The following is a 69924-nucleotide window of genomic DNA, read 5'->3' as shown; positions in this document are numbered from 1 at the left end:
CCTCAAATCTTGGAGACCCGAGGGCTGGGGCAGGGCCCCTGCTGGTTAGAGCCTAGGGGCTCAGAGAGGGTCAGTGATTTGCCAGACACATGCCCCGCATGTGGGGAGCTGGTTTTCACTCCCAGGGCTGTCAGAGACAGTGAGGGGATGTTCCCATTCCCAACAGGGAATCTCAGCAGCAGAGACAGATGACAGGACAGTTATTTGTGGAGGGTGTACGAGGTGACACTGGGGACATTTCCAGCCATCTCGTGAGGCACCCCATTCCTGACTGGTGACTTTCGTTCTTTTCTTCTGGGCCCTCTGTCTCAGAGCCCCACTGGGGACTGGCTTGTCTGAGAAGCTAATTCCCACTGAAGTGTTAACAGCTTGACGGAGACTTTCAGCCTTTGCCTGAGGAAGTGGGAAAGGATGGAAACCCACGTGTCTGACTCCTGGCCTGGCCCAGGCTGCCCCCTAACTCCCACCTGGGACCTCCCAACCCCAGGTCTCCCATCCACAGGCTGCCTGAGGGCCCGGAGCACCCTGGCGTCTCCTGCTTGCAGGTCCTGGGTCCTTCTTTGAGGTGTTCTGGGGCCTGGGACCTGCACAGCAATGGAGACAACACAGGCACAGTCCCCTGCGTCTTGGGACAGGTGAGGCATGCCAAGGGCAGCTCATCCCAGGCCTGACTCTGAGGCTCCGCATTCCCTGGCTCCGGGCTCTTTTGGATGCCGGCACTGCAAACGGTCACACTGGCTCAGAGGGCAGCAGGAGTGTCTAAACCAGGTGGCTGCAGCGTCTGGAGGAAGTGAGCTGTGGCCAGAGGAGCCTGGAGAAGGTGCCTGGGAGGAGGGCCGAGGTGGAGCAGCCTCAGGGGCCTGGACCTGAAGCCTTTGGGGTGTGGCCTTAGACCTGTGCCTGACCCTGGCTTTCGCCCCTGCTGGAAGCTGTGTCTTTGCCTCTGAACCCAGGCAGGCCTGCCACCCCCATTTCCAGCTTCTTGAAGGTGTGTCTTAGCCCCCAGAGGGACTCAGTATCTGCCTCTGATTTTTGAGGATCCAAGTTGAGAGGAAGCCTCCAAGGTTGCTCGACCACACCTGGGAACAGGTATGTGTGTGTGTGGGGTGGGGCGTGGGAGGGGAGTGGAGCCCGGGAGCTGGGGTGTACTACTGCTGGGCCACATGGTCAAATTAACAGCTCTCCCTGGCTGGGCCTGTCCTGTGTGCCTCCCCTGCCCACCCTTGACCCCAGTGGTCCCAACCACTGACTGCCTAATCCACCCTGTGACTGAGAACAAGCCCAGATCCACTGGCTCAGGGGCTCTGTGTCCTCCTCCAGCCCTGGACAGGCCTCAGGCTGGGCCCGTCTTTCCTCTCTACCCACCGGCAAGTGTGACACTGGGGGTCTCTGGGCAGGTGGCCTCATTGCTGCCCTGCACAGGATGAAGCAGGGGTAGCAGCTCACCTTCCTGGGCTCTGTTCTCTTCTTTGCACAGTGCCCTTGATTTGCCTCCCGAGTGAGGGAACCTGGCATTCTGGGGTTCCCTCCTCCCCACTGTGGTCCAGGTGTCCAGAACCCATTGATTTATTTCACTGCAGAGTTTTCTGCATGGACCAAGCTCCAGCACCCAGGCATATGCAGACTCTGGTCCCCCCGTTCTTGACTCAGGGAGACACAGTGTTACTGCTTCCTCTTCAATTTTCGTGCCTTTTTCCCCATTTTTCTTTCCTGATTGCAATGCCAGGACCTCCAGTATAATGTTGAATACAAGTGGTGAAAATGGATATCCTTGCCTTATTCTGTATCTCAGGAGGACAGGGTCAATAGTTCAGCATTTAGCATGATGTAGCATTGTGTTTTCACAGATGTCCTTTACTGGATAAGGAAGACTCTCTTTATTCTTAGTTTTCTGAGAGTGTTATTAGGGTTGGATGTTGAATTGATCACATGTTTTTTACTTCCTCCTTTCTTCTTTTTATATGGTAAATTACATTGATTTTCAAATCTTTAAACACTTTACACTCCTGGGATAAATCCTTTTGGTCTTTTAAATATACTGTTGGATTCTAGCTGCTAATAATTTATTAAGATTTTTTGTGTCTGTCTTTTCATGAGAAATATTGGACTGTACTTGTCTGCAAAATTATCAGCTTTGCAATAAATGTATGTGTCAGGCTTTGGGATGAAGATTATTTTAGTCTCATAGAATCACTTGAGAAGTGTTCTTTTTATCCTTGATTTTTTGAAGGAGTCTGTGTTCCTCCTTCAATGTTTATATAGTTCACCAAAGAAAACATCTGAGTCTGGAGGGGTTTGATAACAAATTCAGTTTTTTTAAAAATCTTATTTATTTTTTTTTAAGATGGAGTTTCACTCTTGTTACCTGGAGTGCAATGGCGCGATCTCGGCTCACTGCAACCTCTGCCTCCTGGGTTCAGGCAATTCTCCTGCTTCAGCCTCCTGAGTAGCTGGGGTTACAGGCACGCGCCACCGTGCCCAGCTAATTTTTTGTATTTTTAGTAGAGACGGGGTTTCACCACGTTGACCAGGATGGTCTCGATCCCTTGACCTCATGATCCACCCGCCTCGGCCTCCCAAAGTGCTGGGATTACAGGCGTGAGCCACCGCGCCCGGCCACAAATTTGGTTTTAAAAGTAAATGTAGGTCTATCAAAGTATTCTATTGCATTTTGTGTTTCCGTTTTGGGAAGGGGTATTTTTCAGCGAATTGTCCATTTCCTGGCACTTGTTGATATAAAGTTGTCTGCAGGATTTGTAGTGATCATCTTTTGCTATATCTTGGTGTTAATGATGTGTGTTCTTTACAGGATTTGAAGTGATCATGTTAAATCTTGGTGTTGAGGGTTTGTGTTCTTTGCAGGATTTGTAGTGACCATCTTTTGTTATATCTGGGTATTGGTGATGTGTGTTCTTTCTCTTTTTCATGATCATTCTAGTTATGGGTTTATCAGTTTTGTTCATCTTCTCAATGAACCAACTTTTGGCTTTGTTAATTTTCTCTACTGTATTCTGTATACACATAGAAGGTCATACATTTCCCTCTAAGCACCACTTTAGCTGCGTGTATAGATTTTGATATGCTGCATTTTCATAATGATTCAGTCCTGTGGTTTCTTTCACTATCTGGAAGTATGTTGTTTGGTTTAAAAACCTTCGGGGATTTCCGAGACATCGTATTGCTATTGGATTTAATTTCATTGTTACCGATGTACTTTGGCTGATTTCAGTCCTGTTACATTTATGAAATTTTGTTTTATAGCTCAGAATATAGCCTGACTTTGGAAGTGCCCCTTAAAAGAATGCGGATTGTGTCGTTGACTATAGTTTCCCAGGAACATCCATTAGGTTGAGGAGGTTGACGGTGCTATTCATTTATATCTGAACTAATTTTTAATCTGTTATTCTATTAATTACTCAAAGAGTAGAGCGGAAACCTTTAATGATGATTCAACAGTTGTCTGTTTCCCCTTTTTAATTCTGTGAATTTTGGCTTCATCTATTTTTAGGTTTTGTTATTATATGAATACACATTGACTGGCCGTCATCATCACTAAGAAAACCCGTTTTCCTCAAGTCTTTTTTATCCGATATTTAGATGCTGACCCACACATTTTTACAACTTCTTTTTTTCCCTCTCTCTATTCACATCCATTCACTTTGTCTTCATATTTATTTATTTATTTTGAGCGAAGTCTCGCTCTGTTGCCCAGGCTGGAGTGTAGCGGTGTGGTCTGGGCTCATTGCAACCTCCACCACCCAGGTTCAAGTGATTCTCTTGTCTCAGCCTCCAGAGTAGCTGAGATTACAGGTGCCCACTGCCACACCCAGCTAATTTTTGTATTTTTTTTTTTTTGAGACGGAGTTTCGCTCTTGTTACCCAGGCTGGAGTGCAATGGCGCGATCTCGGCTCACCGCAACCTCCGCCTCCTGGGTTCAGGCAATTCTCCTGCCTCAGCCTCCCGAGTAGCTGGGACTACAGGCACGCACTAATTTTTTGTATTTTTATTAGAGACGGGTTTCACCATGTTGACCAGGATGTTCTTGATCTCTTGACCTCATGATCCGCCCGCCTCAGCCTCCCAAAGTGCTGGAATTACAGGCATGCACCACCATGCCCCGCTAATTTTTTGTATTTTTAGTAGAGACGGGGTTTCCCCATGTTGACCAGGATGGTCTTGATCTCTTGACCTCGTGATCCACCCGCCTCAGCCTCCCAAAGTGCTGGGATTACAGGCGTGAGCCACTGCACCCGGTAATTTTTGTATTTTTAGTAGAAACAGGGTTTTACCACATTGGCCAGGCTGGTCTTGAACTCCTGACCTCAGGTGATCTGCCTGCCTCAGCCTCCCAAAGTGCTGGGATTACAGGTGTGAGCCACCACAACTGGCCTGTCTTCATATTTAAGGGATATCACCTGTATAAGTTTATAGTTGCTTCTTGCTTTTGGATCCATTTTGACAATCTCTGCCTTTTAATTGTGGTGTTTAGTCCACTTACGTCTTTCATTTTATTATGTGTTTTCTGGTTATTCCCTTCGTTTTTGGTTCCTCTGATTCTCTTTTCTGTCTTCTTTTGACGAATTTGAATAGATTTTAGGGTTTTGTTGTATCTACTGCATTTTTACCTTCTTGTATTAAAAAAAAATTCTGGTAGCTGTTCTTGGGATTAAAAACGCATTCTTAACTTTTGACAGTCTACTTAGAATGAATATTTTACCACTTCATGTAAAATGTAGAAATCTTGCACCCATAAATATATCTATCCTTTATGTTATAGTTCTTATATGTAATATATCTGCATACATTATAAACTCCATAGGAAAATGGGGTTTGCTTTTTAAGAAATAGAATGAAATTTAAAAATATTTACTACATGTTTATCATTATTCTTCCTGAAGACCTGAGTTTCCATCTGGTATCATTTCCTTCCAGCCGGAAAGGCTCCCTTTAGGATTTCTTGCAGTGCAGGTATGAATTCTCTTGGTTTTCTTTGACCCAACAATATGCTCATTTCACCTTTGTTCTGAAGACCGTTTTGTTTGGACATAGACTTCTGAGTTGAAAGTCTTTTTCTTTTGATGTTTGGAAGATCTACTGTCTTCTTGTCTCCATAGTTTCTGATCAGCAGTCAGTGGTGATTTCAATTGTTGTGCTATATGTAATTTTAGTTTCCTCTGGCTGCTTTTATGATTTTCTGTTTATCTTTAGTTTTCAGAAATCTGACTGTTGTGTTTTTATTTAGGCATGCGTATGTGTTTTTATTTTATTTTTTCATTCTGCTTGGGGTCTACTGAACTTCTTAAATCCTTAAAATTTTTGTCCTAATCACATTTGGAAAATTTTGGGCGTTACTTCTTTAAATATCCTCCCTCCCTTCTTCCTTCCTTCCTTCCTTCCTTCCTTCCTTTTCTTTCCTTTCTTTTCTTAGACAGGGTCTTGCTCTGTCACCAAGGCTGGAATGCAGTAAGGTTATTATAGCTCACTGCAGCCTTGAACTCCTGGGCTCAAGGGATCCTCCCATCTCAGCTTCTTGGGTACGGGGACTATAGGCATGTGTCGCCATGCCTGGATACTTTTTTTATTTTTTGTGGAGACAGGGGTCTTGTTGTTGCTCGGGCTGGCCTCAAGCCCCTGGCCTCATGCAGTCCTCTCACTTTGAGCCCCCAAAGTGCTGGGATAATGGGCATGAGCCATCAGACCTGGCTCTTGTTTTCCTTTCTTGCTCTTCTTGTGTCTGCAGTTACATTTGTGTTTGGCCTTTCGATATTTCTGCACAGGTCCCTGAAGCTCTGTTCATTTCTTTTTGATTCTGTTCTTCAGATTGGATAATTTCTGTTGACGTAGTTTGAAGTTCACTGACTCTCCTCTCATTCCGTGTCATATAGTGAGCCAACATTGTTGGGTTATTCTGAACCAAGTTCCAGGCTTTATCCAGATTTTGTTAGTTTTGACCCAGTGGCTTCTCGTCGTCCAGGATCCTGTCTCACTTACTGCTCATGTTTCTTTTTTATTTTTATTTTTTATTTCATTTTAGATTTTGGGGTACATGTGAAGAACATGCAAGATAGTTACATAGGTACACATGTGGCAGTGTGACTTGCTGCCTTCCTCCCCTTCACCTATATCTGGCATTTCTCCCCATGCTATCTCTCCCCAACTCCCCACCCTGTGCTGTCCCTCCCCTGTTCCCCCCAACAGACCCCAGTGTGTAGTGCTTTCCTCCCTGTGTCCATGTGTTCTCATTGTTCAACACCCGCCTATGAGTGAGAAATACGGGATTTCATTTTCTGTTCTTGTGTCTTTAGGCTGCTCTTGGCTATGACAGTTCTTACTCTTTCCGTGTTCTTGGCACCTTTGAGGAGTACTGGTCAGGTCTTTTGTAGAGTGCCCCCAAACTGGGATTGGTCAGATGTTTTCCCAGTGACTAGACTGGGCTTATGGGTTTTGGGTGGAAAAAACCACAGAGGTTTTTCCAGAAGAGAATGCCATTCTCACCACGTCGTATCAAGAGCACGTGCTATCACCATGACTTAATTGACCTTGAGATATTTATCAGTTTTCTCCTTCGTAAAGTTACTCTTTCCTCCCTTTTCTATCCTATACTGCTTAGAAGTATGTCACTATGCACAGTGCAAACTTAAAAAGGGGTATATATGCTCCTCTTCCTTGAGGGTGAAATATTATATTCATTATTTGGAATTCCTCTGCAAGGGAGATTTTTCTCTTCTTCCCCACTTATTTATTTAGTTAATCACTTATTTATATCAGCATGGACTCCCAGATATTTATTTTATACTTTAAGTTATAATCCAATAATAGTTTATTTTGTGGCTCAAATTGTTTCAGCTTTGGCCCGTGGGAGCACTTGCAGTCGGCTTCCTTGACATCCCCCCAACAATGGAGGTGTTTTGTATTTGATTTTTGAGCACTTCCTTAATTTCTGGCACTACGAGATGCACCAGCCTCATTTTGTAGATTCCCTGCCCACTGTAGAATCAGCCATTTCTCCAAGGAGCCCTGGGTGGTCCTTCTGCAGAATGGCATTGGAAACCAAGGTCTGGACACTGGACATGCTGCTGCTGTTGAGTGTGGTTGCGGCTAGACCCTCTCAGCTGACAGAGCAAGGAGGCGTGTGGCTACAGGAATCTGTGTGTATACACATATCTATAAATGCTTCTGTATGTGACTGCCTGCATCTATCCTGAGCTAAACGTGAGTCGGTAGTGATGTCTCCTACTCGGATCCATGACTCCATGGGCCATTGTAACCTCCTCTCCTTGCTTATCTGTAAATTCCCACTCCAACAGGGAGAAACCTGGATTCTACCATCCACCGTCTATTTACTTAATTGTTCAATTCCATCATACATGTCCCGCGGTATCAGAATTAGTAACCGGTATCACCGTCTATCAACTGCAAGCAACCGTCACCTAGAGCGCAGGGTTTATGCACATTTCCTTTTGTCTCCGTTAATTTCCAGTCACTTGGCTTACTATTTTTTCCCTCTTTCGCTTCACTGGGGTGGTTTCATGCACTTATAACACAGTCTGTTGTTATCAGCTACATTCCCTCTTGGAATGTCCCGACTTAAATGATTTTAGAGATTTGCATATATGAGGGTTCATTCCTTGTGTTGTCCAGTTTCATGGGTTGTGACAATGAGTAACGTCATGTGTCCACCATTACCGTGTCATCCAGAATAGTTTCACTACCCTTTTGCTTTACCCATTCAGTCTCTCTCCTCCTCTCTGAAACTCTAGAAACTACTGATCTTTCCGTTGTCGCTACAGTTTTGCGTGTTCTAGAATGTTATATAATTAAATCCTGCAGGCTCTTCAGACTGGCTTATTTTAATCCACAATATGCATTTAAAGTTCCTCCACATTTTTGATGGCTTGATGGCCAACATATTTTTATCACTGAATAATATTTCACTGTATGGATGTACCACAGTTTATCCATCTCTTCATCTGCTGAAGGAGCTCGCAGTAGTCTCCAGGGTTTGGCAATCACGAATAAAGCCACCGTAAACATTTGCATATAGGTTTTTGTGTGAACATAAGTTTTCAGATCAGTTGGGTAAATACTTATGAGTGTGACTGCTGGATCGTATGGTGAGACTATGTTTAGATCTGTAAGAAACTGCCACACTGTATTCCAAAGTGACTGGACCACTTTGCATTCCCTTGAGGAATGAATGGAAGTTTCTCTTTCTCTGCATCCTCACCAGCAGTGGTACTGTCAGGTTTTTAGATGTGAGCAGTTCTAGTATGTGTGTAGCAGTATCTCATTGTTTCAATTTGCTATTCCCTAATGACAAAAGATTTTCACCATCTTTTTTTTTTTTAGACGGATTTTTGCTCCTGTTGCCCAGGCTGGAGTGCAGTGACGTGATCTCGGCTCACTGTAACCTCCGCTTCCCAGGTTTAAGCAATTCTCCTGCCTCAGCCTCCTGAGTAGTTGGGATTACAAGTGCCTGCATTTATAACACAGAGTCTGTTGGACTTGTTAAACTTCCAAGGTTTAAGCAATTCTCCTGCCTCAGCCTCCTGAGTAGTTGGGATTACAGGTGCCTGCATTTATAACACAGAGTCTGTTGGACTTGTTAAACTTCCAAGGTTTAAGCAATTCTCCTGCCTCAGCCTCCTGAGTAGTTGGGATTACAGGTGTCTGCATTTATAACACAGAGTCTGTTGGACTTGTTAAACTTCCAAGGTTTAAGCAATTCTCCTGCCTCAGCCTCCTGAGTAGTTGGGATTACAGGTGTCTGCATTTATAACACAGAGTCTGTGCTTATTGCTACTGAGTGTGGTTGTTATTTTTTGTATTTTCAGTAGAGATGGGGTTTCACTATGTCGGCCCATGCTGGTCTTGAACTCCTGACCTCAGGTGATTGATTACCTTTTTATATTTTTATTTGTCATATGTAGATCTTCTTTGATGGGGTGTCTATGCAGAATTTTTGCTTATTTTTCAATTGGGCTGTTTTCTTACTGTTGAGTTTTAAGAGTTCTTTGAATATTTTGGATGCCAGTCTTTCATCAGATACGTGTTTTGTGAACATTTTCTCTGAGTCTGTGGCTTATGTTTTCATTCTCTTAACAGTATCATTTACACAGCAGTCATTTTCAATTTCACGAAATTTCAACGGATTAAATTTTTTCATAGGTCATGCTTTTGATACTGTACCTAAACACTCACCATCAAACCCGAGATCACCCAGCTTTCCACTGTTTTCTTCTAAAGTTCTATAGCTCTGCATTTTCCATTGAGGATTATGATCCATTTGAATTGATTTTTGTGAAAGGCATGGATCTGTTTCTAGATTCTTATTTATTTATTTATTTTTGGCATATGGATGCCCAGTTGTTCCACATCATTTATTGAAAGATCGTGCTTCTCCTCTGAGTTGCTCCTGCTCCTCTGGTAAAGGGCAGCTGTCTATATTTGTGTGGGTTTCTTTCTGCATTTTCTATTCCGGCCTATGGATCTGTGTGTCTTTTCTTCCACCAGTCCTACCCTGCCTTGATTACTGGAGCTTTATCCCAGGTCCCGATGTCAGGCAGTGTCAGTTCTCTGACTTTGCTCCCCTTCAGTATTGCTTTAGCTTCTGTGGGCGTTTTTCTTTTCATATAACTTTAGAATCAGTTTGTCAATATCTACAAAATAGCTTGCTGGGATTTCATCTGGGGTTGTATTGAATCTGTAGATAAAATTGTGAAGAACTGACATCTCAAAATACTGAGTCTTTCCATCCTTAAACACAATATTTCTGGATTAGATACTCTCTGATTTTCAAAAATCAGAGTTTCATAGTTTTTCACATATAGATTCTGAACATTTAAAAAAGATTTTTTTTTTTTAAGAGAGGGTATCACTGTCACCCTGGCTGGAGTGCAATGGCAAGATGAGGACTCACTGCAGCCTCAACCTCCCCAGATAAAGGTAATCCTCCCGCCTCAGCCTCTTGAGTTGCTGGGACTACAGGCATGCCCCACCATGCCTGGCTATTTATTTTTATTTTTGGTAGAGATGGGGTTTTACCATGTTGCCCAGGCTGGCCTCAACCTCCTGGGCTCAGTGCACCTGTCTCGGCCTCCCAAAGTGCTAGGTTTATAGGCATGAGCCACTGCACTCAGCGAGAATCGGAACATATTTTGTTACACTTACACCTAAATATTTCATTGTTGATGCTATTGTAATTGATATTGTTTGTAAATTTCACATTGCTGGCGTATAGGAAAGCAACTGTCTTTTGTGTACTAACATTGCACCCCCTGGTTTTGCTCTAATTCCTGATAGTCCAGGAGGTTTTTTGTGTGTACACGTGTGTGAATTATTTGGGGTTTTCTTTATAGATGACTACGTCAACTGTGAACAAATACAGTTTTATTGCTTCCTTCACAACCTGTATGATTTTTGTTTCCTTTTCTGGGTGCAATAGCCAGGACTGCCAGTATGATGTTGAATAATAGCAGTGAGAGGGAGTATCCTTCCCTTGTTCCCAGTCTTACAGAGAAAGCATCCAGGTTCTCACTGTGAAGGCTGATACTTACTGTAGGCTTTCGCAGATGTTCTGCATCAAGTTGGAGAAGTTCTGCTCTCTTCCTAGTTTGCTGAGAAATTTTTTTTCTTTACATGAATGAGTGTTGGATTTTGTCAAATACTTTTTCTGCATTAATTGATATGCACATACGAGTTTTGCTCTTTATCCTGTTGATGTGGTAGATTACATTAATTGATTTTCAAACGTTGAACCTGTCTTGAATACTTGAAAATCATCCCATTTGGACATGGTATATAACTCTTTTTATATATCAGTAGATTCCATTTGAGTCTTTTATTGAAGATTTTTACATTCCTGTTCATAAGGATACTGGTCTGCTGTGTTCCTTTCTTGTCATTTATTGATCTGGTTTTGGTGTTAGGGTAATGCCGGCCTCAGAGAATGAGTGAGGAAGTGTTTCTTCTGTTTCTGTTTTCTAGAAGGATTGTAGAGAATTGGTATCATTTCTTCCTTAAACGTTTGATACAATTTACAAGTAAGACTCTTTGGGGCTGCTACTTTTTTTTTTTGCAAAGTCATTATTGATTAATTTCTTTCATAGACAGGCCTATAGAATAGGCTGACTTAAACAGCCTTATCCTCCTTGTGTGAATTTTGGAATCTGGGTCTTTCAAGGAATTAGTCAATTTCATGTAAGTTATCAAATTTATCCACAGAGTTGTTCACAGACTCCTTTATTCGCCTCTTGGTGTCCGTGAAATCAATAGTGATTAGTTTTCTTTCCTTTCTGATATCAGTAATTCATATCTTCTCTCCTTTTTCTTGGTTAGCTTTGCAAGAGGTTTATCAATTTTATTGATCATTTCAAAGAACCTGCTTTTGGTTTCACTGATTTTTCTCTACAGTTTTTCTGTTTTTGATTCTATTGATTTTTGTCTCTAATTTTATTACTTCTTCTGCTTGCTTTAGGCTTACATTGCTGTTCTTTCTTGAGTATCTTAAGATGGATATTTAGGTTACTGATTATATAAAGCATTTTCTTATTTTTATGTTTTTCACTGACAAATAAAATTTACTTATCACGTCCAATATGTAGTTATGAAATATGTCCACACTGTGGAATGATTACACTGAGCTAATTAACATATGCACTATTTCACATATTTATTTATGGTGAGAACACTTACAATCTGCTCTTATCAATTTTCGAGAATACGCTACATTATTATTAAGTATATTCACCATGTTGTACAGTAGATCTCTGGTACTTATTCCTCCTGTCTAACTGAACTTTTGTATCCTTTGACCAACATCTCACAACTCCCCGCCCAGTTCCTGATAACCATTATTCTGGTAACTCTGATTTCAGCTTTTTTAGATTCTACATATAACGGAGATTTTTCTGTGTCTAGCTTATCTTATTCAACAAAATGCCTTCCAGGTTGATCTGTGTTTTCACAAATGATGAGAATTCCTTCTTTTTGATTTTTCTTTTCTAATATATGCATTTAATGCCATAAATGTGTAAGCACTGCTTTCACCACATGCATAAATTTTGAACTGTCTTTTCGTTTAGTTCAGAATATTAAAAAATGTATAGAGACTTCTTTTTTGATCCATACATTATTTAGAAGTGTGTTGTTTCATCTCCAAATATTTTGGGATTTTTCCAATTATCTCTATTATTCATTTTCTCTTTAATTCTGCTGTGGTCTGAGATAATAGTTTGTGTGATTTTTTTGTTCTTTGAAATTTGTTAAGGCATGCCTCATGATCCTGAGTGTGGTCTACCTTGGTGTATTCATGTGAATTTGAGGAAAGTGTATATCCTACCATCCTTGCATGCTGTTTTCTATAAATGTCAATTAGATCACATTGATTGATAGTGCTGTTCAAGTCAGCAGTACCCTTACTGATTTTCTACATGCTTTATCGATTACCAGAAGAGGGACGTTGAAGTCTCCAACTGTATCAGTGGATTTGTGTTTCTCTATGTAGTTCTATCAGTTTTTGTCTCATATATTTTGACATGCTGTTGTTAAATGCATACACATTAGGGATTATTATATATTCTTGAATAATTTGGCCCTTTTATCCTTATCCAATGCTCCCCTTCCTTCCTGTTAATTTTCTTTGCTCTGAAGCCTGACGTGTCTGAAGTTAACCACGTGACTCCAGCTTGCTTTGGACTCCAGCTTTCTTTTTGTCACCACAGTATACCTTTCCCTATCCTCTACATTTTCCCTTTCTTCGATATTTTGCTTTTAATTTACATCTGTCATTAAATTTAAAGTGGGGTCCTCGTAGAAATCATTTAGTTGGGTCTTGTCTTCTTAATCCTCTGCCAATATCCATCTCTAAGTTGGTATATTTAGATCATTCAAATGCAAGGTGAGATAGGGTGTCATTAACGTCTACCATGTTTATAACTGCCTTCTATTTGTTTCAGTTATTTCTTTTTCTTCCTTCTTTTTGTGCTTTCTAAGGTTTTAATTAGGCATTTAAAAATTATTCAATTTTATCTCCTCCCTTAGGCATATCAATTATACTTAAATTTTTTATTTACCGGTTTCTCTAGAGTTTGCAATATACATTTATAACTAATTTACTTAGTTGAAGTTCCACCTTCAGCTAAGAGCATATTACCACATGTGTAGTGCAACTACCTTATAAAAGAATATCTACAACTTCTTTTTCCTGTCCACTTTAAAATTTCCATCACTAATTTCACTTAGCTATATGCTATGATCACAAAATACTTTATTAGTACTTGGCTTTGTTCATTTTGTGCTGCTATAATATAATATCTGACACTGGATAATTTATGAGAATAGAGAGTTATTTCTCACAGTCTTGGAGGCTGAGAAGCGCAAGGTTGAGGAGAGGGACTTCCTGCTGTGTCATCCCAGGGCAAGTTGAAGGGCAAGCCAGCATGCACATGCACAGGACAAAATGAGAGACAGAGAGGAAGGGGGGGGAGAGAGAGAGAGAGAGAGAGGGGAAGAGAGAGGAAGAGAAAGGAAGGAGTAGGAAGAGGAGAAGAGGTGGATGATGTGGAGGAGGAGGAGGAAGAGAAGAGAAGGAGGTAGAGGAGGGAGAGGAGAGGTGGAGGAGGAAGAGAAGGAAGAGGAGAGGCGGGGGAGGTGGAGGAGCAGGAAGAGAAGTGGAGGAGGAGGAGGAGAGGTGGAGGAGGAGAGGTGAAGGAGAAGGAAGAGAGGTGGAGGAAGAGGAGGAGAGGTGGAGGAGGAGGAGGAGAAGTGGAGGAGGAGGGGGACAGGTGGAGGAGGGGGGGAGAGGTGGAGGAGGAGGAAGAGAGGTGGAGGAAGAGGAGGAGAGGTGGAGGAGGAGGAGGAGAAGTGGAGGAGGAGGGGGACAGGTGGAGGAGGGGGGAGAGGTGGAGGAGGAGGGGGAGAGGTAGAGGAGGAGGAGAGGAGGAGAGGTGGAGGAGGAGGAGGAGAAGTGGAGGAGGAGTGGGAGAGGTGGAGGAGGAGGGGGAGAGGTAGAGGAGGAGGAGGAGGAGCAGGAGGAAGGAAGGTAGAGGAGGAAGAAGAGGAAGGTTAGGAGGAAGTGGGCTGAATCCATCCTTTTACCAGGAACCCACTTCTGTGATAATGGTGTTAGTCCATCTAACTAATTCTTAAAGTTCCCACCTGTCAATCCTGTTGTCTTCGGGATTAAGTTTCTAACACTTGAACTTTGTGGGAACTTTCAAACCATAGCACTATTATTACTTTTAGACAAATGTTTATCTGTTAAGATTAATTAAGAATAAGAAAACAAAATGTTTTATTTTATGTAAAAAAATCCTTCTCTGATACTCTTCTTTTTTTTTAAAAAAATTGTAGATTTGAGTTTCTGACTTATATATTTTTCCTCCTTCCTGAAAAACTTATTTTGTCACTTCTGGCAAGGCAGGTCTGCTGCTAATGAATACCTTTAACTTTTATTTGTCCGAGAAGATTTTTCTATCTACTTCACTTTAGAAAGGTCACTTTGCTAGATATAGAATTGTAAGTTGGCAGAGTTTTTCTTTAAATGCTTTAAACGTTTCACTCCACTCTCTTGCTGGTTTCTGAGAAGTCTGATGCATTTCTTATCTTTTTAGGTAACATATCTTTTCCCTTTTGCTTCTCTTAGGATTTTACCTTTCTCTCCAGCTTGACAATTATATGCCTAAGTGTAGATTTTTTTGTTTTTTGTTTCTAGTGTTTTTCTTGCTTTGTGTTCTCTGGGCTTCCTGGATCTGTGGTTTACTTTGGAAAGTTCGCAGCCATTGTCCCTTCTAATATTTCTTCTGTTCCATTCTATCTTCTCCTTGTGTTGCTGTTATTATGTATATATTGCACTTTTTTTTTGTTTGCTTTTTTGAGATGGAGCTTCACTCTGTCTCCCAGGCTGGAGTGCAGTGGCATGATCTTGGCTCATTGCAACCTCTGCCTCCCAGGTTCAAGCAATTCTCCTGCCTCATCCTCCCAAGCAGCTGGGATTACAAGCATGCGTCATCATGCCTGTCTAATTTTTGTATTTTCAGTAGAGATAGGGTTTCACCATGTTGCCCAGGCTGGTCTCAAACTCCTGACCTTGTGATCTGCCCACCTCGGCCTCCCAGTGTGCTGGAATTACAGGCATGAGCCACTGTGCCTGGGCTATTGCACTTTTTGAGATTGACCCACAGTTCTTAGATGTTTTGTTCCTTTTGTATTTCAGTTTGGGAGGTTTCTATGGGCATACTTTCAAGCTCATTAATTCTTTCCGTGGCCATGTCCAGTGTGTGGATGAGCCCATCAAAGATATTCTCCATTTTCGTTATGGCGTATTTCACTTCTAGCATTTCTTTTTGATTCTTTCTGAAAGTTTTTGTCTCTCTGCTTTCATTATCCATCTATTATCACATGTCGTCTACTTATTCCATGAGCACTTTAACGTATTAATCATAATTATTTTAAATTTCAAATAATTCCAAAATCTGTGTCATAGGCAAATTTAACAGGTGGGCATCAGATGGGAGAATCTACCTGGGACATCTAAAGCCGACCGGGAATTCATGTCTAGAATACAAAACGCAACGAGAAAAACCCTAGAACCCCTCTGGAAAGGTCAGCGATCAGTGATAGCTACCATTTATGTTGCAGTCGCTACCTGTTCAGCACTTACATAGACCTGAGAAGGAAGTGCAGTAAGACCTGTGAGAATCTTGAGGGAGGTGCCGTGTCCTGCTTTGGGGGAGTGGCAGCGAAGGCTGAGAAACAACATCTGGATGGCTTCTGAAGAATAAACTCCAGGTAGCGGGGAATGGGTTGTGGGAAGGTCATTCCAGGCTGTGGGAACAGCATGGGGAGGTTAATGTGTGGAGAGACTAATGTACAAGTCACGTTTCCTGGAAGATCCATGAGAGACAGCAGCAGGTGCTACAGCAGAAAGCCCTGAGATGACGTCACAGGGAGGCGTGGGCGGTTTGCGAGCGGGCGCAAGGACACTTAGACAGTCAGGGTGGAGGATGCACTGAGGAGAAGCTCTGGACTCTGGGAGACATGGTGAGACAACAGGTTGTCTTCAGGCCAGAGGGAGGGTTGTGGTGGGGCAGAATCAGGAAGACCTCCTGGGCCGAGGGCGCATGGAGAGGGTAAGGGCGCTGCTGGGCCCTGGGTCAGGGTGTGGGTGGATGGAGCTGCTGGTCACCAGTGGGTGGAGGGCAGACTGGAAAGATGAAGAGACAGGCCCAGAGGGGTGGTGAGGAGGCTCAGATGAAGAGCATGGGGGCCACGGTCCCCGAGGCAGCCACCAGAAAGGGGACTGATCCGGGACCGCCTGTGCCTAGCGGGTGCCTGGAGGCCGAAGAGGATGTGCAGAGGTGCAGGTGTGGCTGGAAGTCTCGGGACCCTGCGTCCCTAACTCAGGCCACCTCAGCTTCATGAAATGGGGCTCTGGCCTCTCTTAGTGTCCAGGCCTGAGGTAAGCACAGCTGTTCCTTCCTCGGCCTGGAGGATGAAGCCAGCCCAGCTTGGTCCTTCCTGGGCTGGAGAGCTGGGCTCTAGGAACAGCAAGATTTGGGTGGAGGAAAATGGGGATGGGGATGTTCCAAGACCACCCCTGCCGTGAGAGGACAGCAGGGACTCCACCAGGGTCTCCTCCCTGCCCCTCATTCTCATGCCGAGGGAAGGGTCCGGGCCCAGCTCCAGCTACACCCTGGGTGCTCCACACCCTCCCAGGGTAGCAGAGCCCTGGGGACGCCCCCACCCCATCTTATGAGAAACGAGTGTGTGTGGGTCTCATTCATGCCTTTGTCTCTATCGTCCCCACTTGGGCCCCTCCTTTCTCCAAACCTCAGCACCCCCACCCAGAAACTCCCTCCATTCACTTTCTTTGCTCCAAGGAGGAGATAGACCCACTCTCATGATTTGCATGTTGACTTTCGATGTGAAGCCACTTTCTCTGCTTCTACCTGCCCTCCTGCTTCTCCCGCTCCCGCCATGTCCTCCCAGGAGAACACCGAGCTTGTTCCCTACTCTGGGCCTTTGTCCCTGTTCCCCTTGCCAGGGTACCCCTTCCCACTCTCGAATAGTTTGTGGGGCCTCACTCGGGTTAGAGGTGGCACCATCAGCACCCACCCTGCCGCGGTCTTCCTTCCAGCTTGATCTTATTGGTCTGTTTGCCTGCTAACCTGTGGGACAGGCACTACTGGTGTATGCTTGAAGCCTCAGACCCTGCGATCACTCTGCTTGTGGAATAAATCAAGTTAAAATTTTAATTCTGGTGGGAGGGACTCTTGAATTTGGGGACATGAATCCTGCCGTGGGTTTCAGGAATGAAACCATAAGGTTATATTGGCCTCACACCCTCTCCACCAAATGTATTTTTTGACTGAGGAATTGGGTCTATGTTTCCTTTAAAACAATTTTTTAATTAATTTTTTTTTTGAGAGACAAGGTGTCTCTCTGTCATCCAGGCTGGGGTGTGGTGGCATGTTCACAGCTCATTGCAGTCTTGAACTCCTGAGCTCAAGGGATCCTCCTGCCTCAGCCTCCTGAGTAGCTAGGACTATAGGTGTAGCCAGCATGCCCAGCAAATTTTGAGTTTTTTCTTTTGCAGACATGAGGTCTGCTCATGTCATCAGGCTGGTTTCAAAATCCTGACCTCGAGTGACTCTCCCTCCTCAGCCTCCCCCACAGGTAGGAGCCACCACATACCTGTTTAACGCTTTCTGATTAAGAGCCACAGAGGTAACTCCACCGTAAATGACTTTAAACGTGAGCTCAGACGCCATGCTGTTGGCAGAGTTTCCGGTAGGAGCCAGTAAGGGAGGCAGAAAGAGCTGGAGGCATTTAACCTGCAAGGCCAAGCAGACCTGGCTTGTTCTCTGGGGCCCCTGCGGACAATGCCAGGGTGAGGGTGAGGGCAGATGATTATGGAGCAGACATCAACTCAGCCAAAGGAAGAACTATCTATTGGTGAAGAATGAGCCAAAAGGCTACCTGTGGCCCCTGGAGGTATGAAACCTTTGCCCTGGAGGAGGGAGGAATGGAGAGGGTCTGGAGAAGGGTCCAGGCAGTGGAAGGCCTTACTTATACTGGCTGAGTCTGACAGTGTGAAGGAGCTTAACAAAACAGCAGACGATGCCTGGGGCTCCATGGACCTCAGCTCCTCTCCTCTCCACCCTCCGCACTCTGGCTGGGGGGTCACAGGCAAGTTACTGCCTCTTGCTTCCCCTGAGACCCTGACATGGCTGCATCCCATGGACATTGTGAATCTTATAACAGACCATGTATCCATTTTTGCTTTGGCTGCTAGGGAGCTCAGTGCCAATATGGGAGCTCAGTTTCAGGAATTGTATTCTTACTGCTTCTCCACCCTTATTCCTCTATCTACATCTTTATTCTTTTTACTCTGTTTCTGCCTTAAGTGCATGGGAACACTGTAGGAGAGCCTCATCTGCTTATCGACAAGATGGGAAAAGTTTGGTCCTCGTCTCAGGTTCTTCTGAGGGTTGAAGAAAGGGCGGGCCCTGTGCAGAAGAGGCCAGTAGGTGGGTGCTGCACTGATGTTGACAGATGTGAGTTTGGCTTTGGCAAAGCTGCACTTGGGTGTACATTCCCAGCTGGAGCCATCCCCCGTGTGGGCATCTGTGCAGTGCTTAGGAATGGGGCCATGGGTTCTGGCCAGAAATGCTCCTGCGCTTGGTGGCTGAGCCAGTCTTGACTTCCTCTGCACTCTGGAGAGTAAGCTCCGGGAGGGCCTGCCTGGGCCTCACACACAGCAGTGGGAATGAAGAAACATTCTGCCGCTGCTTCCCGACTCCCACCCAGACCCCTCCCTCACTGGGTGTGCTGATGAATGGAGCACCCCCATCCAGGCCTCCAAGTGACCTTCTTCCCCAGCCTCTCAGCAGATGCCTTCAGGTCAGTTTCTACCTGAGGCTGAGGGCCTTCCCTAGGGTGTCCTCAGATTTGCTCTTTCTCTGCTGGGGGTGGGGCCCAGAAATGGGGGCAACTCAACTTTCTGGAAGGGCTTAGGATGTCCTGGTGTTTGTGAATTTTCCCTGTCATCAGTGTCTTGTTAGATGTACTGGAGAGGGTACATCTAAGCAGGTGGGTGTTTCCTCTCCCTTACTTCTGAAAGATCTCAAGGTATCCACGAACACAGAAAACCTCAAACCTGTGGTTTCATGGAGTAGCAAAGAGCCTGTGTTGTGGCTTCCTGTCCTTAAGGGTGGGGGAGGTGGGCATCTGTGACTCCACATGTCTGTGCTCTTACCTCTGACTTTCAGTTTACCAAACAGGCCACCGTGAGCTGTTTTAGTTCTTCTGTTGAAGAGCCAGACCCCTGGAGGAAGGCTGGGCAGGGGTCTGGGGCAGGAGGTGGGTCAAGGACACCTGCAGGTTGACAGGGTATTGGGCAGGAGGAACCAGACCCACCTCTGAACACTTGTCTCCAGCGTCTTCCTCCCTGACGGCCCTGGTGTCTTGTCCTTCCTGGATCCAAACAATACAGCATGTTGAATATACCCTCTGAAATAATATGCTGGCAAACCCCTCCAAGAACAGGCTGAGGACCCACGATGCCAGCATGTGCGCCATGACACAGCCATCTGACTCCTCGAGGAGCTTCTTCATGAGAACATCAAGGTTGAGGAGGTTGGAAGCACAGCGGGTGTTCCACAGTTGCACACTGAATGGCCCATGTGGTGTTACTGTGTCTGAGTGTGGCCTGTAACCTATGCCCACCTGTCAGGGCCTGGCAGGAAGGGAATTCTTACCAGACTTGGACATCAAACACTGGATTCCCCCACCGGGCCCTGTGCCAACTTCCTTTCTCCTCTGGGAGAGCCTGGCCACAACAAGGCTTTCATACCTGTCTCCCTTCTCTCTAAGACCCCTCCTCGGCCAAAGCACAGGAGCTCTGGCCTTGCAGGTCCGGTGACCCATGGGTGTCTTTGCCTGGGTGACCCCTGAAAACCTGCAGGGTTGTCCGTCAGGCTGAGCTCATCACCTGCCCTGGCCTGCCCCGCCCTCTTTCCCTCTTCTCTGTCAGTGGAAGCCCACCAGCCAGGTTAGATACCTGACCTCACCTTCTCCCTCTCCTTCCACACCCAATGTATCCCCTTTGACCTCTGACTCGAACCCTCATCTATCCTAAAGGAAGCACTTTCACAATGCTGGTGGGAAGGTGAACTAGTGTATCCACTATGGAAAACTGGAGATTAAGAACTGAGAGTAGAACTACCATTTGATACAGCAACCCCACTGCTGGGTATCTACCCAGAGGAAAATAAGTCATTGTATGAAAAAGACCCTTGCAGCACAACTCACAATTGCAAAAATGTGGGACCACCACAAATGCCTATCCATCGGTGAGTGAATAAAGACTGTGGTATATGTACCTGATGGAATAGCAGTCAGCCATAAAAAGGAGTGACTCGGTGGCATTCACAGAAACCTATGGAACTGGAGCCCATCATTCTAAGTGTAGTAACTTAACTCAGGAATGGAAAACCAAACATCGTGTGTTCTCACTCATAAGTGGGAGCTAAGCTATGAGGATGCAAAGGTATAAGAGTGACACAACGGACTTTGGGGACTCTGGGGGAAAGGGTGGGAAGGGGATAGCTTGTAATTCAGTGGGACTGTTTCTGTGTGCCCTGGTGGAAAGGTTTCGCTCTGGGGAATGAGGATCCCTGACCCTGCAGAATACAGAGGTGTGGAAATGGAAGCACCCAGTTCCCGGTGGGCCAGTGAGTGATGATGAGGGGACTCCTGCTTCTGTCCTTCGGCTCCTGGTCCCATGTGCTTGTTCCACCTGTTGGGCATACACTGTCACAGGCAGACACAATGCATGTGCTCGTCCTGGAGGATGACCCCCATGTGACAGAGTCCTGCCCTGGAACACCCCATTCAGAAGCTGCAACCTGACCATGTTGGCACTGCCAGCCACACTCTGGTGCTCAGTGGAGCCTTTGGCTGGCAGCGCCAACATGGTCAGGCCTGCAGCTTCCGAATGCAGTGTTCTGCGGTAGGGCCAGTGGGCCCTTGGTCCTGGGTTCTCTCCTACAGCTCTTCAGCTGCAAAGTGGTCCCCTGGTCTGATGGGATGTTGCATGGGGTCCATGCTGGCGGCTCAAGCACTATGAAAGCTCTCACTTTGGTTGGTGTTGCTGAGGGCAGGAAAGGCCGTTTCACACCTGAGTAGGGTCTCTTCTGATGAAAACAAACCATCGACCCCTTTGTCTTAGTCCATCTGGGCTGCTATAACTCACTGCTACAGACTGGGTGGCTGATAAACAAAAGATACTTATTTCTCACAGTTTTGGAGGCTGGAAAGGCCAAGATGAAGGTGCTGGCAGATTTGGTGTCTGGTGAGGGCCACTTCCTCATCGATAGCCACCTTCTCCCTGTCACCTCGTGTGGAAGAAGGGGTCAGGGACCTCTCTCGATCTTCTTTAACAAGGGCACTAATCCCATTTGTGAGGGTTCCACCCTTGTGACCTCATCACCTCTCAAAGGCCCGCCTCCTAATATCATCCCCTTTGGGGTTACAATTTCAATGTACGAATGTTGTCAGGAGACATGGATTCAGATGACTGCACCCTTCTAAGATGGAATCGCCCATGTGGACAAGGTGCCTCTACATGGCTGGTTGGCTTCCTCCAAGGATAGTGCCTTATGGGGGTCAGCAATGGTCTCTAATGCAGTAAAGCGGATATTCCGGGGTGGCAGTAGCTAGATCAGGTTTGATAAATGAGAGTCCATGCTGTTGGGCCCACGTGTCCCCTGCAAGTTTGGTTACCGTGATGACTTCATTCACATGCCCATCATGCCAGCACTGAGATGAAGGACAGAGGTTGGCTGATGTCAGATGGCTGGGTCATCTTGCCAAGAGGACTTGGCTGTTGAGGGCCCCTCTCAGGGTAGCTGTTTTCTGGTGGGATTACGTGATCTGCTCCCATAGGTACATCCTCTACCTCAGAATTTCCTGTCCTTAATCTTCCAATTTTTTTCTTTTCAAGATCCTAACCAGCTTGCCAGGCTACCCGTTGCCAGCCATGAGCCTACAGATTCTCTGCTGCTTCTGGCTGCTTCTCTTTCCACACAGAATGGATTTCCACCTGGCCTTCTTGGCCTTATGACTCGTCGGGTCTGATGAAGCTGCATGGCCACTTGGCATGACCTGCTCAGGCATTCTGCCTCTATTATACAGAGACAGAAGGCACTCCAGTGGCATTCAGAGAATTGTTCTCAGAAAGTGTAATTCCCTGTGCAAATGGTACGGCCTTGCCCCAGAAGCCCAGGGGCTGACGTAGCGATTCTCCTACTTCAGTTCACCATAAACTCCGATGACATATTTTTCTGCTGCAGATTCTTCCATCCCAGTAGAGTCTGCTGGATCCTATAGCCCGAGCCACAGGACTGCTTGCACAGCAGCCTGAACCTGCTGCAGAGCCCTTTCCCAATCTGGGCCCCACTCAAAGCTAGTGACCTTGTGCTTACCCCAGGATGTGGGCTGGCACAGTATTGCTAGGGGTGTGAGGTGTGCTCCCCCTAGAACCTGAACTCATCAGCACTGTCCTTTCTTCTCTGTAAAGAGATACAGGTTGCAACAATTTGACTTTCCCTTGGAAGGATGTTCTGACCACGACACCCCTAAAAAGGATCAATACGTGGCGGGCCCCTGAGACTTCAGGGAATTCACCTCCCACCTTCTGGAGTGTATGGATCTTACCAAGGCCTCGAGTGGTCTGGCTCCTTCTTGCCTAACTGCTGCAGTCAACATGATGTCATTGATGAGACAGATCACTCTGCTTTTCTGTGGGACATCAAAATGATCCAGACGCTTCTGCTTCTATAACCACAGAGGGCAGGAGACCTAGCACAGGCCCGGAGCTAACTGCAAATGTATATCGTTCTCCATTCCATGCGAACGGGAACTATTTCTGATCCTCCTTTATGATTGGGATAGAACAAAATGCATTTGTCAAACCAGTGGCTGCATACCACATCTTTGAGGCCATGGTAACCTGCTCTAGCAAAGGTACCACCTGCAGTGTGGTGATGCGGTCCAGGCTCCTTCTCAGTGGAGCGAAGGTAGTTTACACCATCCTCCAGGATCTTGTGGGTTAAAAAGACACATGATGGGAACCAGCACCCCTGCCCCCTTTATCTCCTTAAAGGTGGTGCTAATTCCCATCATCCCCCTTTCCTGGAATGTGCTGTTGTTTCTGATTTATTACACTGCTCAAGGCGGAGTTCGTTTCTAAGGCTTCCACTTGGCGTTCCCCATTTCAAAAGCTCTCACCCCACAGACCAAGGATCCAAGGTGGAGATCGCACCAATTGTTCAGTGTGCCGGTTCCAGCTATTCCTTTGGGGGTCAAAGAAACCAATTCCCAGCGACTCAGGGGCTTGATAGTGAGGTGGCCCTTGGAAAGGGCTCCACGATCGACCTGGTGTCTGTCATCCCCACTCCAGGAGGGCCGGGGATGCCTCATGTCTCTAGTCAAAGTCAGTTCAGGTTTGGTCCCCAACGGACTTCAGAATGTTTGGTTATTGGCTCTATTAGCCATGTGTGATCGGCTGACTGAATGACCAAACCCCCCTCTGGGGGGAAAACTGGGCAAAATGTGACCCTATAGAGTTGCTATGATATGGTAGGATCTTCCCGTCTTGCAACTCCCTTGCCTCTTTAGCCAATGAGTTACGGGTCTAAAACGTGACTAAGGTATGGAAATTGGGCAAGGAATTAGGACTTTTCTCTTGCTGTGACCTCCCCCAGCCTTTGGTTCATCGATACTTCATTTCCTTTGTTGGCACAAACTAAGAAATGCCCTTGTCCGCTCTGGCCCTGAGGTCATCACTCTCTGCAGGTTGGGCTCCTGTGGCTGCCCTTCACTCTGGCTGGCCATCATGACACTGGCAAAGTCCCAGCTCCTGGGGAATTGGGCCCCCAGCCTTTTGCATATGGGTCCCCCATTCCATTTCTGTCTGTGAGTCTTGTTCTGTAAGAGCCTCGCTGACATCAGCCCTGGCCTCCAGACAGCTCACCACCGATGCTGTAGTGATCAGTGCAGGTGCTCCTCAGGTCTCAGTAGATGACGTGTCCTCTGGGAACTTCCCTGGAAAATAGTCACCTGGTCGCCTTCTGGCCTGACCCAGTGTGTCCATTCCAATGTGTCCACTACTCTGAGCCTTTGAGTAGTTTCCTTCCGGTGTGTCTGACAATCCTGGCATTTCATCTTTGATCGTGTCCGAAGCCCCCAGCAGCCTCCCACCCTTGACTCTGCACCATCCATCTCCTGGGTTGTGTGTCTTGAGAGAGAGGGACAGAGTTAGCAGACTCCATTCGGCTAGTTTTACTTGCCACGTCTCTGATCACACTGGAGTCCTAGCTGTGCACCCTTGGCCCTGGTCAGAATGTGCTGGATGGGTCCTGTGGCTGCTTCGAGCACAGTCCACTTCTTGCCTTAGCAAGCCCAGCATGTGCCCAATGGCTTAGTGGTGGTGGTGGGGCAGGTGGGCTGCCCTCTGCACTGTCTTCTGGCACAGGGGATTGCTGGCTGGTACTTGGGAGGAGGTGCCTCTTCAGTCTCCAAAGGGCCTGGGTCCTGGGGAGCCAGAGTCTTCAGGAGCATCTGCCTCTGTCCCATACATCAGGGTCCCTGTTACCAACTCTGGCACAACACACCCACCTGGGCAGGGCCTGTGGCCTTCTTCAAACTTCAGCCACTCGGACTCCTGGGTCCTGGGCTTGGTCCTTGCTTCCTCTGTCCTGCACTGGCAAGAGGAGGGCTTCAAAGAGGCCATCTGGGTTCATGCCACTTCGAGTTGCCTGTTTGTCACCTTTGGCTGTTCTTTGCTGTCCAGAGGGCACTGCGGTGCCTGGCAGCAGCCTGAGGCCTGCCATCCATGCACCTCCTGTGCCTCCAGGCATCTCCCACGCCTGGTCCAGGACTTCTGTCAGAGCGTCCTCCTGCCTGTAGCCACCCCCAATTCCTTCCAGCCAGCAGAACCCTCACTCTGCCCCAGCGCCACATCTCCCGCCAGTGACAGAGCCTTGGTGCCACCTCTTTGTCTGCTTTCCTGGGCCGCTCCTGGTGCCAACTGTTTCAGGTTGGTTTGTCTGGAAGTGGATGATTCCAGGTGGATGGAGTTGAGGTGAAAGATGTTTATTAGGGTCAACCCTTGTGAAAAGAAAGGGGAAGGAGCGAGTTTGAACGGAAGAAAGTCAAGCCACAGCACAGCCCTGCCAAAGCCTCCACCGTGTCCTCACTGTGTCCCCAGACCAGGGCAAGAGGGGCCTGTGGAGGTCCGTGATTTCCATTTGTCCTCCTGATTGGACTGAATTCCAGGAAGACGAGGTTTATGCAGTCTTGGTGCCCCCTTGTTTCCCGGGGGCACACACAGGGCCTGTTAGAGAGGAGCCATTCAGTAAATCCCCCCAAATCTGACCCTGTCCAGGCTGGCTGCCACGATACACATGATGTTACATTTACAAGCACCCTGGGGCAGGGCCGAGTGTCCCCACGAGCCAGGTGAGGACACTGAGACCCAGACCTCCGAGTGCCTGCCTCAAGATCACAGCTCAGAGAGGCCAAGCCAGGGCGGACCCTGTGCAGCACATGTGTGTTTGAGACCCTCTCTCTGCAGACAGCATTACCGTGTCCCTATCATGTATCTGTGCCCTGGTGTCCAGGCTCAGGAGCCACCTTAAGCCACAGCTTCAGGCCACCTTTGACAGACCTGAAACCCAAGTTAGCTCTGTTCTTGGAGTCTCAAGCCATGTGGAGGTATCTGGTACTCCCTTGGTGAGTGGAATCATTTAGGGGCCCAGGTCTACAGGCTGGAGTGCTGGTGTACTTGGGCTGGGGTACTGGGTTTTCTGAGGGGCAGGGATTTGAAAGCAGGCCCGGCAGCCTTCTGGGAGTCTGGCCTCTGAGGCAGCCCCCGATGGAGCTCACCTGCGGCCTCCCCTCCTTCCCTGGGCCAGTCGTCATCTCCCAGCTGATCCCGAGTGTTGGGTGGTCTTGGGTGCAAAGTGCCACCTCTCCAGCCTTAGTGCCTCCTCCAACCACTGTTTAGGTCCTGGAGGAAAGACAAGCCCACTTGGTTCTAGGGGACTCTGTGGCATCCACCCCCAGCTCTTCCTGACGACATCCCATGGGCCAGCTGTATGACCCTGGGTGAGCCCAGACACCCCTTTGAGTCTCTACAGCCTTGTCTGTGAAATGGAGCTAATAGTGTCCGTCTCACCGTTGCATTGTTACAAATAAGTGGGAAAATGTATGGCCAGGGTCAAGAGTAATTCCCGGCACACAGCTGTGTCAGAGCTGTAAGCTTCTCTCCAAGGAGAAGAAAGGATGCAGCTCTTTCTGAGGGGAAAGTGCTTTGCATGGGAAGCAGGTGACTTTGAAGCTGAGGGGCATGGAGTGTGGGGCTGCAGCTTCTGGGTGGGGACGGGGGCAGATGGGAGCCTGCCACCAAGGCTGAAGTCGCGTGTAGTGCCTCACTGCTCTAATCCCACCCTGCCCACCCACCAGCAGGCCTGGGCCATGTGCTCTGAGCCTCACTGCTCTGATCACCACCCCCGCCCCCCACCAGGTCTGGGCCATGTGCTCTGAGCCTCACTGCTCTGATCACCACCCCCGCCCCCCACCAGGTCTGGGCCATGTGCTCTGAGCCTCACTGCTCTGATCACCACCCCCGCCCCCCACCAGGTCTGGGCCATGTGCTCTGAGCCTCACTGCTCTGATCACCACCCCCGCCCCCCACCAGGTCTGGGCCATGTGCTCTGAGCCTCACTGCTCTGATCACCACCTCCGCCCCCACCAGGTCTGGGCCATGTGCTCTGAGAAACAGCAAAATGGTTGGGAAAGGCTGGCAGCCAGCAGATGTACCAGCTATGGGGCCAGTTCCGCTTGTGGCCTTGGTTGGGCAAGGTCTCTCCTCCCCGCAGTCATTTTCTCTGACTTGGGAACATGGGAGTGCAGAGAGAAAGGGGTTGGAAGCACTGAACGAGGCCCATAACCTCTCCAAGGCTTCATTTCCCCAGCTGTCAATGGCGGTGAGGAGCACGCTTCCCTTTGGGGGCTGTGGTGCTGAGGATGCTGATGACACGGGTTCCTGGCACACGGTAAGCCTCCCAAATGTGAGCTAGAATAATGATTACTTCTGTCACAATCACAAGTGTCACTTTTACAAGAGGAAGGCCAGCACTGGTGGGGATGTGGGATTTGGCCCGCTCTGAGTCTCTGTTCGAACGTGCATAGACGGGCACAGCCATTCTGCAGAGACGCAAGGTGAGTACCCCCTGTACCCACCCTGCGTGCAGGGGTCCTTTCCTGGAAGTATTCTAATGGTGAGGGGCATGTACCAGGATGCCCCTCTTGGAGGTGCTGCTGGGGGTGGGAGTCGGGGGTGAGAGGTGGCGGATGTGCCCCTTGGAAACTGAGCAGCAGCCAGGACCAAACAGACACAGCAACCCGAGGGACGTGAGAAATAGCCAGCTGAGCGGAGAAGTGCAGGGAAGAGCATGGAGCTACTACCCAGCGCTGCTTCTGCACGACGGAGCTACTACCCAGCACATCAGACACGTGGGCAGGGCCACCCCTTGTAGGGAAGGAGGGGGAAGGGGCTCCAAGCAGTGAGCCGGGGGCTGCTCCTGCACCAGTAATGCCAGTGAGCTGTGAGCTGAGGCATTGGGTTAACGACACCTTCTGCAACTGAGGTGAAAAAAAGAAAAAAATAAAAGGATGGAAGGAAGAAAGGCAGGCAGGCAGGTGGGCAGTGTGCCATCTACGATATTGCCTTAGGGCTGGGAAGGGATTTAGGTCCAGGTCTGAGGTGGTGGCAGCAGCGGTGAAGGTGTCCCAGAGAACCCCAGTGGCGTCCTGCAAGACATATGGATAACACAGCTGGAGAATGCATCACCCTGGCTTTTTACAAGGACAACGGTTTTCTTTCATGTCCCCTCTCTAGAGACAGGGGCTTTCATTGGGACTGGTGTTCCCATTCTACAGAAGCAGCCACTGAGGCCTGGGGTGCTGGGGTCATCTGAGGTCACACATCAATAAGGGAGTGGGGGTGCCAGTCAGCACTCCAGCCCAGCGTCAGCCTCAGGAATGACAGGGCTTCCCCATGGCTCCATAGCTGGCAAGCGCTGGAAGGAAACCCCAGCCAGCCCTGCCGCCTCTAAATCCTGCCCTCAACCCCTCAGAGTGGTAGAGCATTCATCTGCATCTAAGCAACTAGCACCGCCAACAAAGCCCCGACAACACGCATGTTTTTCTCCGCAGCTCACTGTATGGGAACAATGGGTATTTACAGCCGTCCTGAAACGCTGCTCGAGCCTCCAAGGCCTTTGGCATCATCAAAGCACGATTAGACAGCGTAGAGAACGGTTTTAGCTTCCAGAGCATCTATCGTATTAGCGTTCTTGGAAAACGGCAAATCCCCATTACTTAAAGCAGCCACATTACCGAGCCCAGTGCCTGGCCCCCCAAATCTGGATAATCCCTATGGATTCTTTTGAACCCCATGGATCCTCCTGCCTCGAACTCCTCCAGCCCTGTTTTTGGCTCCTGTTGCTTTCGGGAAACGTCCAAAGTCTTTGTCGTGAAGTTTAAGCCCAGGTCTCCAGGCAGCCACCTTGTGTCTCCAGCCCAAAGGTAGCAGGTCTGCTGTTCTTAGAGCAGGGCAGAGGCAGGCCCTGGCAGCCCCACTACCCTGCGCAGGCCTTTGCCCTGAATGTCGCTCCTCTCTGGGGTGCCGTCCTGCTCACTCACTTTTGTGGGTCAACTCGGACACCTCCCCGTGGGCAGAGTTCACCCATGCAACCAGGGGCCGAGTCATACCTGCTGCACCTCTGCTGTGGACAGGAAGACTTCTGACCCCTCCCCAGCTGGAGAACTGCTCTAGGACTGAGTCCAGGCCTTGTTCACCTGCCCCACCCCATCTCCACACCTGCCTTGGCACAGGCAGCTGTGGAACAATCCTCTGATGACCTTTTCTGGACACAAGATAACTTCCTGTTACCCAGGAGGATGGGGAGGTTTCTTTTCTATTGAGCTGGCTTCAGGGACTCCTGGACACAGCTGTGCAGAGAAGCTAGGATGACACTGGCATGTGATAGGATGCCAGGGGTCCGTCCCTTGAGCAGGAACACCCAAGGCAGAGCCTGAGGTTGAGCTTGAGGGCAGCTTTATTTGGGAAGTGGCCGGGGGCATAGTGGACATCACAGGAGAAACAGAGGAGGGAGGGGAGCCCTCACTGTGGGCACTGGCTGCTTGGCCCACAGAGTTCTCTGGGAGGCTGTGGCCATATCTTAGGATCCTCCACCCCGATGTGAGAGGGAGCAGGCGTCCCCACCTCTGTTCTGTTGTGCTGGGAAGAAACTTTGGTTGACACGTGTAATGCAAAGTGGGTTTCTATGGAGAAGACCCTCGGTGGAGGGGCAGGAGGCGAGACAAGGGGGCTCCTGATGGCCTGTCAGGTGTCCCCAACCGCAGGTGAGTGGAGGCTCATGTGCAGCTCATGACTGCAGTTGTGGCTGGAATAAAAGGTGTCCCTAGAGGGTCTCCAGTGCTGTCCAAGGTGTTGCCCTGTGCTGTGGGTCCCAGCTGCTTTACGTATTCTAAAAACTGTAACAGAACACTTGGGAAATACAGAAGAGCCTAGAAAAGGAAATGAAAGTGACCTGCAGTTCCACTCACTAGGAAGAACCCAGTGAGGACTTTGTTGCATTTCTTTCCATCTATTTTCTCTGCATATGCAGACTGTGCACATAGTCATATGTGTGTCTGCCTGTAGCTGAGACTATGCAGATTTTACAAGATTATCATAGATTTTCTGCAGCATTTCCCATTTCTGGTCTTCTCTTTCTCTGCTTGGGGCTGATGGCTGCCCCTGTAATCCCCTGGACACCTCTCGGCCATGCATCAACACTGGTCTCACTCTGAGACCGTCCCTGCTGACCAGCCCTACAGAGATGTCAACGGCTCTGTTGTGAGCAAGGCTCTCCCACTGTGGATTGACACATCTGCGTCTTTACCCGACTGGACTCCAAGCTGAGGGGTCTAGGCGGCAGTCTACCTGCGCTGCTCTAACAAGTAAGAAAATGTATCAAAACTGTCAAGAATAATTTTTGGCACGGAGTGGTGACAGAGTGGTTAGTATCTGCCACTGAAAGAGGAGAGGGATGTAATTACTTGCATGGGGCAAAGTGGGTCTTGCTCATTGGTCTGCCTCAGTGTCCACCATGGGCCTCGGCATACAACGAACGGGCACTCGATAAATGTCTATTGACTACGCAGAGCCACAGCATATGTCATGGACTGTCGCAAATGACAGACACACAACTCAGATGAGTTTAGGCAAAAACAATGAGGGATTCCATATACGGCTCTGGCCTCAGGTACTGCTGAGTCCAGGAGCTCAGGGTATTACTATTACAGGGACTCTGTCTTTTTCCATCTTCCGGGTCTCTGTGCCTCTCTGTCTTGGCTTTCTGCACCTTGGGCTTTCCCTGTCCTGTGTCGGGGCTGGGACTGGCCCCTTCTCCACACTGAATGTGGTGGTTTCCTATAGGAAAGGGGGCTCAGGGAGGGAGGGAAGGAGGAGGGAAGGAAGAAGGCGGGCGGGCATGCAGGCGGGCAGGCATACAGGCAGGCAGGCAGGCAGTGCTGGGTAAAATGAAAGCCAGTTCCATTAAAATGTCCGGCTTACGACACAGCTTCGGGGAATGGACCGCACTAGACGCCCCCGGAAGTGTTTGCAATGGCGACTGCCCGCCTGGAATCCAGGCCAATCAGCAGCCACCTACCGTGCTGGCAGGCGATTGGCTGTGGAGAGTCACGTGGCCCAACCGCGGCCAATGAGACGGAGGGCGCCCTGAGACCTTTTCCCCTCCCTGAGACCTTTTCCCCGCCCTGAGACCTTTTCCCCGCCCCGAGGGTGCGGAGTGTGAGGCCTCTTCCTTCGCGCAGGGCGCATGGTCTGCAGGCCTCGGCGGAGAGGCTGCTGCCATCTCGCGCCCAGCGGGTGGACGGCGCCAGCTCGGAGGAGTCCGGGAGCAGGACGCGGGGCCAAGGCCCACATCCCAAGGTGCCCACAGCCGCCAGGAAAGCCGTTGGAATCCGAGGCAGCCGGCGCTCGAGGCAGGAACCACCCTAATGGATAACAGCTGTCACGTTTTCTGCGGCTCGGAACGGAACGGAACGGAGACGTCTGTTTCACAATTTACCAGCGGAGTTCATGAGCTTTGACAGCTCGATCGTATTTCCGGAAGTTATAAAAATGTTTCTCCTCGGGGAACGCGGGTGCCTGCCCGCGCCACCCCTGCTCGCTCCTCGGCGCCGCCCTCCAGCCTTGGGGAAGAAAGGGTTTGCTGCACAGACGGCGTCCCCAAGATGTGCAAATCATATTTATGTGAAAGGAATCCCGTTTCCTTATCGACCCGCGTAGGAATGCACAGACGCTCGGATCGGCACACCTGGCTGAGCCGCGGCCCAGTCCAGCCACTGCAGGGCTCCCCGAGCTTCCAGCTAAGGGGTCACCGAGGCTGGGGGACCTGCCACGGCCGTCCTTGGGCCCAGCCCGGACTGAGGGGTCGCCGAGATGTGTGCTGCAGCCCATTGGACTTTGGATTGGGTAGCGAGGAGGGACGGAGGCATGGACTGTGGTTTTTGGATGGACGGGTGGAATGATGGGTGAAGCTTCCTGAGCCAAGTTATCAGATTCCGGGAGAAGTGGTCAGAACTGGCGCTGGTTCTAAGGGTATCACAGCATTTTTGCCTCGACTTCAAGGAAGGAGCGTCCCCCACCCCACCCCATCCCGAGCTCTGGACACTCTCGGTCGTCTCAGGTGAGGATTCAGTTTGCTAACTCAGGGCCCAGCACCCTCACCCAGCTGCCCCAGGCTCTGTTCCAAAAAGCTGGGGAGGAAGGAGAGAAGAGGTAGGCGCGGGACCTGAGCGTGGAAGGCTGTGGCTTTGAGTAAAAGGGGCTGGGTGTGTGTGTGGTGTGTGCGGGTGTGCCAGCTTGTGTGCGGGCATGCAGGTGTGTGCACGTGTGTGGGAGAGGTGTGTGTGTGCCTGACTCTGCACACCTGGCCCGTGTGTCGTCTGTGCTTGCTCGTCTGCATGTAGCCTGTGTGTGTGTCCGCGTGTGATGCTGGGACCACACCTGAGCATGGGGGCCGTGTGCTCAGAAATGCGGGGGCTGTGGTGTCCTTGCAGAGTCTGCTCTGCGTGAAAGGGAAACTCTTCAAGGTTCTGAACTCCACATCTTAGATCCACTTACATGTAAGTAATCAGAATTCTTTGTCTGCTACAGGCTCCAGGAGCTGTTTCTGAATTTTCAAAAACAAGAAGCCACAGGTAGGCAGCTGAAAGTCACCCCAGCCTCAGAGGAGGGCTGTTTGGAGGATGGGGGTGGGTCTGCTGACTAGCCCAGGTTTGGGATGGGAGTGGTGGCTCCTAGTTCCCAAAGCCTTAGCCCTCAGCTGCAGGTTCTCCCAGCTTTGGGAGGGCTCAGGTCCTCCCTTGTTGGCAGAGGTTGTCAGTCCAGGGCCTCCCACTGATCCTCTGGATCCCCTGTCCTGGGGAACCCCTATATTCCTAGACCCTGTAAGTCTTATACTGTTTCCGTGGTTCTTGGCATTCTAGTGCTCCCTGACTCTGTTTCTGTTAGATTGCCAGGTGGTGACTGGATACATGGGCCTCAGTGAAGACACCTGTCACGTGCCACAGATAGATTCCTGCTGCAGTCAGAGTGAGCCTTTTTTTTCTTTTTGCCCAGGCTGGAGTGCAGTGGCATGATCACTGTAGCCTTGATCTTCTGGGCTTAAGCAATCCTCCTGTCTCAGCCTCCCAAGCAGCTGGGACTACAGGTGTGCATCACCACATCTGGCTAATTTTTTGATTTTTTATGGAGATGGGGTCTCACTTTGTTGCCCAGGCTGGCCTCCAACTCCTGGGCTCAAGCAATCCTCCTGCCTTGGCCTCCCAAAGTGCTGGGATTACAGATATGAGCCACTGTGCCCAGCCCAGAGTGAGCCTTTGAATGGGTTTGGCAGGACATCTTGCTGAGCAGCCGAGGCAGGCCCTCCACCATGGTGATAGCAGCCGGCCTTCCACGAGCACTTACTCTTTGCAGCCTGCTGCCTGCATTCTCTCCCACAAATGTTCAGTCACCTTAGCGGGCAGGTGCCAGGTCTGGGCTCTGAACAAGCTAGATCCGCATGACTTGCATCTTCTGTTCTGCCAAAATCCCTGTCCCCCAAACTCCCTATGGCAGGAGGCTCCATTTCTTGCCTGCCCTATTCCTTCCACATCTCTGAGACTTTTTCCCTCACTGTCTCATGGGGCAAAGCCATCCAGTGTTGGCCCGCTTGGATCCCAGGTGGAGACCACTCTGACTGAGGCCTCTCTGTGCACTACTGTCTAAGGGAGGTTTTTCCCTCACTGCCTCATGGGGCAAAGCCGTCCAGTGTTGGCCCGCCTGGATCCCAGGTGGAGACCACTCTGACAGGCCTCTCTCTGTGCACTGCTGTCTAAGGGAGGTTTTTCCTCCAGCCTGACTTGCTGGTGTCCGGCATCCTGACCTTGGGCCTGGTACGGAGCAGGGACCCAGGACACATGGGAAGAACCAGTTTGGCCTTGAGACGTTCCAGATGAAACTAGTGCCACCAGACTGCCGAGAGCCGGCCACCTTGAGGGCAGGGCTTGGAGTCCACTGTCTTGCCCGGGACCCTGTGCTCTCTGCAGCTGGCCACCTGATCAGATGCTCCCCTCCTTGCTATGTGGCACAAGGTGTAAGGAGCCCCAGAAGCCCACAGGCTGACGTGCATTGAAGGGAAGTTGAAGGGAAGTACATTCACCCAAATTATGGCTGTGGAAAGAAAGTCGTTAGGTAAAGAAAAGCCCTTTTCCCTCCAAGAGGAGAAGGAAAGTTGCAGGGATGGTTCCAGCCCAGCATTGCGGAAAACCTCTTTCCACTCGTATCAGGCTTGAAGCATGCCAGACTCTGAGTGACACAGCCCCCGGGTGACTGCTCTGCTTTCTTCCCGCCTCTGTGTGATTTAGAACATCCCACTTATTTATAATTTTTCTCTTGCAAGTGCTGCTGCTCACCTCTGCTGCCAGCCGGGGGCTGCAGGGATGGAGCAGGAGAAGGCTGGAGTGGGCATTGCATCCTGTCTCCAACCACTGATTGCTGGGTGGCCCTGTCTTCACAGTATCCAGACATCAGGCATCCCCTGTAAGATGAGGGTCTTGGGCATACTTCTCTGTAAGCCTCTTTTTACTTAGGCATCCAAAGACAATTTACAACTCTGGGAACAGTGCTGAGCTCCCTCTTCCTGATAGCCACTGGCTGCTTTTCCTTCTCAGGTGGGCTGGACAATAATTGAAAGAATGTAACATGTTTACTGCTACAAAAACAGACACACAGACCAATGGAATAGAATAGAGACTGGATTTCACACCTACAACTATCTGATCTTCAACAAACCTGGTGAAAAGCAAAGGACTCCCTATTCAATTAATGTTTCTGGGATGACTGGCTAGCCATATGCAGAAGATTGAAACTGGACCCCTTCCTTCTATCATACACAAAAATTAACTCAAGATGGATTGAAGTCCTAAATGTAAAACTCAAAACTATAAAAGTCCTGGTGGACAGCCCAGGCAGTACCATTCAGGACCCAGGGATGGGCAAAGATTTCATGATGAAGATGCCAAAAGCAATTGCAACAAAAGCAAAAATTGACACATGGGATCGAATTAAAGAGCTTCTGCACAGCAAAGGAAACTCAGCAGAGTGAACAGACAACTACAGGATGGGAGCAAATTTATGCAAACCATGCAACAAAGGTCTAATATCCAGCATCTATACTTAAACAGATTTACAAGAAACACAACCAACCAACCCCATTAAAAGTGGGCAAACGACATGAACAGACACTTTTCAAAAGACGAATGCATGCAACCAACAGTCATATGAAAAAAAGCTCAACAGCACTGATCTTTAGAGAAATGCAAACCAAAGCCACAATGAGATGCTATCTTACACCAGTCAGAGTGACCATTCTTGTTTTTTTTCTTTTGAGACACAGTCACTCTGTTGTCCAGGTTGGAGTGCAGTGGCATAATCTCAGCTCACTGCAACCTGTGCCTCCTGGGTTCCATCAGGTCTCCTGCCTCAGCCTCCCGAGTAGCTGGGACTACAGGTGCACTGCCACACCCTGCTAATTTTTGTATTTTTAGTAGAGATGGGGTTTCACTATGTTGACCAGGCTGGTCTTGATCTCCTGACCTCGTGATCCACCTGCCTAAGCCTCCCAAAGTGCTGGGATTATAGGCATGAGCCACTGTGCCTGGCAACCATTCTTAAAAAGTAAAAAAATAACAGATGCTGGTGAGGTTACAGAGAAAATGGAAGTGTTGCTGGGAGGGTAAATTAGTTTGACCGTTGTGGAAGAAAGTGAGGCAATTCCTCAAAGACCTGAAAACAAATACCATTCCATCAAGCGGTCCTGCTACTGGGTCCGTACCCTAAGAAGTAGAAATTGTTCTGTAATAAAGACACATGCACACATATGTTCATAGCAGCACTACTCACCATAGCAAAGACATGGACTCAACCTAAATGCCCATCAGTGATAGACTGGATAAAGAAAACGGGCTACTTAGACACCATGGAATACTATGCAGCCATAGAAAAAGAATGAGATCATGTTCTTTGCAGGGACATGCAAAGAACTTGGAGCTGGAGGCCATTACCCTTAGCAAGCTAACACAGGAACAGAAAACCAAATGCTGCATGTTCTCATTTATAAGTGGGAGCTAAATGCTGAGAACACATGGACACATAGAGGAGAACAACACACGCCGGGTACTCTCAGAGGGTGGAGGGTGGGAGGAGGGAGAGGATCGGGAAAAATCACTATTGGATACTAGCTTAACATCTGGGTAAAGTAATCTGTACAACAAACCTCCGTGACACAAGTTTATCTATGTAACAAACCTGCACATGTACCCCTGGACCTAAAAGTTGAAGAAAAAGACTGCAAGGTGATTAAAAGAAGACTCCTTCTGTAAACAGGTTATTTTCTAAGATGTGTCCTGGCAATTGCAAACACCTCTGACATCTGGAAGCTTCTAGAACTGGGCCATGTTGTTCAAACTGAGACTCCTGGAGAGGACCTGGGAGTCATCTGGAGTGGAGGAAGAGGGGGTGTGCATGGGTTGTGACCCCAGCAGCACAGTGGCAGTGATCGCTGCCTGTCCAGCACTATGTGCCAGGCACAGAGGATATCAGTGCCACTATTGTCCCCTGTTTTACAAATATGGACCCAGGCACAGCAGAACAAGTCTCCTTGCTCACACAGTTCATAAGTGGTAGCACAAAATTCGACCTTGGCAACCTGGCCCCAGAACCTGAGTGCAGTGGTGACTGTACCCTTTCCTTAGGAGGGAGAAAGACTTCGGCTTCCTGAAGTCTTCGACATAGCCCTGAGCTTCAGTCCCACCTCTGCAGCTCCCTGGAATGGGAGCCCTATGGACACCCTGTTGAAGGCATCCTGCCTCCCAGGGCTCCGTAGGCATTTGCTGGGGGACATCCAGGGGCCTCAGTCAGAGCCAGCTGAGGGGATTGCCCATGAGGCTCTGCTGGGGATCACAGCAGAGGGGACAGGGGCTCCAGGAACATCAGCCTCTCCAGGGATCCCAGCTGGCCTAGGAAGAGGGAAAGGGCTTTCAGCCTCAGGGCGGGGCCTGGGCAGCTCTTCTGGCTCCAGGCTGTCTATTCACCCCTTGCACAGATGTGAACACTGAATCTAGTAGGGAAGGAGCTCAGCACACTGACGGTGGCTGCAAAACTGAGAGCACGTGCTTCACCCACACCCAGCCTAGGCCTCTCCTGATCAGTCATGGTGACATCTAGAAACATCAAGACTGGCTGCCATGTATGCCCTGGGACCATTTTGCAGGCAGCAGCTCATTCAGTCCTTACACACCCAGTGAGGTGGGTAGGACCAACCCCCATTCACAGGGGAGGACAACTGAGGCCTGGTGAGACAGTAGCTGCTTGTCCCTGCCCTTTCTACTTGGAGCTTGTGCAGTTGTGTCAGGGGCTTCCCAGGCTCACAGCTCAGTGGCTCTCCACCAGGGTCAGAGGAGTGGCTTGAAGCCCTCCTTGGACATGTCTGTGGGTGATACTGAGTGCAAGGTACCCCAGGTGTCACGGCGGGGAGGTGTCTGGTCTAGGGTCAAAGGTGATTATCAAGCCAATTTCAAAGCCCTCAGGCCCTATCTGGGGGCTCCCAGGGGTTGTGGGGTTCACCTTTTATTTCCTTTTCCTTTGATTCATCCGAGGGTGGGTGCTGCAAGCTTGTAGAAGCAAGGCTCACTGGCAGTGGGTTGGTGAGGGCGGCACATATTCTGAAAAGGAAGTGCCAGCCCTCAGGACTTCAGGTGCAGCCCAGGCAAATGTGTGAAATCACTTGGACTCAGCAGGACAGTGTCCAGGGTGCTAGGCAGGGTAGTAAATGCAGTCAGGCCTGCCCTTGGGAGCTCAGCTGCCTGGGGTGGAATCCCAGCTCTGTCTCTTGCCAGCTGGGTCATGTAGTGGCCTTTGACTTAGTTTCCCCATATGTAAAATGGGAGTTATAATCAGGCCTTCTTTAGAGTGTTGCTGTGCAGATTCACCTGGGGCGGGGGGGCAGCTGCAGAAAGCACCATGTGCCAGCTTTTCCTGGGGTGAGCTCCTCTGCGCCTGACTGCCCTGACCTTGGCCATGTGCACTACTCCGAGCCAGAAGGGCCTCTCAGAGAACCCTGACAGCGCGCCAGCACTGGGGCACCTCCTTTTTGGGAGGGCAGGGCGTTGGGATTGGGCTCTGTCTTTTATGCTAAATGATGATATGTTTCAAACATACAGAAAAGTGTAACCCGTCCATGCCCACTACTCAGTTTCAATGCAGAGCGACGTTTGCTTTTGTTTTTTAAACAGGAAATAAACATTTGATATGGCCGGAACGCCCTCCCTTGCCGTCACCCCGTTCTCCTTCAGAACTCATTCCCCTCTCGCTCCCCGCATGAGACACTCTTTTGAGGTTGATTGCCACCTTTCCTATAGATGTTTTCTTAAAAAATTTATTTATTACACTTTAAGTTCTGGGGAGCGTGTGCAGACTGCTGGCTTGTTACACAGGTATACACGTGCCGTGGTGGTGGTTTGCTGCCTCCATTGCTTGTCATTGCTGTCGATGTTTTTATGTATTTACTGTGGATATCCATAAACACATCTGATTATTTATGTGCTTTTTCTCTCACATCAGTTTGCACATATCCTCTTGCTTTTTCCACTCCACATAATACTCTTTTATTGAGGTAACATTCACACAACATAGAATTAACCATTCTAAAGCATATGCTTGAGAGGCATCCAGTGCATTCACAACGCTGTGTGACCACGGCCTCTATCTAGTTCTGAAAGATTTCTGGCACCCCCAAAGGAGACGTCCTGCAATTAAGCAGCACACTGGCCCCCCGACCACCTATCCCCTTCAGACAACCACCTATCTGCTTTCTGTCTCTGTGGATTTCTCTCTGCTGGAAATTTCATATCAATGGAGTCATACAATAGCCACGTGATACCTTCGAGCCTCACCCAGGTTGGGATGTGTTGATCCAGCTCCTTCATCCTAGCTACTGTGAGAAGTCCACTGCTCTGTAGATCATAGGTGAACACCTATGCCCACCCCCCTTGCAGGTCATTCCAGGGCCTTGCCAGTGGGGGGGCTTCTCCTTGTGCTTCTGGGGAAGGTCCCTGGTCCAGATTCTTTGCTTTCAAACTGCCCAGAACTCAGTGGCTTAAAGCAACGTGTTATTATTTCTCCTGCTTTTGTGGCTTAACTGGGCTCAGTGGACTGTTCTGCTGGTGTCACTCACAGTCAGATGGTGGCTAGAGTGGGATGCTCAGGATGACACTGGGATGGCTGGGCCTCTCACCCTCTCCCCGTGGCCATTCCAGCAGAGTAGCTGGCCCATTCATGGGGGCTCTGGGCCCCAGAAGTATAAAAGCAGAAACTGCCAGGCCTCCTTGTGGCCTGGACCCAGACACCCGGGCTGTGCCTTCCTCTGGTTAAAGCAAATCACAAGCTCACCCAGCACCAATGTGGGAGGGGCCCACCCACGCGTGGCTACTGGGGGCCATCCCTGAGGACCAGCCCTCACACTGGGATACGGGGCTCAGAGGAGCTTCGCCAAGTCCTGGGTGTGGACGCTTCCAGTGTCCTGGCATGCTGTTAGGCTGTTCTCTCAGGCGAGTCTCCCAAGTGAGGCTGTCCTGCACCCCAGCTTCTCCATGTCTTGGACTCTTCAGTTTCCGCTGTTGGGTGTGGAATGTTTGCCATTGTCATTTTTGTTTCTCTGTGATTCTTAGTGAAGGTGTATGAGTTTCCTGTTGCTGCTGAGACAAATCAGTACAACGTAGTGGCTTAAAGCAGCATGGGTGCTGTCAGTTCTGGAGGCCAGAGGTCTGACATGGGTCTCATGGGGCTAAGTCAAGGTGTCAGCAGGGCTGCACCCTCCTGAAGACTTTAGGAAAGAATCTGTTTCTTCTCCGCTCCCAGCTTCTCGAACGCCTTCTTTCCTTGGCTCATGCCTCCTTCCTCCGTCTTCAAAGCCAGCAGTGCAGTGTTTTAAAATCTCTGTCCTCTGCCATTGAGACTTCTGTGGTGACCCTCAGCCCACCCAGGTCATCAGGGATCCTTGCCGCATCTCAAAGTCCACTTCATCACATTGGCGAAGTCCCTTTTGCGATATGCAGTAACACATGAATAGCTTCTGGGGAAGAGGACGGGACATCTTTGCTGAGTGTGGAAGGCAGGTGGCCCCCTTTTGCGATACGAGGTAACGCATTAATAGGTTCTGCGGAAGAGGACAGGACATCTTTGCTGAGTGTGGAAGGCAGGTGGCCCCCTTTTGCGATACGAGGTAACGCATTAATAGGTTCTGCGGAAGAGGACAGGACATCTTTGCTGAGTGCGGAAGGCAGGTGGCCCCCTTTTGCCATACGTGGGGGCATTAATAGGTTCTGGGGAAGAGGACGGGACAGCTTTGCTGAGTGTGGAAGGCAGGTGGCCCCCTTTTGCCATACACGGTAACACATTAATAGGTTCTGGGGAAGAGGATGGGACATCTTTGCTGAGTGTGGAAGGAAGGTGGCCCCCTTTTGCCATATGCGGTAACACATTAATAGCTTCTGGGGAAGAGGACGGGACATCTTTGCTGATTGTGGAAGGCAGGTGGCCCCCTTTTGCCATACGCGGTAACACATTAATAGCTTCTGGGGAAGAGGACGGGACATCTTTGCTGATTGTGGAAGGCAGGTGGCCCCCTTTTGCCATACGCAGTAACACATTAATAGCTTCTGGGGAAGAGGACGGGACATCTTTGCTGATTGCGGAAGGCAGGTGGCCCCCTTTTGCCATACGCAGTAACACATTAATAGGTTCTGGGGAAGAGGATGGGACATCTTTGCTGAGTGTGGAAGGCAGGTGGCCCCCTTTTGCCATATGCGGTAGCACATTAATAGCTTCTGGGGAAGAGGATGGGACATCTTTGCTGAGTGTGGAAGGAAGGCGGCCCCCTTTTGCGATATGCGGTAACACATTAATAGCTTCTGGGGAAGAGGACAGGACATCTTTGCTGAGTGCGGAAGGCAGGTGGCCCCCTTTTGTCATACGCGGGGGCATTAATAGGTTCTGGGGAAGAGGACGGGACATCTTTACTGAGTGCAGAAGGCAGGTGGCCCGTTTGCGGGTCACTCCGTTTTCCACCTTGGGTAATTTCGCTCTGTCTGTCTTTCTACTGTGTGGAAGGCATTCCCTGTGTGCGGACATCCCTGGTATCCCGGGGGATTGACTCCGGGCCTCCCACAGATACTGACATCCACAGATGTTCAAGTCCCTGGTCTAAAGGGGCATGATATCTGCTATGACCTCTGCACATCCCTCCTAGGCTTTTAACCCTCTCTAGATTGTAATAGACAACACAGTGTAAATGCTGTGTGAGTAGTCGTTAAATATTAGGCAATGGCATCTCACTCTGTTCCCCAGGCTGGAGTGCAGTGGGGTGATCCTGGCTCACTGCAACCTCCGCCTCCTTGGCTCAAGCATTCTCCTGCCTCAGCCTCCCAAGTAGCTGGGACTACAGGCGCCTGCCACCACGCCTGGCTAATTTTTGTATTTTTAGTAGATACGGGGTTTCACCACGTTGGCCAGGCTGGTCTTGAACTCCCGACCTTAGGTGTTCTGCCTGCCTCAGCCTCCCAAAGTGCTGGGATTACAGGTGTGAGCCACTGCACCCGGCCTATTATTATTATTTATTAAAAATGTATTTTTGATTCTCAGCCGACTGACCCTGAGGATGCAGAACTATCTGGATACAAGGGGCCAGCTGCATATCCTTCCGTGGCTTATGTGTGCCGGGAATATGCTTCCAGTGGTGGCCTTATCCTTTTCTAACAAACAGGGAAACCACCGGCACCCTCAGATAGAGTATTTGAGGAGAGTTCAACAAGGGACTAATGGCAAAGGTTCAGAGAAACCAACAGGGCTGCTGCAGATCCCCGGCAGGCACCTGGCCACAGCGCTGCCATCCCCAGGTCTGGAGGGAGACCGAGCGGCGTGCAGAAAGCTCTCCAGCTGGTCTTAGGCACGCCCACATGATGCTGTCGGAGGCACCTGGGACTAAGATTCCTCACCTTGCCCTTCTCAGCCTCGCAGCCTCCTGCCTGGGCTCCTGCTGGCCATGTCCCAAGCCCTCCCACGGGGCCCATGGAAGAGAGCTGCGGCTGGAGAGTCCATACGGCCACCTGCCTCCCAGGCTAGAGAGCAGGCTGCAGAGGTGACCACGGGCCTGCAGGGACAGGGTAAATACCAGTGCCTGTCCCAGCTTTGTGATAGCATCTTCTGTTGCAGAGAAAATGTCAATTAGGTCATATAGCAATATTTCCTTTGGGAGTGCTTTTTTTCTGTTTTAAATAGGAAAATTTTCCCTATCCTAAAATTGTGTAAGACCATGAATATATTATTTTTAAAAATTGTATATGCACATACAATTTTTTATATGCATACACAATTTATTATATATATAATAAGTATATATATATATACTTATCAATTGTGGTAAATTGAGAATCCCCAGAACTGTCTTCATCTTACGGAACTGAAACTCCACACCCATTAAACCACTGTCCTCTCTCCCTTCTCTCTCTGCCCCCACCCGTAGCAACCACCATTCTACCTTCTGTTCCTGTGAATTGGACTACCCTAAGTACCTCATATAAGTAGAATCATACTGTATTTGTCCTTTTGTGTCTGGTTAATTTCACTCAGCATAACATCTTCAAGAGTCATCTACGTTGTAGTCTGTGTCAGGATTTTCTTCCTTTTCATGGCTTAATAATATTCCACTGTATGGATAGACCACATTTTGTTTATCCACTCACCAGTCAATGGACACTTGGGTTGTGTGCTAGGCCGTTCTTGCATTGCTATGAAGAAATACCTGAGACTAGGTAATTTATAAGAAAAAAGGTTTAATTGGCTCCTGGTTCTTCAGGCTGTACAGAAAGCATAGTGCCAGGATCTGTTTCTGGGGAGGCCTCAGAAAGCTTTTACTCGTGGGTGGAGGTGAACCAGCAGCAAGCATTTCACATAGCGAAAGCAGGAGCAGGAGAGTGAGGGGTGGGGGATGCCACATTTTGTAACAACCAGATCTCATGAGAACTCACCCCCTATCGCAAGGGTATCACCCAACCATGAAGGATCCAGCCCATGACCCAAACTCCTCCCACCAGCCCCCACCTCCAGCATTGGGATCACAGTTCATCATGAGATTTGGGCAGGACACTCAAACCGTATCTGTTCGCTCCCACATTAAGCTACTGTGAACAATGCTGCTCTGAGCGTGAGTGTACACATCTCTCTTCAAAACCCTGCTTTCAATTCTCTTGGGTATATACCCAGAAGTAGAATTGCTGGATCATATGGTAATTCTACTTTTAGTTTTCTGAGGAGCCTCCATACTGTTTTCTATGGCACCATTTTAATTCTTACCAGACAGTGCACAGGGTTTCGGTTTCTCCACATCCTCCCCAACACTTGTCCTCTGCCTCTGTGAGGACCGTAGTAGCCTCTCAAGGGGTGTGAGGTGGTATCTTGCTGCAGCTTGCAGATATTCTTCTATGTATTTTTCCAGGAGTTAGAGCAGTTTGTGTTCATATTCAGGTCTTCATCCACCGGCTACTTATTTCTGAGGATTGCGTGGGATTCCTCCACTGTGTTTCTCTCCTCACTGGTCCCAGCGAGATTTATGGAGCAGCCCTCCATTCCCACTGATGGCAGACAGCCCCACCCCCCATTGCACACTGTGCTCCCACATGCTGACGAGCCTCTCTGTGGGCTCGGCTCTGTCCTGTGGTCTCCCTGTCTATCCTGTGTGGTGCTGGGCCCCCTCATTCTGACTCTAAGCCTCTCTGTTCCCTTATGCTGGACTTGGCAGAATGTTTTTTCCAAATGTGGAAGCCACTGTCTGTCCTGTTCCTCATGCTCTTCCACAGTGTGACCGTGGCACTCCTTCTATCAAATGGGCGTCCATGTCCCCTCCCTGGAGCCAGGCAGATCCCTCTGACTGCCCGGACAAATGGAATTTTCCAAAATGACGCTCTAACTTCTGAGGCTTAGTCGTCACAATGTCACTCATGGACTGTCTTGGGTTGCTCACACAGAGGGCAAGCTGACCTGTGGGCAGGAAGCCAGGTCACCTGGAGAGATGCCATGTGGGTATTCCAGCTTCAGGCCTAGGGAGTTCCCAGCTGACAGCTGGCCACAGCCACCAGAAATGTGAAGCCCTCCAGATGACACCAGCCCAGCAGCCATCCAACTGCAACTTCGAGAGAAAGCTCAGGCAAGAACCGCCCAGCAGAGCCCTGTCAGCCTCCAGAAGATAACAAGTGCTATTGTTTTCAGCCACTATGTTTCGGGGTGATCCATTGCATGTGAATAGGTAACAAAAGCACTGACCTTATCTTTCTTCATAGCACTTTTAAACTATTTGATGTTGATTTATTATTACTGCCCAAAGCTTATCTGTTTATTATTGTTCTCCCCTAAGCTGAGTGTGAGCTCCATTTGGGTGGGACTTTGCTGGTTCTGTTTCCTGTGGGGCAGGAATCATGACTGGCTCATTTTAGGCCTTGATTAAATATTTGTCAAAAGAAGGAATGGGTGCATAATTTCTCTCCAGTTGTTTCCTCTCCAAAATTTCTCCAGTCTACACTTGGTCCTGCTCTTCCCTGTGAATGCTGGGATACACTTGTAAACAACCCTCTTGGGATTTTGTGTGGAATTGCATTGGATTTAGAGATAAATCTGGGAAGACCAACAGTATGCAAGCTCCTGCAATCAGGGGAACTTTTAAGTGGACTCTTCTCTGGGGCTTCAGTGTATTCCACACAAGAACAGTGCTTTGTGGTTTCTGGTTCTGCATTGCCCTTAGAGGAGGACGGGTCCCCAGACCACAGCCATCTGGCTGTGAAGGTTGGGGTGCAGTCACAGGCAGGGATGGTTAGAGAGGGCTCAAGTGCTTTCTCTAGGGAAGGTGCTAGGGGGGCTGGGACCTGCAGTACACATGGAGCAGGAGCCTGGCACTGCCCTCACTGCTGTGGATATGGAGACAGAGCCTGGCGCTGGCCTCACTGCTGTGGATATGGAGACAGAGCCTGGCGCTGGCCTCACTGCTGTGGATATGGAGACAGAGCCCGGCGCTGGCCTCACTGCTGTGGATATGGAGACAGAGCCTGGCGCTGGCCTCACTGCTGTGGATATGGAGACAGAGCCTGGCGCTGCCCTCACTGCTGTGGATATGGAGACAGAGCCTGGCGCTGCCCTCACTGCTGTGGATATGGAGACAGAGCCTGGCGCTGGCCTCACTGCTGTGGATATGGAGACAGAGCCTGGCGCTGCCCTCACTGCTGTGGATATGGAGACAGAGCCTGGCGCTGCCCTCACTGCTGTGGATATGGAGACAGAGCCTGGCGCTGGCCTCACTGCTGTGGATATGGAGACAGAGCCTGGCGCTGCCCTCACTGCTGTGGATATGGAGACAGAGCCTGGCGCTGGCCTCACTGCTGTGGATATGGAGACAGAGCCTGGCGCTGGCCTCACTGCTGTGGATATGGAGACAGAGCCTGGCGCTGCCCTCACTGCTGTGGATATGGAGACAGAGCCTGGCGCTGGCCTCACTGCTGTGCAGGTGGAGCAGGAGCCTGGCGCTGCCCTCACTGCCGTGCACGTGGAGCAGGAGCCTGGCGCTGCCCTCACTGCCGTGCACGTGGAGCAGGAGTCTGATGCTGCCCTTACTGCTCTGTTTGGCAGCCCGAGCTCTGCCCAGAGCAGCGTGATTGGGCCCAGCAATAAGTGGGGGAGGAAGTTCAGGCCAGAGAACACAGGGCTGTGACCAGGATTGAGCTAGAATCCAGCATCTTCCTTCAGGTGATTAGGCCATGATGATGTAACAGCAGCCTCTCAGCACAGATACCCTCCCTCTGGCCCCTCTTCTTACCTGCATGGCACTTTCCCATCTCTCCCCAGGGCCTTTAAGGTAACAGGTCAACTCCATACAGTGTCTTCCAGCCTCACCTTTTGTCTTCACCCTCTTCCTCCCTGGCCTCGTGGGCTTCACTGCCATTGCCCATACCTGCTAGGATGCTCCTCACTGCCAAGGCTTCATACATGTCATTTCTTCCTGCCTGCGGTTCTTCTCCCAATTTTTCTTCGTGATTCATCACCTCCAGGAAGCCCTCCCTGACCTCCCTCCTTGGTGTTTCCACCTCCCAGGCTTTCTGTGCTGTTGATTTCTGTTTCTCCAGCTATCCTGACTGCTCTGTTAGGATGGCACTGGGGACAGGGAAAGGCCTGGTGGGCATCAGGGACTCAGCAAGGCTATAGAGAGTGATGACATTATATGTATACTTGTCATACATGCTCACACGTGCACAGACATGTACATGTTAGACATTACACATCCTCACATGTGAACACATGCAGACACACATGCACAAAAGCATACACACATGCGCAGACACTTGCACATTACACACATGAACACAGATAACACACATGTCACACACAGGCACGTACCTGCATTGCATCTTTGACTGAATGACCTGTTTTGCCATTTCTTGGCCTTTGCACACACAGCTACCTCTCCCTGGTACCTTCTTCTGCCCAGCCCTGGCCGTGACCTACCTGAGCACGGGTGCACTGTGGTGGCGAGCGTCCACAGCTGCCTTTATGGTGCCCAGCCCAGGGACAAGCAAACATCTGCCCATTTCTCCACCACCCTCAGCCCCTGGCAACTACCCTTCTGCCCTCTGCTTCGATGAGCTCACCTGTTTTAGATTCCACACAGAAGCGAGGTTGTGGAGTATTTGTCTTCCTGCGTCTGGTTTAATTCACTTAACATGATGTCTTCTAGGTTCGTCCATGCTTTCAAAAATGACAGGATTTCATTTTTTTATGGCGGAATAATCTTCCATTACATGCAAGCATCATGTTTTCTTTATCCATGTGTTCAGTGACGGAGGCGCAGGTTGGTCCTCTATCTTGGCTGTTGCGAATAGTGCTGCGGTGAACTGGAGCGCAAAGCTGTTTGTGGAGTACTGGATTCATCCCTTTGGATATACACCTGGAAGTGGAATTGCTGGATTACAAGCTAGTTCAATGTTCAGTTTTTCGAGGAACCTCTGTACTCTTTTCTATGTCGGCTGCACCAGTTTACATTCCCACCAACAGTGTTGCAAGGGTGATCTTCTCTCCATATTCTGACCGATACCTGTCATCTCTTTTCGTGTTTGACATCCGTGATGACAGGTGTGAGGGGACAGCTCATTGTGGTTTCAATTTGCATTTTCCTGAGGATGACTGATGCTGGGCATTTTTTTCACATAAGCTCGTCCCTCTGCACTCAGGGGATTGGCTCCAGGAGTTGTGGGTTTACAAAATCTGAGCGTACTGATGTTCCTCAGTTGGCCTCATGGAACCCACATATACAAAAAATCCAGTTGGCCCTCTGTATGCACAGGTCTCACATCCTGCAAATGCTGTGTTTTCTACTTGTGTTTATTTGAAAATAATCTGTGGATAAGTGGACCTTTGCAATTCAAACCCGTATTGTTCAAGGGTCAGCTGTATCTCTCGGTGGTCCGTATGTTTTTCTTTTTTGAAAGGTCTCTATTCAGGTCCTTTGCTCATTAAACGTATTTTTTGCTTTAAAGATGGGGTCTTGCCATGTTGCCCAGGCTGATCTTGAACTCCTGACCTCAAGCAATCCCCCTACCTCAGTCTCCCAAAGCTGGAATCACAGGTGAGCCACCACCTTCAACCTTTGCCTTTTCTTTAATTGGGATTGTTTTCTGGCTGTTGACTTGTTTGTGTTTCTTTCATGCTTTGGAGATAAACCCCTCATCAGATGTACGGTTTGCACGTATTTTCTCCCGTTCCTTAGGTTGCTTCCCTGTTGATTGTTTCTTTTGCCTTTTAGTTTGATGCAGTCTCCTTTGCCTAGTTTTGCTTTTGTTAACTGTGCTTTTGGGGTCATATTTATGAGCCAATTCCTTGCAGTAATTTGAAATCAATCAATCAGTCAATCAATCAGTCTGCCTATCTATCTATCTATCATTTGTTTGTCCGTCCATCCATCCATCCATCCATCCATCCATCCATCCATCCATCTCCTATTAGCTCCGTTTCTCTGGATAACCCAGACTAACACATAATTTAAAATGTTACTTTTTCCTTATTTATAATGAATTAAGTAGCAGGTGAACACCATGCGAGTTGAGGTGCCATGTGAGAAGGGAGCGGCATTATATTTGGTGCCTTTAATGGCACCCTCCCCTGCCTTTTGAACGGGGACCCCACGTTTTCATTTTGCACTGAGTCCGCGCGTCCGTAGCTGGCCGTGCTTTGCCCCAGGTCGTCAGATTTTCAGTCTCTGGAGAGTCTGGGGCCTCTGTCTGGCCACAGGCAACCAGCCATTTCTGAGAGATGGAACTGAAGCCCTCAGTGACCATGGCTTAATTCTCACCTGTCCTTTGAGCTCTGAGACTGCTCCTCCCAGGCCCTCAGATTTGCTATTGTCCACTCTTCCTCCATGAGGGTTGTTATATTTAGAAAAATAAATATAACAACAACAACAACAACAACAATAACAAAACCCAGACTGTCTCATTGAATGTTAATTTTAGATAAACAACAAATCATTGTTTAGCACAAGTGTGTCCCAGATATTGCATGGTATATGCTTACACCAAAAACATTTGGATTGATTGTTTATCTGAAATTCAGATTTAATTGGGTGTCCTGTACTTTATTCAGCAGCCCTACCCCTGCCATCCCCCAAGTGCCTCCAAGCCCTTCACTGTCACAGCACCACCCTGTCCTCCTCCCCTTTCCCCAGCCTGTCCCCCATCTCCTGCCCTAAGCCTAGCCCAGAACTCACCATCTCCAGCCGAAACCTGTGTCTGCCTCATGCCTTGGCCTCCCCACCTCCAGGCTTCCACTTACCAAGGCCACTGTTTTTGCTGTTTCTCTTTTTATTTTTCTACACATTCACTACAGAAAAATCACAGGCTATGGCGAGGCAACAAGAAGAAAGTAAGAAAACGCTCATCATCCCACCCACACAAAGACAACTCCTGTCAATACCTTGGGTAGATTTTTCTAGAGCTGTATGTGTGTGAGTGTCTCTGCAGATACTTAAAAGAAAGCATGCACGCTCACTGCCCCAGTTCAGACCTGCTGTCCTATAAGCTGCATTTTCCTGTCACCCTAGAGTGCAAAATCTCAGCGTCCTGAGTTGTTTTAGCCTCTGGAAGGGATGCTGGGGACCCAAAGTGAAACCCCCCGACGCTGGGGTCAGAGGGGCCTATGGTCAAACCACTTTCTAGTCCACTACCTTGTGTATTGGTTTGCTGGGCTGTTACAGCAATACACCACAGGTGGGTGGTTTGAACAAAAGAAATTAATTTTCTTACAATTCTGGAGGCTGGAAACCCAAGCCCAAGATGTCAGCTGGGATGGTTTCTACTGAGGCCTGTCTTGGCTTGCAGATGGCCGCCTTCTTACTGCGTCTTTAGATGGCCTTTCCTCTGTGTCTGCATGCTGATCTCTTCTTACAGGGACACCAGTCATACTGGGTCGGGGCCCACCCTGATGACCTCATTTTAACATGCTTAGCTCTTTCCAGGCCCTATCTCCAAATAAAGCCGAGTTCTGAGGAAACATCAGTTAGAACTTCAACATGACTTTTGGGGGAACCCAGGTCAGCCCATGATGCCTTGCCTGGCTCACTCCAGACATGCGGAGCCTCAGTGTCTTCATCAATGAAATGGGGTGAGTGATCATAGTCATCTAAGAGGAGCGTCAGGATGACCAGGTCAGGCCGTCCTGATAGCGCACTTGCCTGGCACCTGGGCCCTGGAGCAAGCATTCCAGTGAGACTGCCTAGTCTTCTTGCTCCCCTGCAGGTGGATAGGAGGAGCCATGGACCTCCGGGTACCTCTTTACCCCTTTGCTCACCGGTTTGGTTAATCCCTCCAGGTAAGTTCCCAGAGGAGAGTTGCTGGGTGGAAGGTGGAGATGCCAGCCTGAGTCCTGAAAGTGCACCTGTCCACTCCCCTCAGGGCTGGGTGCATGAATGTGCCCCCGGCCCCATCCTCAGGCCTCCCACGGCTCCTCCCCATCTGACTGCCTGCCCCACTTTCCTGTCTGAGGCTCCTGTCCCCAAAGGCTCAGCAGAGTTGCAGGCTGGTGCCTACGGCCCCTCCCAAGCTACCGGACTATTTTCTGCCCCTCCTCCTCTTCACTGGCCTTGCCACCCTCCTGCTTTGCAGCCATACTGGGGACTCCTTGTTTTCCGAGCACGATGAACGCCTTCAGGCCTCCAGGCTTTGCGCTGGCAGTGCCCTCTACCAGGGATGCCCGTCCTTCTATCTATGCTGTCTGAGGGAGCCACTTGTGCCTTCAAGGGGCAAATAAGACCTTTTCTGTGAACTCTTCTAATGCCCCCCCCCCCTTGCTCAAAACGGAACCATCTGCTAAGCCCACACAGGACCTTGAAAAGATGCAAATTGTGAGGATGATGGTGACTGCAACAACAGCCACAGCTGTCTCCTCACCCTGCTCCCCACCGACCCCAGCATTCCTCAAGGGGCCTCAGCCATCTGGATGGTGCCAGGCATAAGTTAGCCTACAGGTGCAGACCTGCTCAGATTAGACGGATTAACAGGTGAGGGGGCCAGGACAGGAACCGCACAAGAACAGAATACGTATATGTGTGTGTGTGGTGTCATCAAACACTATGTGACATGATCCCAATTAGGGAAAATATGTCTGAGAATGCGCTTTTCCTCATCTGAGAATACGACATATCCGACGGTAAATATGTAAAATAGAATCTGGAGAGAAACACAGCCAGCAGTCAGCAGGGGCTGTCCTGGTCGGGGGAGGAGTGCTGATGATCAGGTGGTGGCTTGCAAACATTTTTGATCCCTCAGGAGAAATATGCTTCATTTCAACCACCTGGTACACACACACACACACACATGCTCACACCTACACTCCCACATACACATATGCACACACGCACACACTCACACATTATATGTATAACTGAAGCCAAAGTTGCAGGAAACCCCAGCTACCCTAGGTGAAAAGCACACTGCTATTCTTACAGTGTTTATTCTGTTTCATTCTCCCAAATGCTTGACTTGATCTGATAAATTGATTTCATGCCCCCCTGCTGGGCCCTGATTTACAGTCTGAAAACTCCTGCTCTGAGGGAGGCTTGCATTTTCTGCTCTGTGTTCTCCTGTATTTAAAATTTAATATGGAGGATGGATTCAACTATTGTCTTTGTAATTTTTCACTTAAAGATAAAGGTAGAGAGAGGGAGCAGCGGGAAAATACAAAACAATAAAAGTTACAGGCAAGTTGCTTCCTGAAGGCGGCTCAGCAAAACGTGGCGAAACAGACCTCTTTAAAGGTGTGCGTACTTCTCTTCCGAGCTGTTCACTTTAAGATACGTTACTAGCCGGGGTAACGGGGTACAGAGCTGCGCCCGCAGGCTGCTCACCCCCACTAACACCTGGGATGCCCACCCATGGACCCCTGCTGGTCATCCATTAGAGTGCCGTGCGGCCATTCAAGCTTATTTGTGGACACAGAAAGAAGGGTACAGGAAAGAGGGTGTGCCTTGGGAGTAACAAGTTACTGGCAGGCTACAAAAGGCCAACAGCACCCCGACCTTGTTTCCAAAATGCGTGTTTACAAGTGTGAGGGAGAGGGACAGAGAGGGACAAGGGCGCACTCACGGGGAGTTACCTTGGGTTGCTTTTAATTCTGTTATATCGCCAATGAGTGTGCATTGCCTTCAGAGGGGACATTTTCAAGGAAAAGAGAAAGGAGAAAGGAAAGGAAGAAACAGAAAAAGAAAGAGGGGAAGGCGAGAGAGAAAGAAACGGAAAGAAAGGGGAAGAAGTGAGGGAGGGAAGGAAGAAGAAGAGAGAAATAAAAAAGTGGGGGGTGCTCGGAGTCCCCCGGAGCAGCGACCCGGAGCGAGTGCGGACCGCGTGGGGAGTGTCTGGCGCTGCAGGTCCGGGCGCTGAGGCGGAAAAGCGCGCTCCGGAGTTTTGACCTGGGAACCTCCAGGAGGCCCGGGGGATGCAGGCTTTCCGGCTAGGGGAGGAGGTCGCTTGGCGCGTCCAAGGAGACCCCTAAGCTACTGGGGTAGGGGGATGCAGAGCGGCTGCTGCGCGCTCTGCTGGGCCGGGAGGCTGCGGCTGTCCCGGGCCGCCCTCCGCGCCACCAAGACCCGGTCCGGGCCGGCCGGGCGGGCTGGGAGCTCCGGGAAGGCTCTCCCCGGCGCGGGGCCGCGTCCCCGCCGCGATCTCCCTTTCTTCCCGGCGGTTTCAGGATGAGAAGAAGCGCGCGCGGAGGTAGGGTAGTGGGTGGTGGTAGTGGGGAGGAGAAGCGAACATCTAGTCGGTGCTAAATTTTTCTTTATTTTCCAATAGAGATACTGTTAAAGGAAAACAAATCCAATAATTTAGGATGTCAGTTCCAAAAAGTTTTTACGGAGGAGCAGCGTAGGGGCTGGGCGCAGAATTGGGGAAGGCGTTGGCTGAACGGGGGCGTCTCTTCCATCCCGCCTGCCGCGCCCAGCCGCGCCCCCACCCGACCCTGCCAAGTGCACCCGCGCTCACATCTAAGCGCAAACCGACACTACCCACCCCCACCCCCAGGGACCCGGACAGTCCTGGGTTCACCGGGCGTTGTCGCGGCGCGCCAGGGTTCACCTGCCCGGTCCCCTCACCTGGATCCACACACTCCAGCCTGAGCGCTCTTCACTGTGTCCACCACTTCTCACTTCCTGTTCAAGGCTTCGCTGGCAAAGGGGGCTGCGGGCCAAGCTAGCCCCGGGCCCCCGGCGTCACCCTCCCTCCGGGGCGTAGCAGGTGAGAGAGTGAGGGCGGGGATTGCGCGGGACCCCTGGACTGTAGGCGGGGTCCTGTGCCTAACGCCCCCCGAACCCCCGCCCTCGCCCTGGAATTCACCATTTTCCTCTCTGTGGTTTCTCTCGGTTCACCCCAGTGATCCCCTACCTCTGCTTCCCAGCCGGGAGCGGGTGGTGGGGTTTGACTGGAGCTTGGAGAAGCGGAGGAGGGGCAGGAGGAGGGGGAGAGGGGGCTTGGCAGGGGGCTCACTCAACAGCACGCTGGCCGGGCTGTAGGAGCCGCAGCTGAAGTGAGGGCGCCCCTCCGCCACTACGCGCCTCCCGCGGACTCCAGCAGCTTGGAAGGGCTGGGGAAGAGGCGAGGTTGCAGGTGCGGGAAAGGGGCCAGGGAGGAGTCAGGTGCGCAGTGCTGCCTGTAATGGTTTCTACCAGGTTCAAAGCCCCTCTCGCCCTCCACCTCCCATCACCGCCTCCACACACTGCCAGATGCTCAGTTGCTCAGTTAAGTTAGACGGGCGGCTGCAGGGGCAGCTGCATCTGTTCGTGTGTGCGTGCGCGCGCGGGAGCGAGAGAGGATCCCCTTACCCCTCCCGCCGCTTTCCAGGACCCCGCGGCGCTCCGCTACCTTGCTCTTCTCCCGCCCCCAAAGTCCCCGTCCAGGTGGGTGCGTGCGCTTGTGGGAGCTCCCTGGGCATCGCGGCAGACCCTCTTTCTTCTCCACCCTCCTCCAGCGCCCCTGCTAGCCCAGGGTCCTTCCGGCCCAGCTTCCCAAGGCCACTATGGGGACTCGAGGGAGGGATGTGTTTAATTCTTGCCGCTATTCAAAGGGAAAAGAAAATAAAGGGACCAAAGGCAACCAGAAAGCCGTTTACTTCAAGGTTTTATTATTGTAGATTGAAAGTTTATATACAGGAACTGTTTGCAGCAAAACACTCACCAAATGGCCTTCGAATCAGGGGCCCTCCACCTCTCAGCCCCACAATCAGCAGCTCTGCCTAGGGTGCCCCTCACCTGGGGACCAAGGTCCTCCCCCACCTCTCTCCCCCCGGACTCCGTCACCCCAACCCCATTCCCCAGGACTCTCAGCCTTTTCTCTCTCCCTGGGGCGCTGCGAACCTCGCCAATGCCTCTCAAGCAATCTTCCTCTGGTCCCAAAGCAGACAACCAAACCTCCCCCCACCCATTTAAGGTGGTTTCCCCACGGAAACCCAGAGCACTCTCCCCCTCAAGGTTCAGGCGCTGCTTTGAGGCCCCTGCAATTCAGAACTAGCTCGTGGTCAAGACCAGTTAGAGACAGTTCATCATCAGCAATAGGGCCCCTGTGCACCCAAAACAAGTGGGGGAAACTGCCCTGCCCACCCCTCCCCATCCCCGACTCCCTTCCCCCACCAGAGATAGGAAATAACACAAAAGCAACAGGGAACCCCTCTCCACTCGCGACAGGTGGGTGCCAGGCAACTAGCTCAGCTGAGCCGAAAGCCTCCTGGAACCCAGCTGCGCTCAGTGCCTCAGGGCGCGCGGGCGTGGCCAAGGTCTTCTCTGTGCGCTGCGGCACGCACTGGCCCAGAGCACTTGGTTGAGCGCACGCTGGGGAGCGGGCATAAGAAAGTGCTGTTGTAAAGGCAAATCCTCTAGGGGCACATGGACAAGGGAAAGCCGTATCCCGCGCTCAGAAGAGGATTTCCAGTGAGCCAGGCAGGTGTGAATGAGACAGTTCAAAAGCAGAGTCTCAGCGAGGTAGGGGAGACTGTTTAGGTGGCTGAGGGCGCAGACTCAGTCTGGAATGGTGGCTCAGCACATCTGTGTCACTGGGGCCTCGCCAAGCGTGACTTGGTTTGAGGCGCTTGCACGTGGGCTTCGAAGGCTCGAAGGCTGGAAGGCACAGCCCAGCAAGTTCAGTCAATTGTGCGTTGGATGTTTACACCCTCCGGGGCCGAGCACCATGCAGCTGCTCATCATAGCGCTCCAACCAAGTACGCAGCTCAGACACCTGGTAGCCATCGGGGCCCCGGCCGCCCTGGTACATAATGGTGCCACTCTGGATGACATAGAGACGCTCGAAGTATGCGCCATAAGCCGAGCTGCTGGAGTTGGCCATGGTGTCAAGGACCAGAGCGCAGCCGGGTGCACCTTGCTGCAGTACCTTCGCTGCGCTGACCCGGTCCTCCAGGCTCCGGTGCTGCGGGATGATGTAGGGGGAGTCCGTGGTGACCCAGCCATCGGAGGGGTGTGCTTCCTCGATGTAGATGATGAGGAAGTCGACGTCGCGCTGGTACTTGGTGACGAGGCGCTGGAAGGCGCTCATACGCGCCATGAATGGTGGTCAGGTGCAGCTGCCGAAATTGAGAACCAGCGGGCGGTTCCCTTGCGCGTAGTCGAGGATGCGCCGGCTCTGGAAGCCGTCAGGCAGAACCACCTCGGAGTTGGGCGCCGGACCGCCCTCGTGCGCCTGCTTGAAGAAATCCAACTTCTGGCCATGCCACACTGCCTTGAGCGACGCCAGGGTGCAGAGGCGGTTGTCGTCGGACACGCAGATGGGCGGGTCGTCGGGGGGCACCTCTTCGCCTTCACTATTGAGCTCCACATCTGGCTCGGGCTGCCCCCGGCGGCGGCGGCCCAGGAAATGCTTGCGGATACACAAGAAATCGAGGAGCCAGAGCATGAAGGCCGTGCCGAGGAAGCGCGGGAAGAGCACGAGGCACGAGGCGGTCTGGGCGCAGAGCCTCAAGGAGTGAAGCAGCAGGGAGCGGAGCATGGTGGCTGCAGGCCCCGAAGCCCCCCGGGACCCCTCGCCCTCTCCGACCACCAACCGCGACGCGGCCTGGCGAGGCATCTGGGCTTCGGCGGTGCAGGGAGTTCAATTTATAGCGGAGGCTTCAATTGGCGGGAGACTCCACCTCCGGCCCGGCCCGCCCCCTTGCAACTTGAGCCCGGAGGGATCACCCAGCTGCGCGGCCAATGCCCTAGAAATCCTAGGCCAAGGGCGGGCACAGGCGGACGGAGGGCGGAGCGGCCGGGCCCGGGCCCCGCAGCCAGCTCTCAGGGGCGGGGTACTCCGGTCGCCGCAGCCGCCAGGGACCAGGAGCCCGACCAGTGACCTGAGCGTCCGCCGGGGAGGTCCTCCAGCTGGCGCGAGCGCTGCGCCCGCCCTAGTCCCCGCCGCCTGGCTCCGGCCCGCGCCCTTCTCGCCGCGCACCTGAGCCGAGCTCCCCGGCGGCCGCCGAGCCGCGCCGGAGCTCCGGTTCGCTTCCCGCGCGCCGCCGCCAACGCCGCCCACGCCGCTGCCGTTCGTGCGGGGCCGCTGCCCAGGTGCCGCGGGAGGCCGGGTCCGCGGCCGCCGCTTCAGTGGCCCCGGCTCCCGCCCCGCCAAGGACGCCGGCCCGCGAGGAGGCAACTTTGCGTTCCCGCCGCCTTCCCGGCTCGCCCGCGGGCGCCGCTCGCCTGCCGGAGCCCGCCCGCCTGCCCGCCTTCCGCGCGCGCTCACACTCGCGCCTCGCACACGGCCGCCCCCCGCACCGCCCCGCCACGCACACAGCGCTCCGCGCCCCCCGCCGCTGCCCGAGGCTTCCGCGCGCCGCCCTAGCCCGCGCCGCCCTGGCCGCGCCCGCCCCGTCCCATCTCGTTCCAGCGGGGCGCCGCGGTTCCCAGGTCAGCGGCCGCCCGGGCCCGGCTGAGAGGTGCGGAGCGCAGAGCCCGCGGGCGGGTTAGCGCCCGGCGCCGGAGACCGGAGGGCTGGGGAAAGCGGCGCCGGCCCTGCGTCCCCAGCCGACCCGGGCGCGGGGCGCCACAGGCGTGGGGCGCGGGGCAGCGGGCGCGGGGCGGCGCCGGCCCCGGGCGGCTCTCCCACTAGGGGTAGCTGTTGCCTGAACGCCGGAGCGCTCCCCTCTCGCCGCTTGCCTCGCCCAGCACAGCCCCGGCCGCCGGGCGCACCCGTCCCGTTCGTCCCCGGACGTTGTTCTGTACCCCGGGAACGTCGAGACTGGAGCGCCCGAACTGAGCCACCTTCGTGGACCCCGAGCGCGGCGGCGCGACTCACCGCGGAGGCGCCCGGACGCGTCAAGTGCGTACTTTCAACCGTAAATGTGTGCTGAGCGTTTAGGGGTGCGGGGCAACTCCCTAACTCGTGGGGCCCTGGCCAGCCCTGCGGCCACGTCTGAGACCTTCTGATCCCTCTCTGCAGCGCGCGGCGCGGAGTTGGCGACTTGGGCTCAGGGGCAGCGGGGTGGGGAGGTGCCTTGACCTAGGGTCCCAGGGGCCGGCCGGGAGCAAGTCTCGTTTCGCCTTGAACTGCTGTGTCCCCCAGGGTAGGGCCTGAAGCAGGTCGCGAGGGTCTGTCCCCCATCTGGGGAGCTGAACTGCCCGGGACACTCTCGCAGTTGCGGGGACTTGTTTGGAGCGGTGGGGCCGGAGCCCAAATCCGAAGCCGCCGCCACCAGCGTCCCGTGCGCCTGCGGCCCCGGGGACCAGCCGCCGAACTTCTTCTCAGGACGGAGACAGCGCTCGCCGCCCGGGCCGAGGTAGGAGCTGGCTGGGCTCGATAGGGCGCGGGCGAATCGCTTTCGGCCGCGAAGGAACGTGTCGGGAAAAGCCAAGCGCAGGACCAGGGCCCCAGCGGGCGGGCGCGCAGAGACAGACGCCTGCCTTGGGCGGAGGTCCGCCCTCCGGTTTTCTTGGCTTTGGCAGGGCCCTCTGTCCCGTGAGTTCCCCGCTGGACCTGTGACTCCAGGCTTCAGCAGGTCAAGCCCCCGTGTGTCTGGAGGATTGGAGGCGGGGTGGCATGAGAAAGTGGCCCCTCTTCTCCTCCGTGTTAGGCGATTTCTCTGCTGTCTGGGGCAGGGGCGCACACCGCAGGAACTCACTACCTAGATGGAAGTCAGCCTGGTCTCTCCCTCTTGCCTCAGTTTCCCAAGCTGCCCTCCGCCACTCTGGGTAGGGGTCTTTCTGGCCAGGGAATTCTCCTTGGAACCGCCCCACCCCCCGCCGCGTCTGCTCCCTCCATTAGGGTACCCCTGAGTTGGTCGGTCATCCCCTTTCCTGGCCTCTTTTTGCGGGGAGAGAGGAGTAGAGAGAGCAGCCTCCTACCGGGCAGGTCTCTGAGAGGTTTGTGGGGACTTCTGAGGTTGCCCCTCCTGGGCGGAGGCAGGGGTGTTGAGGGTTCCAACTTTTACTGCACAGTCTCTCAAGCTCTGATTCTCTGATTTCTCGGAGGGTCGGTCTAGGGCTTGTGTCCTGCCCCCACCCACACAGCATTTGGTGCAGGCACATGGGATGTTTCCCCAAGCTCTGTACCCACAGTTAGTTTCAGAGAATGCATAAGCCACCTTGGGCTGGGAGAGCCTTTCTGTGCTGCCTGAGATCTGGTGGCACTGCATGCATGTGTGTGTAAGTGTGTGTGTGTGTGTGCACGCGCGCACGTGTGTGCATGAATGTGCCTGTGTGTTGAAAGTATGGTCTGGGTGGTGGTAAGACTGGCCCCTCTTGTCCCCTCTGCAGGCCCAGCCGAATAGGAGGCTCTGATCCACACTCTAGCCCCAGGGACGTTCAGGGAAGCAGCCCTTCCTTAGGGCTGTCAGCTGCCTTGGGGACCTGTTGCTGTGTCGTGGGCCCACAGACTGCACTCCATACGTCAGGACGCCAGAACACTGGACAAGGCTCGAAGGCCCATTTGGCTCCCTCAGCCTCTTGTGCAGGTGAGGACAGACCCGAGGTCCAGGCAATACTGGCTGCTGGAACACAGAACCTGGATCAGTGACTCCCACGCCACTGTTCTCCCTTTTCTAGACCCTCTCTCCTCCGGGGCAGCCCCTGTCTCTCCTTCCCATCTCTCTCCAAGGCTGCACCCTTGGCTCACCTTAGACCTGGCTTTTCCTACCTGTTGCCCCTACTGTCTTATCCTGTCCCAGTGGTCAGGAGGTAGAGTACCGGCCAAAGGCCCAGCTCTACCTATGACTTAGAGGAGCACCAGGCATCTCCTAGAGGTCCTGGTCCCCAGGGGCCTGGCAGGCTCTACTGGGGGGGAAGCAGAGTTAGAACTCGGGCTGCTTCTCCTGCCCCGCAGCCTGGCTGGGCCTCACCCGCCTCCCTTTCTGCCTGCCTTCTTACAACTCCAGCAGGGGGCGGGCAGGGGAAAGAAAAGGAGGGACAAGTTGGATGGGGTCCATCTGGTGTCCAGGAGCAAATTGGAGAGAGGCGGGGAGGAGACTGGCGGCAGAGCCCTGGCAGATCGGGGGGCTGGCCTTTGGATGGCCTTCTGATCCCAAGCCCATCCTCCTGGGGCAGTCTGCCCTTGAAAGGGAGGGGCTTGGTAGACCCTGGCTCGGACACCTCCCCTTACTGCTCCAGTGTGGGGCATGGTAGGCGGGTTTGCAGTGGGCACAACCTCTCTCCAGAGCAGCTCCCAGGACCCAGAAAGGCTGTCGCAGAGACTCCCCTCTGGGGTAGGGTGGGTCCTAGTGGCCCTTGGTTCCCCTGCGGGAGGACCTCCTGAGGCTTCAGGCAAGAGCTGGTCCCCGCCTGGAGGACGGTGCTGGTGAACGGCAGGTGTGCGGCCCTGCTGCCTGGTGCTCAGCCCTGCTTCAACACTCACCCTTTGCCTCCCGTCCCCATCCACGGGCCTCCTGAAGCACAGAGAGCCTCCGGACACTTTCCTTCCTCTGGGCTTCTGCTAATGCTATTACCTGCTCTCCTCTTCTACCTGGAGACCCCCATTTCTCCTCCTCCTCTGCTGCCCTCACCTCTGCCTGGGCCCTCCCAGCTCCCGGGGGATGGAAGACGGCTGAACTCCACTCCCTGCTTGCTCGTCATCCTCTTCATCGGTCCTCCCGGAGCGGTCCTCTGCGCCACAGCCTCCACTGCCCCAGGGCTCACCCCCAGCTTCTGCCTCTGACTCCAGACCTGCCCCTCCCAGGCTAGCCCAGATGAGATCCTGTGCAGTGACTAACCCGAACCAGCGTGGGGCAGGGATACAATAAACCTCTGTGAATTGAGTCAATGAGTGTGGTGTGGACTTACTGAAAACTCCTTGTTTTGGGAGAAATGCAGGGATTTCACTCTGTCCTTTTGCACACCTGCAGCAGTGAGCACGTCGGCAGCCAGGGCTGAGCGCAGCTGGTCAGGACCTGCCACTGTGAGCAGACACTTCTTGGGAAGTCCCCTGGGGCATGGTGTCTAGTGAATGCACCCGTGACCTGGTCACTGGCCCAATCTGTTTTCCTTTCTGGGCTAAACAGGTCCTCCCACGGGTACCTGGGCCCTCCCACGGAGGTGTATACCCTACTCATGTGTTTAAAGAATGAATCCTATCCACACACTTGGCTAGGCTGAGCAAGGGGACACCATGCAGGGGGTGGGAGGTGGCTGAGGGACCACAGCTGTGGTCTGAGAGGTGTCCCCAACATGGCACATCTCCATCCCTCTGGGAGCTCGAGGCAGGCATGGGGAGGTGCCGGGACTCCAGGGTGACTGGGCAGGCTGGGATCCCGGCCAGGACAGCTTGTCAGGGCCCCAGGGCCTGGATCAAGCAGGGGTGTTTGGCAGCATTTTGGGGTTGGAGAAGGTCTGGGGCTCCTGGCCAAGGCAAGGAGAAGGCCTAGGAAGCAGCGCCTTGGCTACTGGCTGTGTGACCCTGGGCACCTCTGGTCTCAGGTCTCATCTGCATCAGGAGTGGGTCTGGTGGTGACTTTCCAGTGCCTTCTCCATTCGGCCATTCTACATGGCAGAAGGTTCTAGGACGTTCTAGTAGACCCCGTGCTGCCCCTGTGTGCTGCTCTGTGGCTGCTGAGAGCCCCACTTGAGAATGAAGCTGCCCCAGTGCTGGTCCTACCTGGCCTCATGCTCTGCCACTTCCACCCAATACCGCCTTTGCCTGTCTGCTTCCTGCCGCAGCTCAGGGCCCTCCGCTCTGACTTGTTCCTGGCATGAGTGCGGTTGCACTCCCTGGTGCTCAGCCAGACCCCAGGGCACAGGACGATGTCTTGTCAGAAGTTGGCTGTGGGTGCCTGGGTCCTGCCTGGAGCTGGGCGGGGTGCTGGGATGCTGGGCCACTTGTGCCATCACAGACTCCGCTCTGAGCCGGGCCCTGTGGCTGTGTGGGGGTCCACCTTGGGGGTCAGTCCCTCCTTTCCACCTGCAGTCCACTCTGGAGAAAGATGGGGCTCAACTGACCCGCAGATAGGCCTCTCAGGCCCCGTGCTTCTCTGAGCCTCAATTTCTTCACTGGAAAGGCGGGCCTCATGTCTGAATGTGTTGTGTTCACCATGACATGTGGGGCAAGTGTAAAGTCTATATGCGTGCATGTGTGAGCTCGTATGTGTGTGTGCGCGCATGTGTGAGCTCGTGTGTGTGTGTGCACGCGCATGTGTGAGTTCGTGTGTGTGTGTGCGCATGTGTGAGCTCGTGTGTGTGTGCGCATGTGTGAGCTTGTGTGTGTGTGTGTGTGTCTGTTTACTTGAGCCCAGCCTTGTTCCAGAGAGGTTTTCACGATGCCTCTAGGAAGCTTTGGAATCCCAGAAGATACCACAAGTGAGAAGAAAACATAAAACCAGAGGAAGGACATGCTTCCCATCTGGGGAAGAAGGACAGCCGCAGCGTTCTCGGCGTGGGCTGTGGAACAGCCGCAGGTTTTGCCCTGATTACCCTGGTGGTAAAGTCTGCTTGGCTATGATTCCCAGTGTCCAAAAGCTAAACACGGGCTGTGCAGTGGAGCCACACACATGCCTGTGCGCGGTCACGCCCATCAGAAACCCAGCCCCTCTGCTTGGGAGGCACGCAGGGCTCAGGCTGAAGCCTGAAGCTTGGGCTCCTCAGAGTACAGAGGACCCAGGCTGTGTGGAGTCAGTGACAGAGCTCGGAGAGGAGAGGGAGTCTTGACTGCTGTTGCCAGTGGCTTGGAGCTGCCTGCGCAGAGGTGACGGCGATGTGCGTGGTGGTGTGTTCTCCGCACTGCAGGCCCAGGGCCGTGTCGTGGTGACCGGCATCCTCCTGAGCTGTTTGACCTTTAGGGGGGCCCCTTTCACTCAAGCGCTGGTCCTGGAGGGGCTCTGGACACAAAGAGTCAGGCACATTTTTGCCCTTGAAGAGCCCCCCCCCCCCCGCCCCGGCCTGGCAGGCCCAGGGGCAGGGCTGGGTGGGGCGTGGTGGGACGGGTGTGTTCCAGGAGGTAGCAGGGATAGCTGGCAAGTGGGGCCAAATTGGGAGGCGTCTCAGGAGGTGGCCATGGGCAGAGGGACAGCCTTCCAGTTCTTTGCCACTCTCCCCTTTGAAGCCCAGTTCCTGGGAACAGATCCTCAGTAGCTGCCCCTGCCTGGGTAGGAAACTGTGGGCTCTTTTCTCACAGAGGCACAAGAGTCATTGTCAGGACCTTTTGAGCAGGTGAGGCAGAGTGAAGGACAAGAGGAGGCTGTGCCTGTGCGGCTGTGTGTCCCAGCATGGGGACTGCGTCACACCCACACCACCATGTACCCACTGAGTGACTCTGGGCAAGTTACCTGAACTCTGCCCCTCCATCTCATCTTCTGTAAAGCGGTGGCACATTTGAGCCCCCCTCCCAGGAAGGGTGTTGTGAGGACAGGTGGGGGATGTCTGCACAGCCCCCAGAATAGTGCCCAGGGCACCAGAGTGCTCTGTAGGGAAATAGTGACAGCTGGCACTGAGCCCCCAACGTGAGCCAGCACCACGAGCCAGTGCTACGACTCCTGCTTTTGGGCACTTCACAAGCTATGTCCAGGGGCCCACCGCTATTGGCCACTCCTTCCCCACAAAATTCCTGCCAGGGCCCTGCCAGGTCACCAAGCACAGGGCTTGCCCCTCACAGAAGCCCAGTCTGTGACACCGCTTGGTCCCAAGCACGCTCCTATCCCCCATTCATGTGTTTTGTTAGCACCCTTTAGGGTTGTACATGGCAGAAACTTCATCCACACTAACTTCAGCCAAGAAACAATGTACTGGCTCCATCAGTGAAAAGTCCGGGAGGAGTCATGTCTTCAGGCATAGCTGCATCCAGCACTCAACAGGTGCACCCAACGCCTTGCCTCACAGGCTGTCAGCCCCTCCATTCTGCTGCATCCACGCTACTGTAGGTGGATTTCTCTGCACATGGGCGAGATGGCCCCAGGAGCTCTGGCTCATGGAGTCCTTGTAGCACACGTCCTGGCCACCCCCAGATGAGAAAGCATCATTTCCCACGGCAGAAATCTGGTGGAAACGGGAAGGAGGGGTTGGCTGTCTTTGGTTGGATCTGGGTCTTGTGCCCATCTCTGAAAGAGATAGGTCCCCACTCACAGAAACCGCATATCCTGGATTGGATGGGGAAGGATTGATGCTGGCAGATGCACACACATTCACTGCACTCATTGCAAGGACAGTGACAACAGTAGAAGCTGCTGTTTCTTGAGAAGTTGTGATGTGTGCCAGAAAATTCTACCTTTTAAGGATACAGAGAGGCTTTTATCATCCCCATTTTACAGATGACAAAATTGAGGCTCAGAGAGGTGAAGTGATTTGTCCAAGGACACAGAGCTAAGCTCTGATCTCACAGCGGACTCACAGGTTAGGGAGAGGTGTTTCACCAGGGTAGTGTGGGGGCAGAAGGAGCCTGCCTGGTGACGGCGGGAGGTGGAGAGGCGGGGGTGGGGAGGCCAGGAGGAGGGGACCCCAGGACCTGGCCTCTGGCTTGCATGATGGGGAGGGAACCCTGGAGAAAAGGGGATTTGTGGGGGAGGCTACTGAGGTTTTTGGGCACATATGTTAAGTTGGAGGTGCCCATAATCCTCAGGAGATGTTCAGGATTTGGGGGCCAGAGGCATGAGGCTCGACACCCTGGAAATCATGGCTGTTTGCTTTGCTTTGGGAATTTCATAGTGGGCGGGGGGGAAGGCAGCAGCTGACAGGAAGCACCTCCCCCTTGGTGGAGAAGGCAGCCAAAACCTGCATGGCCTGTGACTGTCCACAGCCGGGGCCACAGGTTCAAGGCCCTTGTAGTTGGTAGACGCAGAGCCTGACGTTCTCTGGCAGTTGTCTTAGGGCAAACACTTTGAAAATGGCATTTCCAAGGTCCTTGGGCTGTGCCAGGGCACCAATGCCAGTTGGCCGGGGCCATTTCATGAGGACCATGCCTTTCTATCTGAGGGATGCCTGGAGTCTCACAGACTGGGTTCACATCCCGATTCTGCTTCCTAGAGGCTGTGTGGCTCTGGGCATGTCTGGAACCTCTCTGGGTCGCAGTTTGCTCAGGAGTCATGGTAACCTTTCCTGTGGGTTTATGGGGAGCTTGGGAGATGGAAGGTGGGGTGGCACACAGGGCTCAAACCGTATTGCTTCGTTGACTGCTTTTCCCCTGCAGGAGTCTGATGGATCTCATGGAAAGGCGCAGGCGAAATGCACCTGGCCCCAGTGTCAGGGGCTGTGAACTCAGTGGCAGTGTCCCTAGTGTCAGGGGCCGTGAACGCAGTGGCAGTGGTGGCTCTGTGGTGCGAGTGGACTAGGGCGGTTCTTCTTGGCGACTGCGGGTCCTTCCACCCCTCATTGTCCAGCTGCAGAAACTGATCTCAGCCCTCAGGGCCTGGCACAACTGCCCCTTCTGCCTCAAATTCCCAAATATACCCACCCTGCCCCACCTCAGCCCTCCTTGCCAGACTGTGGTTCCCGGATGGCAGGGTGGAGGCGGACTCGCCTGTGGCTGCCAGGCCAGCGCATCATGGGGGCAGGTCCCAAGAGGACTCTGAAGTTGGATCAACTTCCAGCGTGACTTTGAATAAGCCCTTAGCCTCTTGAGCCTCCATTGCCTGGGGGGTTGTGCTGGCTTGCCTCAGAGCAGGTGGCGTTACCTGGTGAGTTGAGGGCTCTGTCCATCGTCTTTGTCACTGTCATACCGGGTAACAAATAAATACCAAATCAGAAGTGCACGTTTCTCAGGTGCCATGGGGTTTAGTGCGTCCAGGTCAGTCCAGGTCGGCTCCCTGGCTAGGCTGGCTGGGATGATGGCTGCTCTGCTCTGATCCTCTGCAGACTCATCCAGGCCTGATGTCACCGCGGTGGCAGATGCAGATGAAGAAAGCAGCCCCATGCAGAGCGGCAGGCTTGTGCTGCATCTGCTCAGCCTCTGGCATGGGCTCATGGAAGCCATGGGTGAGCACTCACATGGGGGCGGAGGGCCCTGCGAGGCTGCTCAGCCAAGGATCTGGGTCTGGGAGATGTGAAGACTAGGGCTGTCTTTGCAATCGGCCGCAGGGAGGGAGCCAGGGCTTCACCCTCCGGGTGCTCGAGCTGGACCACACCTAGGCCTGGCCTGCGGGAAAGATAGAACGTTGCCATTTCACTTACCACAGCTGTGCCCAAGGCTGGTGGGCTCCATAGCCAGAGGGAGGCAGCTTCAGGGACGGTGGGAGGCTAGAGGCCTCTTGTGAGCCGAAGGGCGAAGGGCACAGATGCATGGGAGAAACCAGGGAACAGCCCATGTCTCACTTGACCACAGTACTGCCAGGAGGCTTGGGTGCTGTGCTGCCCTGGGCCTCTGTGGCCTCACGTCTACCATAGAGCCTGGACTTGGGATTTGTAAAGGCACAGCCCACCCAGGACTATGGTTCAGAGACCAAGAGTAAGGGTGAGAGTGAGCCACAGAGAGAAAGCAGGGGCAGGCATAGTCTCTGCCTCTGATATTTGGCTCTTCCTCTTCTGCAAGTCCCCGATGGTGGAGGTGGGGATGGAGTTTGCAGGGCTGAGAGCTGGGAGATGATGGGTATGTGATGTGAACCCTTCTCTGTGATTCTCATGGCCTCACCCTGGGAGCCTGGGAGCTGGTCTGCGGGGTAATTCTGTGGGCAGAAGGGTTGGGGTGGGAGTGGGGGGGTCCCTTTGCAGCAGGGGTCTGTAGCCCTGTCTCCCTTTTCTTCCTGGGGGTGGCTGTTCTGGGAGGGTGGGTGGGTGGTTTTATCTGGGACAGAGGCCTGTAGGGTTAAGCAGTTCAAGATGCCGGAGACAGAGTTCCCGGGATGACTGTGGAAAATCCATCCTGGCTGCTTTTCAGGAGCACAGTGACGGCTGTGCTGACTACTCTTCCTGGCAGACAGAGGTAGCAGGGGTGTTTTCACACTTTAGTGAGGTCCCTACTGTGCACCAGATATTAAGCTTGGTGTGTCTTTATGTGTTAATCCTGCAGTAGGGATCTCTGTGCCCTTTGCGGAGCCGTGGAATGAAGGCTCCTTGAGGATAGCATGTGTCTGAAGTCCAACCAAGAGGTGCAGAGGTAGAATGGCATGTCTGCCCACCCACCCTCCAGGCCATACATCCACCCATCCTCTTACCCACCCACCCACCATTTCAGCCATCTGCCCATTCACCCACACACCCACTAGTCCATCCATCCATCCATCCAACTTTGTATCCACCCACCAGTCCATCCATCCATGTCTGTCCATCCATCCATCTGTCAACCCACCCACCTACCTGTCCATCCATCCATCCATCCATCCATCCATCCATCTTTGCATCCACCCTCTGGTCCATCCATCCATCCATCCATCCATCCATCCATCCATCCATCCATCTTTGCATCCACTCTCTGGTCCATCCAACCATCCATCCATCCATCCATCCATCCATCCATCCATCCATCCATCCATCTTTGCATCCACCCACTGGTCCATCCATCCATCCATCCATCCATCTTTGCATCCACCTTCTGATCCATCCATCCATCCATCCATCCATCCATCCATCCATCCATCCATCCATCCATCTTTGCATCCACCCTCTGGTCCATCCATCCATCCATCCATCCATCCATCCATCCATCCATCATCACCCACCCAGGTGGGGCTTGTGGCATCCTCCAGGAAGCTGCTGGACCCTCGGGGCTGTCTCGGGAGAGCAGCCTCGGGTGTGATGGCCTCTGCCAAGCCTGAGCTCCTGCTTTGCCAGTTTCTTGCTTCTTGACCTGGAGTCTAAATACAGAGGCCAGGCGTCTCTCCTCGGGGATGCCATTGGGGCCTGGGACACGGGTCCTGGGTAGGTCGGCCTCGATGGGCCTCCAGGCCTGTGGGATCATGGGTTCACAATTTTGGGACATAGTTTCCAGGAGACCCAGGAACTGCTCCCTGAGAACCGGGGACTCCCAGGGGTCCCTGCTCGGGGTGAGTATGGTGGGGGCCTGGAGGAGCTGAGGGCAACCTGGGGGAGGGGACTGGAACCCTGAGAGGGCTTTAATCCAGCTGCAGGAATCTGTGGTCAGGAGATGCAGAGGCCAGGATGGTGGGTTGCTGTCCCGACCCCAGGCTGGAGCACACTTTGAAGGAGAAAGGGCTGGGAGGCATTTGGCAGGTATAAGGAGTCATTGGGAGGAGGGACTGAAGGAAGAATGACGATGTGTGAACACCAAGCCCCAGCTGCCCTTCCCCACCCTCTCCTCTCCTCCCTTCCATCTCTTCTCTTTCTCTCCCTGCTTTTTCTCTCTCTTCCTTTCCTCCTCCCTGCCTCCTGTTCCCTCTCCAGCTCCTTCCTTGTCTTTTCCTCCCTTCCTCTCCCTCTTCCCTCCCCCATCTCTCCTCCCTTCCCTCTTCTCTTCTATCTCATCCCCTGGTACCCCTTCCTACCTCCCCCGTCCCAGCCTCTTTCCTTCCCTCTGCAAGCAGCAAGCAGTCCCTGCACCCTCCACCCAGTGCTCCCCAGGACCCGGCTCTGCAGGCGTTAGGAGATGCTCACAGGGAAGGCTGCATTCCTTACAGCAAGAGACTTCTGCAGTTGCGACCGCAACCATCGGGGCCCAGCTGTCATGGGGAGGGTGACAGTCTGGTGGCGACAATGGACCTTCCCCTGGCCACCTCCGCCAGGCAGGCTCAGTAACTGCCCTGCTCCTGGGAGCCACAAAGCCTGTTGCCAGCAGCCAGGCAGGGATGGCAAATGGGGTCTTCTGAGGCCAGGGTGGGGGTCCTGGGTTGGGGGCCCAGGGCGTGCTCTGAGCTCTTAGAGTACCCACCCTGCTCCTTGTCCTGGGTGGAGTCACCTTCCCAAGACCTGGCCCCTACAGGCAGCACCACTGCCCCCGACCCGGCCGGTGCTGGCCTTGGAGGGATTCTGGGGGCACCTCTGTCCTCAAGAAGGGCTCTTTGGAGAGGAAAAAAGAACACATTTCAACACCTCCAGATTCTGAAAATGGATTTCTCCCAGGGAAACAGAGACTCAGAGCATGTTCTTTTCCCTGAGAGGGAGCCAGGAAAACAGCGATGGGTGGGGGGAGGGGTGGGAGGGGAGAGAAAGGCCTCAGCAAGAATCACCGAGAATCAGGACACAGAGTCAGAAGGACCTGGTCTCAAGTCCTGCTGGCCACCACCAGGCCGTGAGCCCACCGTGCGATTTCAGCTCTCGGAGCCTCAGTTTGTCTTTCTGTCCAATGGGGTAACTCCATCTCTACCCCTGCCTCGTAAGGGATGCCTGTGGACAGGTGTGGATAAAGCAGTTCTTGATCCTCACCCCTTCCGGAGACTGGGACGATAATGTCAGGGAAGGACACCCCAGCCCCAGGAAGGGTCAAACCGTGCCGGGTACACTGGTTCTGACTGCTGGACCCAAATCCCTGCTGTGTGGCCTCAGTGAAGTCCCTGATCCCCTCTGGGCTCCAGTTTCTTCTTCCACTAATTGGGGTGAGGATCGCCACCTTGTGAGGTCACTGGGAAGACTCACTGGGATGCGGATGTAGTGCCAGGTGCAGCCCATGCTGTGGGATATGCTCCAATTGGCAGGGGTAGGGGTATCTCCAGGCAGCGGTGGGGCCTGTCTGTCCCTGGGCGTGGCCTGGCTTTGGCCGGTCCCTCCTTCCGTGGCTGGTCCCCTCCAGGGCAAACCCTCCCCACAGCCCCACTCCCTGGGCTCTAATCGGCCCTCGCTTTGGCAGGCTCAGCTTCAGGCTGCCTCCTCCAGGAAGTCTTCCCTGACTGCCTGATTGGGATGGAAGGGCTCCTTGGCTCTGGCCTGAACCCCTCTCATGCTGTCTCTCTGAGAACTTTGCAGCTGCCTCCTCTTGGATTTCTGCATCTCTGATCCTATCTCCTCCTCTCTGTCTTCTAGATGTCTTCATGTTTTAGAGCTGCTCTCTGCTCAGGAGGCTGTCCTGCCATGGAACGGCCCGCAGGTTTTGAAAAACATCTACAGACTGCTCCGCCTGGCCTTCAGGGTTTTCAGATGGGGTCTCTGCTTCCCTTTTCAGCTCCAGCCCTGTCCCTGCTTGACACTGAACTGACACCCACCCCGGGAAACATTGCAAGCTCTCCCCAGCAGGCCTGCAAGGCACGGACTGAGGAGCCCCAGCCGTTTAGTGAGGAAGCCACCAGAGGCTGAGGAAACCCCTGCATGGCTGTGTCAGGACTCAGGTCGCCTGTCTGGTCGCCTGGCTCACAGTTCAGGCTCTCTCACTGAGCTAGAATTCCCCACCGCACGAGTTGGCTGCTTGCACCTTCTCTTGGAGTTCCTTTTCATCTCATCTTCCCAAGCCCTACCTGGCCTTCAAAGCTCAGCCCAAATGCCGGAACTCCCAGGAAGCCTCCTTCGGTTGCTGATCCAGTCACCTCTCTCCTCCCTAGACAGCAGTTACCTTTTCCCCATGACCTTGGCTCACCACGGTCCTGTTGAGGCATGAAGGCTGTGTCCCAGTGGCAGAGATGGCTGGCTGCCCCCAGTATCCCTTCTCCTCTTCTTCCTTTTTTTTTTTCCTTTTTTTTGAGACAGAGTTTCGCTCTTGTTACCCAGGCTGGAGTGCAATGGCGCGATCTCGGCTCACCGCAACCTCCGCCTCCTGGGTTCAGGCAATTCTCCTGCCTCAGCCTCCTGAGTAGCTGGGACTACAGGCACGCGCCACCATGCCCAGCTAATTTTCTGTATTTTTAGGAGAGACGGGGCTTCACCATGTTGACCAGGATGGTCTCGATCTCTTGACCTCGTGATCCACCCGCCTCGGCCTCCCAAAGTGCTGGGATTACAGGCGTGAGCCTCCGCGCCCGGCCTCCTCTTCTTCCTAAGCTAAAAGAAATCCCAACTTTGAGCTGGACGCATGGCTGCTTATCTAAAGGTTTGAGTTCTCAGCCTCCCTTGCAACTACATGTAGTTATCTGACCAGATCCGTGCCAGTGACACAGAAGAAATGACCTGTGAAACTCCAGGTTCCTGAGCTTAGTGGGAAGAGAAGCGCCTTCCCCTGATGCTTCTCCCTGTTCCCGCTGTTGGATTAACAATGTCATGGCAGGAGTGGGGCAGCCGTGGGACTATGGAAGGGAAGCTGGGTGTTGAGAATCACAGAGCAACGAGGTGCCAAGAGCCTGTGCCACCAGCATCCCTGCTATGTGTGGTGGGGGACCTGTTCTGTTT

General features: G+C 52.3%; 2 protein-coding genes and 1 long non-coding RNA gene across 5 annotated transcripts; 2 read left to right on the top strand and 1 right to left on the bottom strand.

The window, feature by feature from the left end:
- Nucleotides 1-15987: 15987 nt before the first annotated feature.
- LOC144577575 (uncharacterized) lies at nucleotides 15988-23243 on the top strand. The gene is made up of 2 exons (XR_013521752.1): nucleotides 15988-16042; nucleotides 22008-23243. It is a non-coding gene; the product is annotated as an uncharacterized LOC144577575 (long non-coding RNA).
- Nucleotides 23244-30918: 7675 nt separating this feature from the next.
- On the top strand, nucleotides 30919-51079 carry LOC128928878 (uncharacterized). 3 transcript variants are annotated; one of them, XR_008474613.2, is made up of 3 exons: nucleotides 30919-31851; nucleotides 32322-32365; nucleotides 32679-42088. XR_008474613.2 is itself a non-coding variant. In XM_078336012.1 (3 exons), the coding sequence occupies exon 3, from the start codon at nucleotides 44689-44691 to the stop codon at nucleotides 45514-45516; it is 828 nt and encodes a 275-aa protein (XP_078192138.1). In that variant the 5' UTR covers nucleotides 30919-31851; nucleotides 32322-32365; nucleotides 43787-44688; the 3' UTR covers nucleotides 45517-51079. The 3 variants fall into 3 exon arrangements, 2 of the variants coding, with proteins under 2 accessions (XP_078192138.1, XP_078192139.1); XM_078336012.1 differs by lacking the exon at nucleotides 32679-42088 and adding an exon at nucleotides 43787-51079; XM_078336013.1 differs by lacking the exon at nucleotides 32679-42088 and adding an exon at nucleotides 43787-51079 and having other exon boundaries at nucleotides 30919-32365.
- Nucleotides 51080-53438: 2359 nt separating this feature from the next.
- DIO3 (iodothyronine deiodinase 3) lies at nucleotides 53439-55410 on the bottom strand. The gene has a single exon (XM_003734077.6). It carries the CDS (start codon nucleotides 55406-55408, stop codon nucleotides 54494-54496), a length of 915 nt encoding a protein of 304 aa, XP_003734125.4. The 5' UTR covers nucleotides 55409-55410; the 3' UTR covers nucleotides 53439-54493.
- Between the last annotated feature and the right edge of the window lie 14514 nt (nucleotides 55411-69924).

The sequence above is a fragment of the Callithrix jacchus genome, chromosome 8 (assembly GCF_049354715.1).
Source record: "Callithrix jacchus isolate 240 chromosome 8, calJac240_pri, whole genome shotgun sequence".
NCBI classification, from domain to species: Eukaryota; Metazoa; Chordata; class Mammalia; order Primates; family Cebidae; genus Callithrix; species Callithrix jacchus.
Note: the sequence above shows the minus strand (reverse complement) of the source record. Positions and strands in the feature narration are given on the sequence as shown.

What these genes read in the sequence shown, in the direction of transcription:
- LOC128928878 (XM_078336012.1), top strand. Translation starts at nt 44,689, where the DNA reads ATGGAGCAGGAGCCTGGCACTGCCCTCACTGCTGTGGATATGGAGACA.